We start from the raw sequence: 72,089 nt of genomic DNA on the forward strand, positions 1-72,089 counted from the left end.
CTATGGGGGCCTGGGCAGGAGTGGGACAGATCTGAGGGTCTCTGGCAGGAGGAGGGTCTCTGGGCCAGGGCCAAGGCAGTGGGGGCCGTTCCCTCACTGTTTCCAGGATCGCTTCGTGGGCCACACAAAACCACTTCACGGGCCGGATCTGGCCCCCAGGCCTTGTGTTTGACATGTCTGTGCTAGAATGTCTAAACAAGTTCTTCTCGACTCACTCCTCTTGTCACAAAATCACACGTTCGATTTTCTTTGTCAAAGTTTTCTTATGTTTAAATCCCGATTTCTCTCCATTTCCATCGTTCATCCTGGAGTTACTCTTCACCTGTTATTGGAGTTATGTGTGTCTGTATGCTGCCATCTGTTGTTGAACAATTTGGATAAATGCAATCCTAGGCTCTATTTAACAGAGGGATAGAATCAAGTTCATGAGAAGTGTTAGTACCTCTTTATAAGACCTTTCTGAGACCACACTGTGTCCAGTTTTGGTCACCATGATATAAAAATGATGTGTGAGACTCTAGAAAGAATGCAGGGAAGAGCAACAAAGATGATTAGGGGGGGGCTGGAGGCGAAAACATGAAGTTGCAAAAATTGGATATGTAGATTCAACAAAAAGAAGGACTAGGCGGTGACATGATAGCAGTGTTCCAATATTTGAGGGGCTGCCCCAAAGAAGAGGGAGTCAAGCTATTCTCCAAAGCACCTGAAGGCAGGACAAGAAGCAATGGATGGAAACTAATCAAGGAGAGAAGCAACCTAGAGCTAAGGAGAAAATTCCTGGCAGTGAGAACAACTAACCCGTGGAACAGCTTGCCTTCAGAAGTTGTGGATGCTCCATCACTGGAGGTTTTTAAGAAGAGATTGGACAACCGTTTGTCTGAAATGGTATAGGGCAGGGGTAGGCAACCTCAGCTCTTTTATGACTCATGGACTTCAACTCCCAGAAATCCTGAGCCAGCATGCTGGCTCAGGATTTCTGGGAGTTGAAGTCCATGAATCATAAAAGAGCCAAGGTTGCCTACCTCTGGTATAGGGTCTCCTGCTTTATCAGGGAGTTGGCCTAGAAGACCTCCAAAGTTATTTCCAATCTGTTCTAAATATGGCAAGATAGCTTCAGTAAAACCTCCCTTCCCTCAGCCCACAGATTTCCTTTCACTCATTCATGCTGTCAAGTCAGGTCAAACCTAGTTTGGACCTTGATTATCTGATTTGCTTTCCGTTTGTCTTCATGCGTCCTTGCTTGTCATCTCTAACTATCTTCTGATGGAGACCTTAGTTTTCACCTTTACCAGTGAACAAATCTGATCTGGACAAACTCTTTTTATGCAATTCCACAAACTTTAAGGCTAACTCTTGGGCCTAGCTCCCTCTCTGAGCTGCTTCCTCATCACTGAAATATGCACTGGCTTCCTGGTGTCCTATATCCTGCTTCCCCCCCCCTTCTTCTTCTTCTTCTTCATAATCTTGGAAGTAGCTTGAGACTACTGAAGACTTCGGAGTTTTTGTTGTACTATTGGCAACATTTTCTTAATTCATGGCCCTAACTTCTGACCCAATGTCTGGGAAGCAAAAACAGCTGGTTCTGCCTATTGTTTGGCAGTTCTTTGCAGCTGCTATTATCACCAAACTTTTGGATGCATGTTGCAGAGCTTTTAATGATGTAACTAAAGAATTTGCTGCAAATATGTGGATGTCAAAATTCACATTGTACTAGTTAAGTTGAGAACTCATGCCAGCTCTGTCTCTGGGGCTGTTCCCTTGATTCATTTTTAGATGTCTCCAATTAGGGTTTCTCGAAGAAGAATAGGTATGTATGTATGTATGTATGTATGTATGTATGTATATATGTATATGTGTAAATATATGTATTTATAGGGGGTCAACCTATTTTCCAAGGCAGGACAAGAAACAATGGATGGAAACTAATCAAGGAGAGAAGCAACCTGGAACTAAGGAGAAATTTCCTGACAGTGAGAATAATTAATTAGTGAAACGACTTGCCTTCAGAAGTTGTGGGTGTTCCAACCCTGAAGGTTTTAAAGAAAAGACTGGACAGCCATTTGTCTGGAATGGTATAGGGTCTCCTGCTTGACCAGAAGACCTCCAAGGTCCCTGCTCAAGCAGGAAACCGTATACCATTTCAGACAGATGGTTGTCCAATCTCTTCTTAAAAACTTCCAGTGTCAGAGCACCCACCACGTCTGGAGGCAAGCCGTTTCATTGATTGATTTTTATGGCTTGTGTTGTTGTAGGCATTTTTAACTGCTGTTAAGCTGCCCAGAATCATGAATCTGAGACAGACAGCCCTATGATTTGAACTAAATAAATAATAAAAAAAATCCCAGCATCTTGAGTGTATTACTATTTGGGGATGAACAGGAGGCAACTAGTAAAACATTATTGAAAGAGTAATAATTTTCCAAATGCGCTTCCAAATGGACATCTCCTTAACAATTACAGTCAAAAAAGAGAGCCAGCAGTGGTTGGAGAGGAGTCAAAATGAAAGGACTTGTAGTCCTGGAGGGACTCAAGTTGTTTCATTTCTGTGCCATCTCCACAAAGCAAAGTTGGGTGAGGAATTGTGGGAGTTGAAGTCCACAAGTCATAAAAGGGCCAGGTTTGAAGACCCCTGCTCAAGGGGGTTGTGAGAATAATTTTTAATCTCCATTCAGACCAGTCTTCTTTTGATGGAGCCTGAATTGAACTTATGTACCGTGATAATTTAAAATAACTTCTTTTAAGGCTTTAAAGCAATATTTTAGCAGCTTGGAAGAGCTCTGAATTTTTGTTGGACTAGGTACATCATTTCATATGATTCTAATTTTGCAGAACCTTTTTCAGCTTTATTTTGTCTCCTCCACTTAATTGTTTCTGGTAGAATTACTTGCCCTTAGGCTTTCAGTTTGATTTTTCAAGATGTCCTCATGTGAATCGTTATTCCACATTTTCATACCATAAATAAAAGAGCATGGAAGGTCTTGGTTTGTATGTATATGAATTAGCCAACTGGTATTGTCTGGGAGGAAAACTTTTAAAAAAATATACCGTACCTCTTTTCTGGAATTATCAAATAAAACATAGCTGATATATCCAGGTAAAGTCAAACTTTAAGACCTGCAAAGTAAAAAATGGCTTAGAAAGTGACAGAATTTGCTTTAATCTTTCTCAATCTATTTGCCTAATTTATCTAGTTTGTCCATATTGTGATTAACACTAGGTTTGGGGAAAATTTTGAAAAAATACCCATTTTCAGGGTCCTTCCTATCCATCAGATAGGTCAATGATGGCGAACCTTTTCGAGACCGAATGCACAAACTGCGACCCAAAACCCACTTATGTATCATCGGGAACCAGGTGGGGGTGGCCCATTGGGTGTGTGTGGCCAATTGGGTGGGCATGGCTGCGGTGGCAATAGCAGACTGGGTGGGACTAAAAAGGTCAATCAATTAATTCCAACTTTGAAGACTTTTTTTGAAATTGATTGATTGAACCTTTTTTTTTGCACACGGCGGTGGAGCCCTAAAGCGGAAAGGTTTTATAAAAGCCAGCTGAAGGCCTAGGATTGGGGTGATGGCGTGCGTGCTGACAGGGAGGGTTTAGTGTGCCACCTGGGGCACGCGTCCCATAGGTTCCCCACCATAGACTTAGGGTTAGGTCACCATGAACTCATGGAGCAAAATGGGCATCGCCAACAAACTCGAAGTGCTTGGGTATGGTTAGGAGGGCACTGACTTTTCTAGGCTGCCCTATCTATGTTTCCTGGTAAAATACATGTGAAAATCCCATTGGAGGAAAATTCCGCTTAGGGTTAGGGTTAGGTCACCATGAACTCAGAGAGCAAAATGGACATCATGATTTATTTTTTTTGCACACAGTGATGGAGGCCTAAAGTGAATTTTTTTTAAATAAAAACCAGCTGAAGTCCTAGGACTGGGGTGTCGGCACGTGTGCGAACAGAGAGTGCTCTGCGTGCCTCCTGTGGCATGTGTGCCATAGGTTCACCACCACGGAGAGAGGCAATCCTTTTAGCAGGAAATTTAATAAATTAAATCAGGGACCTTAATATAATTCCAAAATACTGTATATATCAATTTAGTTTATACTGGTTTATATAATAGAAGAAGGGGACGACAGAGAATGAGGTGGCTGGATGGAGTCACTGAAGCAGTAGGCGTGAGCCTAAATGGACTCCAGAAGATGGTAGAGGACAGGAAGGCCTGGAGGAACGTTGTCCATAGGGTCGCGATGGGTCGGACATGACTTCGCAGCTAACAACAACAATGGCTATACAGTACTTTTCCTTCCAGAATAGCTGGGAGCGATTTACAAGGAAGGAAACAAAAAAGGAGAAATTCTTCTTCCAAATGCTTTTATTAAAAAGGTCTTGATTTACCAAGTTGCCTTATTACTTTCATTCTAGCAGGTGAATCTGGGGAGGGGTTATTTATCTGTGTGAAGACTCCTTGTTTTTGAGTGTTTATTTACATGAATTCGTTCAGTTAGGTAAATTTAGACAGCAAAGTTAATAGTTTTACAGAAGGTAAATTGAGCAGTGCAGGTGAATTTAGATTAATTCTTCCCAACCTGGGCTGGAAATTAATTTCCTTTCTGGTTGGGAATTCTGGAACTTTGTATCTGATACATTGGGGTTGGCACCAACTTGGAAAAAGCTGAATTAGATGCTTTAGAGATGTTTGCCAGGAATGGAATTATTGCTTGTACTGTATTGAAAGAAACAAAAAAGGGTGTTTTCTTTTTCACGTAGAAAGAATCCATCAAAGTTGTATGTTTTCAAGGGTCCTTTTGGAGTAGGAAGGAGTGGCATACATACTGCAAGTTATAAGTCAGATGTTCTGTTGGCTTTGAGCATGGAGGCATCATCTTGCCAAGAGAAATAAAGACAAGAAGTATGTCCAGTTGCAAGCAAATAATTTTCACTGGAACGGATCCAGAAAAACAAGGATTAAATTGCTTTCAGTATCACACTGAACACTAAGGATTGAAAGGGTGTTACCTGAGACATAGGCAAATGTGATTGTTTCAAAGGTGGTCATCTAACCCCTGAAGTTCTAAAGGTCTGCCTTTCTCCATTGCACTTGATTCTTGGTTTTTTTTTTTTTACTGCTACATTCTCTCTCTCTCTCTCTCTCTCTCTTTCTTTGACTTAATTCCAAGGTTGATTTCTTGTATGTTTTAATCCCACCAGTTTGACATAGCCTGCCCTGGCAATGAAATCATGAAGTTGGCATTTGTCCTGCCAGAAGGAAAGAAAGAAAGAAAGAAGAAAGAAAGAAAGAAAGAAAGAAAGAAAGAAAGAAAGAAAGAAAGAAAGAAAGAAAGAAAGAAAGAGAAAGAAAGAAAGAAAGAGGTTTTGGGTCTAGTATGAAGAAGACATTAATTTTCAAACCCATGTGGACTCTGGCAAATTTTTCTGGCTTTGTGCCTCTCAGGAAACTGATGGTGGGCTGTTTCATTTTGCACATTTTTAATCAATTTTAGTTGATTAAAAATGATGCCGGTGGGTTGGGGGAACAAAACCAGTCCCTCCCTTTCATGAACTTGACCCTGAAAGAGGTGATCAGTTGCTCACACTTAAGGAAAAGCTAAACATGCAGTAACAGAAAAGTGGAAGATGTCTGGTGTTTTGGGAGTGTGTAGGCAACAGATTGAGTTGGAGGAGTGCTGAAAGAATGGCTTGACTTGGGGAAAGGAGCACTCCAGAATTGGGATAAAACTTCCCATCATTCCCAGCTAGGATGGCCTAAAATGATCATGTCTGGAAAGCATCTGGATTGGGCTAGTGCAGGGGTAGGCAATCTTGGCTCTTTTATGACTCGTGGACTTCAACTCCCAGAATTCCTGAGGCAGCATGGCTCAGCTTGGAAACCTCTCCCTTTCCCCTCAGCGTGGTTGACTCGTGGACTTCAACTCCCAGCCATGCTGGCTCAGGAATTCTGGGAGTTGAAGTCCACGAGTCATAAAAGAGCCAAGGTCGCCTACCCCTGGGCTAGGGTGTGGGTATAAGGTAGCGGTGTCCAACCTTTGCAACTTTAATACCTGTGGACTTCAACTCCCAGAATTCCCTACCTAGTGCTAGTTGCTGACTGATCAGTGCTAACAGATGATGTTACCTCATTTGGGTAATGAAAGGTCTGCAAAAAACCTCACTCAGCTCGGAGAGCACCAAAGACCTCACAACAGGAAACCATCCATTATCCCAACTGCCTCTCTTCCCCAGGGCAGCCATTTGCTGAAAGGGCACTCCACTTCAGCCTCCATTTTGCAGCAGGTTCTCAAGATCCCCAAGGGGGCCAGACATCCAGAAAGGTCAGGAAGACCTGCTTAGAAATTAGCCATTGTTACTGACTGTGAGGTTTCCCAGATGGTCTCTCTGTAGTACTCTCAGCTTGAAACCAAAAGCTCCTGGGGTTCTGATGTAATGGTTAAAATGTGGGAAAGAGACTAAATTGATGGATTGCAGTGTGAGAGAGATTTGCATTACAGCTTTCTCTCTCTTTGCTGAAAGAGGAAAGAAAAGGGGGAAGTACTATTTTAATCCCCTTAGCTTGTTGAGACTCAACAGTATTGTAATTGAACTATCTAAGTGAGGGGGCATTTTCTGGGCATGTGAACTTACAGACGGCCGCGGTTTGCTTCAGATCATGGTTTTCCTGGCTTGGCACGGTGCCTTGCAGAACTCTTGAAAGCCTTGATGACATTGTTGTGGCAAAGGTGCTTTTTCCAAAAGGCAACTGGATTTTCTGGTTTTGTTTCATTTGCAAACATTTCGTTCCTCATTCAAGAAGCTTCTTCAGTTCAGAACTTAGATGAGCAGGGAAACCAAAGAGGTCCAGTTGCCTTTTGAAAACAACACCTCTGGGACAACCATGACCTGGTTGATTGAGAATCTCCGTAGACCTTATTCTTGTGTTGTTGTTGTTGTTGTTTTCCCCCCTAATAAAAGAAGTTTCATTCAGTGTGGGACATGCATATAGCTAAGATTCCAGGTCACATTTCCCACTCTATCTGCTGGTTGTTTTTTTTGTGAGGAAAGGCCTTCAAAGCAGAATCACAACCTCATAACAGACGATGACATTCACACGCTTACGCTGAAAATGCCTCAGCCTCTTCTCAGTCTAGTTTAATTTAGTGGCTTTGACCAAGGACCAGTCCAGAGATGGGGTGTGAGGGAAAGGAGAGATCCTTGTGTGCTCCTTGGGACTTGGCACCTCACGGACAACCCGGCTGTTGGGCAGCTGACTTCCAGCAGGAATAAACCACCAAATGGCAGCCAATGGTCAGATGCTCTCCCTGGACATTTGTTCATAGGAATGCTGTGGCAAATCCGAACCAAGCTGTGTAAAGCCTAAATGATCCTCATAATCACATTTTGAAGGACGGTGGGAACGGCTGCTGGGCTGGAAGTTGGATGTGAGACTGTGGACAGCTTGGTGATGGACTCCAACTTTCTTTTTGCCTGGGGGGGGGGACACTTTCAGATGTCCGGGATATTGTCTCATGTGGTCCCTAGCCAGCAAAGCTAAAGGGGAATCAGTTTGCAAGCCTGGTCATTCTAAGCTCCGCAAAAGCAAAGAGACACATTCATTTCATTCCTTTCCTCTCTCTTGCTAAGTACTCTCCCCTCCTCTCAAAGACCACCCAAAACAAGTTACGACGGTGCCTCCAATAGCATATTCTTCGTTCATTGGTTTTTAGTCAAGTCTTTCTAGTTTGAGTGATTCGGGGGCGTAAATGTGGAGACGCTTGAAGGCAATCCCATTTCAAGTGAAACAATTGAGTTCTTAACTACAGTACAGGCTGATATGACTTCTGCTTCTGCAGCTCTTTAGAATTGTCTTCTCAGTTGGACCAAGAAGTGATTATCCTAGATAAGATTACATTTTCTGCTGTCTCCCATCCCTTAATTCAGGGGTCTTCAAACTTGGCCCTTTTACGACTTGTGGACTTCAACTCCCAGAATTCCTCAGCCAGGCACACTGGCTGAGGAATTCTGGGAGTTGAAGTCCACAAGTCATAAAAGGGCCAAGTTTGAAGACCCCTGCCTTAATTGTTCAGGCTTTCCATTCTCACTCAATATTCTGTATTTTTTTTTGAATGGTCACAAATTTAGTAATTTCTGTTTGCTTTTCTATCCCCTCTCTCTTTTCCCAGATTATTCAGCATCCATGCTAAAGCTTTCTTTTCTACAGGAGTTATCCTCTGCAAAAGGGTAATCTGGACTAATTATTAGGAGATAACATATATTTTTAGCAATTTAGCAATTTCAGTGAACGTGACTTATATCATATAAGAGGACAATCTATGATACAAGAGCTGACCCTGGACTTGGATCCCTACAGTGGAATAAGTATGCTTATGAGCAATATTACAATTGTACTTCCATGCTCCACAGCAGGTTTTTAACCTTTTAATGTCATTTATTTATTTTTATTTATTTTAATTCCATTTATATCCCGCCCTTCTCCGAAGACTCAGGGCGGCTTACAAGCTTCTTCTCCCCTTCATAGAAAAATGTATTTAAATGCATCAAATAAAACACAGAGATGCAGACTGTGTTACAAAAGAAACCATTTAGGTTCTAATACAGTTATTAAAACATTAAACATAACCAAAATGTAATATAATATCCATTATATTTTATCCATTAACATTTTTAGAATTGTAAGGTTAGCAGCACGCATGGACAGTGGCGTAGCGTGGGGGGTGCAGGGGGGGCCGGCCGCACCGGGCGCAACATCTGGGGGGGGCGCGCTCGCACTGAGCTGCTCAGGGAGCCCCAAGGGCTGCACAGAGTTGGCTTGGCTCCGCTCTCGAGCTGCTCTTTCTTGCAAAGCGAAACGAGTCCGGCAGGTGAGATGGGCGGCCACATAAACTGAATAAAATAAATAGAAGCGGCCAACTCTCCGCCCAGGCTCAGGCCAACCGCAAGCGCCCCGCAGGCGCCCTGGCAGGTTCGGCCGAGCGAAGACGGACCCGCTGGCCGGCCGGCCTAGCTTCGTGCGCATGCGTGGCTTTATTTAGCGGGGCTCACGTGCGAGCTTGAATGCAGCGGCTCTTGCAGGTCGGAGCCCCGCCCAGCCGCCCTCGAGAGGGACCCGGAAGCATCCCGCATTGCGCGCGACTCTTCTTGGAAAGTCTACGCCGCTGCAGGGCGCGTCTTTTCGGTGGTGCCATGACGTCACCGCCCGCCCGCCCCTCTATTTCTGCTTCCGGTTGCCTTGCCCCGGGTGCTGACAACCCACGCTACGCCACTGCGCATGGATACTTAGGTACAAAAAAAACCCCCTTTGAAATGGAAACTGGGTGGACCATTGTTGATTATGTGTTTGGGGAAAAAAAAGTCTTTCGCAAAAACCAAATATATTCTGGTTTTTCTGTTTTAGAGAGTGTTATCAGCAGGACTTACTGAATTTAACATTTATGGAATCTAGACATCATAAATTACTTGGTTGCATACCTTCATAAGTGAATGAAAAGCTAAATTTCAGGTAGGATGAGGGTAAACATAATCATAATTTTTCCTGTCCAAATTCATGGACTCCCAGAAATTTATCTATGGATCTATACCATGGATCTTAGATTAAGGACCTTAATCTAGATGGCGTTTCTTTAGTTTCTTCTAGTTAGCATCCAGGATTGAGTTGTTGGGCACCTCACCTATTGAGTCTTGCATTCAAGCCAAGACATTCAGGAATGCTGATGGGCTTCTGCCAAAATACTTGTTAGAAGCAAAGCTGCAGAGATAAATAGGAAGGGAGAACTTTGCTTCATGTATAGGCTCTCCATTTTTCTCTAGTCCTTGCTAGAGCCATTTTTCAACTTTGAGTTATGGATCAGACCCTTTCGTCCTCCGTTTCTCTTTTTCCCAGGCCGTGCCTTCAATCAACAAGTATCCAACCCATCCAGAACAGAGACTGCTTTCTGGAAATTTTAACAAACTGTGAGAGGAGAGAACATCTGGAAGGAGCAGATGGTTTTAATAGCCACGGGGAGGGTGTTTTGGCACCCGTCTGCCAGTAAGCATCTGCTGACAAGGAAGAACTCAAAAATCACAGACAAAGCAGCCCACCCTGTAATTTGAGAGAAGGGAGTGGTGGTGGGTGAAACCCAGGGAGAGAACATAATAACAAGGGGAGGTGGGGGTCCAATTTCTATGTGTGTGTCTGTGTGTTCGGTCGAGGTAACAAACCTAGAACATTTTTCTTTAAGTGCCTCATTCATTCATTCACCTTGCATTGAGATTTCTCTCCCCACACCAGTCCCTCCACCCCCCATAACATGTACAGAGGTTCTAGGCCAGGGGTAGGCAACCTTGGCTCTTTTATGACTCATGGACTTCAACTCCCAGAATTCCTGAGCCAGCCATGCTGAGGGGAAAGAGAGAGCTTTCCATGCTGAGCCATGTTGGCTCAGGAATTCTGGGAGTTGAAGTCCACAAGGCATAAAGTGGCCTAGGCCTAGGCCAGGGGTAGGCAACCTTGGCTCTTTTATGACTTGTGGACTTGCAACTCCCAGAATTCCTGAGCCAGCATGGCTGGGAATTGAAGTCCACGAGTCATAAAAGAGCCAAGGTTGCCTACCCCTGTTCTAGGAGAAGCTTCCTTCAAAAAATACAGTCAACACTTTTTTTTGTTTGTTTAAGATGCATGCAGGTGGATGCAGTGCATTGAAAAAGAGTCCTAATAAGCCAAATGTTAGACCTAGATCTGAAATTTACAGTTGGTTTTAATTAGGACCAGTCTCATCCAGGTCAGGTGTTCTGATTTACCATCACCACGGCAAGGACCAGACTTTGATGGAGGCTTTTAAAAAAAAGACTGGACAGCCATTTGCCTGAAATGGTATAGGGCAGAGGTGTCAAACTCAATTTCATTGAGGGCCGCATCAGCATTGCGGTTGCCCTCAGGGGGCCGGGTGGGTGTGGCCAGGGTGGGCGTGGCCTACTGGGTGGGCGTGGCCAGAGTGTGTATGGCCTACTGGGTGGGCGTGGCCAGAGTGAGTATGGCCTACTGGGTGGGCGTGGCCAGCTCTACATCGTTTGCATCAAGGGTGCCTATGGGGGCCTGGGCAGGAGTGGGACAGCTCTGAGGGTCTCTGGCAGAAGGAGGGTCTCTGGGCCAGGGCCAAGGCAGTGGGGGCCGTTCCCTCACTGCTTCCAGGATGGCTTCGTGGGCCACATGAAACCACTTCGTGGGCCGGATCCGGCCCCCGGGCCTTGTGTTTGGCATGTCTGGTATAGGGTCTCCTGCATGAGCAGGGGGTTGGGCTAGAAGACCTAAGAACCAGAACTCTCAGAATTTTCAGCCATTATTTAGCCAATCTCCCCTTGGCACTGGAGAAGGAAACTTCTCGTGATTCTTTGGCTGCCCCTCCAAAAGGAACACAAAATGGTATGCAACCAAGAGAAATATTGGCTCAGAGGGCTCCGTGTCCTAAAGACACTTGCCTTAGAAGAAGGTACACTGCTGCATGAGCTGTTCTTTTTCTGTCTTCTTTTTAAATATCTATTTATCTGTGGGATTTACCTTTGGATGGGCAGAGGGGCTCTCACTGACAAGAAGTCCACTTGGGTTCTTTGATATAGGAGGTCCAACAGCAGAGAAGATTTGTAGCTCAGGGTTGAATTGTGGGGTCCCTGGTTCTCTCTGGGCTTGGTTGTTTTTTTGCAGATATTTCATTTCCCAGCTAGGTAATACCTCCTGTGCTGCACACTGATGATGTTACCTAGTTGGATAATGAAACGTCTGCAAGAAAATAATCAAGCCCATGATTCTGCAGGGACTCTGCAGGGATGGAAGTTGCCAAATGAGACAATTCAAAAGATGGAGTCATTTGGATTGTGCTGCCGGAGGTAAGGAAATACAGAATAACAACAGTTGGAACGTGCCTTTGAGGTCTTCTAGTCCAACCCCCGTTCCTAAGCAGGGGACCTTATACCATTCCAGACAAATGACAGCCCAATCTCTTCTTAACTTCTGAAGCCAGCCATTTTGCTGATTAATTGTTCTCATCATCAGAAAAATTCTCCTTAGTTCTAGGTTGGTTCTCTCTTTGATTAGCTTCCATCCATTTCTTCTTGCCTTGCCCTCAGGTGCTTTGGAGAACAGGCTGTCCCTTTTTCTTTGGGACAGAGTCTCAAATGTCTATGGCAGGGGTAGGCAACCTTGTCTCTTTTATGACTCATGGACTTCAACTCCCAGAATTCCTGAGTCAGCACAGCTAACTCAGGAATTCTGGGAGTTGAGGTCCATGAGTCATAAAAGAGCCAAGGTTGCCTACCCCTGGTCTATGGAGATTCTCAGTCATCCAGGTCATAGTTGTCCCAAGGGCGCTTTCTCAAAAGGCAAGCGGGCTTTGTTTTTTCTTGAAGATATTTTGCTTCTCACCCAAGAAGCCTCTTCAGTTCTGACAGTTCAGAACTGAAGAAGCTTCTTTGATGAGAAGCAAAATGTCTTCAAGGAAAAACAAGGTCCAGTTGCCTTTTGAGAAAGCGCCCTTGGGAGAGACTCTCAAATAGTGGAAGACTGCTATCATGGCACCCCTGGTCCTTCTCCTCGTTACTTTAATCTTACTTTAATCCTTCTCAGCATCTTCTTTTTAAAGATGCAAGGCAGACTACCTGAAGTTCAGGGAGCATCACCTTGCGGGAAATGCCCCATTTTTCCTAGTGGCAGAGCTGGCTGTGCACAGGAATCAGACAGCAGAAGCTCAGCCTGTTGCAGTAACATGGAAGTGGGGATTTGAGTAGCACCATAATTTAGTTGCTAAATGAAATAAAAAAGCTAATAGACCTTGGCTGACATAGCCGCAGCTCTGAGGTCAGTGTGTATGTTTGTGACATGTCAACACTTCTGGAATGAAGTGCATCTTTTTTTAACCCAGAACAGGCTGGAGGGCTGAACGCTCTGCTCAGCATCTCCTGTACTGATGTTTATCGTGGCCAAGAGCAGATCTGGCTCGTAGCTTTAGGACCATCATTATATTCAAAAGACTTTCCCTCCTGCCTAGTTGCAGCCAAAAAGTGTCTTCCAGGTTTTCTCTTTTAAATCTTCTGCTGTATAGGAGTAAACCAGAACAGCTGGTTTTTTTCCACTTGGACAGCAATAATAAATTGAGAAGCTTGTGTGTGAGAGAGCGTGTCGGGGAATGTGTGCAAGTCAGAAAGCTGTGCGTGCGCGTGCCGGTGTGGGGATGTTCAGCCATGAGCCTCTCTTTGCAACTGTGCACAATTCTGCACTCCTTTGGCATCGCCCATTAGCGTGATTGCTGCTTTATAAACTGTTATTCATCCAGCTCAAACCCTTGGCATAAGGTGAAGTGGCCTTGCAAAGAAGAAGAGATCAGCTCTCCGTTTGGCACCCGATCAGAAATGTAGAATACTTGCCATTTTCAGTGATCCTGCGGTGAGCGAACAGTCTCAAAATTAGCTCCTGGGGTATAGTGCAAATTACCCAGATGAAGTAAACATCTTATCCCAGGTTTTTTCCCCCCCCGCTGGCTGTTTCTCCATTGGGGCTTGGTCTTTCCAAGCAGGGTTGGAGATGAGGAAGATCCCTGTTCTGTAGTGCTCTGATCAATGCCCCAAACTGTGGATATTAGGACCTCAATGACCGAAGCAGAATTGCAAGGTCTCATAATCAAAATAACTTTCCCAATATCTGGTCTCCAAAAAAGGCCACGTTGACCGACTCTTGGCATCCACCACGAGGGAAATGAATGGAAAGAGAAGGCACAGCATGGCACGTGGGTTACAGCCAAAGACTTCTTGACAAGATCCTTGACTTTCAGGAAGACTTCTAGCTCAACCAATTCTTTCACCTCTTTACCTAAGGCGAAGGCCTGTAAAAATATTTATAAATATCCAGGTGGCAGCATCTAACTTCCTGAATTTGCCAAGGTTTCTCTTTCCAAGTCTAATCATGAACCAGGAATGTGTGTGTGTGTGTGTGTGTGTGTTTGTGTGTGTGCGCTCCTCGCCATCTGAGGAGACAGGCACGTTTTCCGGGTTGACTCTTCTCAACTGCGAATAGCTGAGATAAGGACAAGGAATCATTTGGATGGCAATCAGTTCCTGCATTTTGGGATAGGAGGAGAAAGTGAGGAGGGAGTGGGGGGGGAAGAGAGAGAGACAGAAAGAGAGTGAGTGAGTCTCTTCCAAGACTATAAAAGGCAAATGTTTTAGATGAAGGTGATGCTGCTGAAGGTTTGCCAACTTATTGGAAGGTGTGTGTGTGTGTGCGCGCGCGGCATTAAAAGCACTTCGTGGCCGGGCTGTGCTTATGTGCTTGTCTAAATCAGCTGCTTAAGTCTGATGATTGTTCTTGCTGACAAGCTTTCAAGCATCTTGGCTGCATGTGGAGGACATGTGCTTTCGATGGGCTCAGAGAATACTGGACCGTTATTAAATCTTGGGGTGGTGGGAGAGAGAGGCCAAGGGGGAGAAAGGTATCCCCGGGGGATGATTTACAGGCGGCTCTGGAATCTCAGGACAGAACAAGCTCATCTCTTCAGAGCTTTCTGGCTGTTTAAAATCTGGACTAATTAAATGAGACCAAGGGTCACTGATTGGAGCTCACAGACTTAAAAGCTGGCCCTTGGGACGGGGTGAAAGCCCCCATTTTGACAGTATTGCCATGATGGGGTCACTTAGAAAGGCTAAATGTAGATTTGTTTGTTTGACTTTCATCCCATCTTTTATTACTGTTTAGAAATAACTCAAGGTGACAAACATGCCTAATATGCCTTTCTCCTCCTATTTTCCTCACAATAAACACCACCTGTGAGATAGGTTGGGCTGACAGAGTGATTGGCCCAAAGTCACCCAGCCAGCTTTCATACCCAAGGTGGGACTAGAACTCACTGTCTCCTGGTGGCTGGTCCAAAGTCACCCAGCCAGCTTTCATACCCAAGGTGGGACTAGAATTCACTTTCTCCTGGTGACTGGCCCAAAGTCACCCAGCCAGCTTTCATACCCAAAGTGGGACTAGAACTCACTTTCTCCTGGTGACTGGCCCAAAGTCACCCAGCCAGCTTTCATACCCAAGGTGGGACTAGAAATCACTGTCTCCTGGTGATTGGCCCAAAGTCACCCAATAGGCTTTCATGCCTAAAGTGGGAGTAAATTCTGAGATATGTTTACTCCAAAAGAGTAAAAGGAGACTGCACAAAACTGTTGCTGCATAGTCCAATTCTGTGTATGTTTACTCAGAAGCAAGCAAGTTGTTTCCTGGTTCCTTTGAATCAATGTTGAATCCTGGCTACAGCCTGGACCAGTCCCTGTATATTTCTGAGCAAGGTTTTTCAGAAATGGTTGTCATTGCTTCCTTCCCGGGGCTAAGAAAAAGTGACTGGCCCAAGGTCACCCAGGTGGCTTCATGACAAAACTGGGGCTAAAGTCGAGGTCTGTGTTTCTAGCCTCTGATGCTTCAGCCACTACATCAAAATGGCTCTTTGGGGACTAAGTACCACAAAGAGATGCTAATTTGGATAATCTGACAATCCAAATGGAGCCCTTGACCCAAGAACTCTATTGAAGGTTTTCAAGCCATCTGTAGAGGAAGCAGAACACATATTTGCTTTTTTAGGCCTATCGTAGATATGTAATTTCACTTCTTATTCACCCTGAAAACTTGCCCAGCCAGGAGTTCAGTGTTTCTCAACCTTAGCAACATCATGCTGGCTGGGGAATTCTGGGAGATGAAATCCACACATCTTAAAGTTGCCAAGGTTGAGAAACATGATTTAGCACAATGACAGGCTGGCAATGCCATAAATCTCCTTGCAAATACAAGAATTTTCCACCCTTATGGGAAGCCTAAGAACTCCTTTTTGTTCCTGAAAATCAGCTGTGACATGACAAAGAAATAATACTGCAGGACAGAAATGCTTACTCCGTAAAACATTAATGTTTTAATGAAAAATCTTAGCATTGTGTTTCTATCCAAAGACACTCAAAACTAGTTTTTCTTCCTGCTCAATTTTGTCTTATAATGGGATCAATCGCTTTTTTAAAATTTTTGAAGGCTTTTTTTTAAAGTTTAAACAACCAGGCTAGCAAAAAAAGGTACCCAATACGTATTCATCTTATATCAAACAAGCTAATATTTCAGTACAAGGTAACTATACATAATATATACATTACACAGAGAATCACAAAAGCAAACACTACAGGCTCAGAACAAATCTTGAAAAAACCATGATATTCACATTGATTACAAGAACTCTAAAAATGATTGTAACAGTGAAACGGCACTTTAGTTTACAAAAAGTCACAAAAATATATATATATATATATATAGCCACCAAGAACTATGGGTTCCTTAAAAATACTAATAGCCAGATATAGTATATAAAATGTAAAGTGTATTTCAACATTTAAAAAAAAACCCAAAACATTTGTCTTCCCATTAAGTCAATCAACATGCTAAGAAGCTTAGCCGTGGTCAGCACAGACGGGGTGGGGGGAGAAATGTTTTGAATGAGATGTGGCTGGTGACCAAGGACTGGCACGGTTAAAGGGGAAAGTAGGCAAAGTCTCATGCTACAACGGCCCTTTAGGAAATGATTCAGTCTTCTAACGACAGCTTCATCTCCTCCCCTTTACGGGTTTTGTAACAGCCCAGAGACAAGAGAGGCCTGCAGATGTTGGGCCAGGAAATACACTCTCTAGGGCTGTAGTCAGAAAAACCAGCAACACGCAGCATTACAGAGCAAATTAAACAACAGTGCCAACCATTTCCGAGGTCCCCAAACACTCCAGAAAAAGCAGCTGGAATACACTGATACAATATGGAGAATTTAAAGAAAAAGAACCAACTTTTAAAAAGGGCGCATTTTGCATTTTTAAAAATAATTGCATCTTTTAACATACCAATTGTATTCTTTGATCAGCCTGCCTACTTGCCAGCCAATGATAACTTGCAAAGTATGGTAGGACCTAAGCACTATTTTTTTTTAAAAAAAAAAAACCATGGTCTGAGATCGGTGACTGAACAATATTTCATTTTGCCTTTATTAGAATCTGAAAAGTAAGGCTTGTCGTCAGCAGAAAAGCAGCAAGCAAGAAAGGAAAAAAGCTTGTTTGCATTTAATGCCATTCAAATACTCCTGGTTGCCATGTTCTGTAGACTTTAAGATGCCAGATTTAGCCCTCTGCCATCTTCAGGCTGGTGAGAAAAAAAAATCAGTAACCCCCTCTCCCCACAAAAGAAAAGCAAACAAACAGGCCAACGCCATTATTCAAAATTTTGCATTATTAAAAAAATACAATTTTAATCTCTTTGGGGACCTGGGGCCTAGGGACTATAGCTTTATAAAATATAATATATATATTTATGTATTTTGCTACACCGGCACTGGTTACTTTAAAAAAAAATTCACATTTACGCTTTCCAGACAAATGATAAGTGCCCAAACTAGAACTATTCTTAAAGACATTAACTGTTGTATTTGCATTAGAACCGGGAGCGTAAAATTGGTCAGTCTGAGGAAAGAGATTAACTGATTTAAAAAAAAAACCCCATAGTTATAAGAAGCTGGTGATAGCATATTTGCAATCCAAAAATGGATGTTTTATAACAGCTTGAAGAAAATATGGAATCGTCTGCCATAAACACATTCTTTTCTATTCTCCTTTTGTCCCATGAGAGAAGTCAGAAAATAGGACTAAACAATATAAATCCCTTTTCCAAACTGAATTTGGGAACAGATGCTTTCCATGGGGATATAAGTCTTTCTCCCAATTCATTGGTACAAAAGCTTGAATTGCATATTTTCACTTTGGGAACACCACACTATAGATGGATAACCTGAATAGACAAAGCACATATCCTAGCAACTTTAAAGGAACATGTCACCTAAATTATGGATACTATCCTGTTTTATTAGTAATCATCAGTTACTAACAGGCACTGTCCACAAATAGGAAAACAAACCCCTCTAGTGTCTTGAAAAATAGAAAAGCTTAAATCAAGACAAGTTCTATTCCATGAAAATCCAGACAGCTTCTTAAGTTCACTACTGAGCTATTTGGAAGCTGTTACATGAAACGTTCTCTCCAAGGAAGACAGTAGCGATACCTGGACGGGATGCAAAGGTTCTACCTGAAAATTCAGATTGGAATAGGAAGGGGAAAATCACCCATAACAGATTGATTACGAGTGTGTTGCTAAGGAGAGGAGCATAATTTGCTGCCACGGCTGGCCAGGATCCAAATGCTCAGGGCCTAAGCAACATTCCCGTGAGTTGGGAAGAGTTTGCAACGCAGCTTACTTAAAATAGGCTGTTCAGAGAAGCAGGGTTTACATGTTCAAGTTAAAGGTGTGCGTTGCTGCCGAAGACTTGATACGCCTCTGCTTTCAGACTCTGAATACTTTCCTTCTTGCATGCTTCCTTTTGACCGCTGCTAACTAAAGTATGTCTGTCATCTTGGCTACCTTCACATGTGGAGTCAAAGGGGAGAAACTTGAAAAATGGCTTCGCTTACCGACAGACAGGTAGCGCTGCAGATCAGAAATACCGATGTAAGGAAAGGTTTCTCTTTGAGGGTGAGAGAAAAGTGAACTAATCCCCAGATGGATTGAAGCTTTATAAAATCCCGAAAATATATCAGGATACAGATTTTTTTTTGTGCTATAATGTAACACAGTAGGACAGGAATTACATAAATGTTTACACCTTTGTGTAAGGCAAAATGTACCTTTGACATTTCAGAAAGCCAACCTTGCTTTGGTGTTATTTTCAAAAAGCAGTCGATTTTTGAAATGTATTTTAAATATACATCATGTGCCTGAGCATATACCAAATATACAATCTACACTACCAAATTGCTCTCCATTACTGATCTTATAGGAGGTAAAATGCACTGTGTAGGTCACAAAACGTCTCTGTGGGTCAGAGTTAGATAACCTCACAATTCTTCCTAGACTGATTGTAAAGTCTATTATATTAAAGGGATTCGTTTCCTATTCCGTTTAGATCTGAGGTAACCAATTTGCAAGCCTCAGAGCCCCTTTCTTATTATTTATTGTATTTATTTTAGATTCATCTATTCTGCTTGGAACCCAGTTAATATGTCAGTGTGATTCCCCCACTCTTCAAAAAGTTGTGTATTTTAATTTAAATGTTAAGACAACTCTCTCAATGAAATGTGTGACTAAATAGATTTATCCGGCATATATGGAAGAAATAGTTTAATAATTACTAGATGAGTAAAATCACGGTATGTATAGTGTAGCCAATGTCTTCTTTTCTGATATGAGTTTTAATTTACTTAATAAATATTCTGAAACATTTTATCCTGAAAATATCCCTTACTAAAAACTTTTTATTTACCAATCTGGAAGAGTGACTTAATCTTTTTATTAAAATTCATTGGAAGAAAAATCTATGCCTATCTCATAAAATACTTTAAATTTAATCTTTATTAATAATTATATCAAGCCCTTTAAGAAGTTGCAGAGAAGTGCAGGAAGTAGTCTCCTTGGATTTGGTGGATTTACTAATTAAAAAAAAAATTCTTTGAAACTATTACTTTCAAAGCTTCCCACAAACCTCATTCACCACTGCGCAAATATCAGTGCTTTTACAGTTATTTAAACATTTCCCCCTTTTATTGTGTTCTATGATATTCTTAGTCTGGTAACATGAAATTCAAATTATTTATGTTCCCCTCTTAAATCTTATCCTTAAAAAAATAAAGATGGTTTAAACAAACCCAAATAGAGGGGAATAAAATATTACATATAGTTTTTAGACTTACTAATAAGATGCTGGCAACAAAGCCAAAATTGCTGGCCTGTAAATGCCCTTTGTTGCCTTTAGAATCCTTTTAGGGGAAAATAATAATTTGGTCATTGTTTGCTGGACCTGTGCTTGAAGTCAGAGTAATGGCTTTTATGAAACCAGCTTGGCAAGGGTATATAAACAATTTAGAATAGGAACATTTTATCATTGCAAACAGGTCTTTTGTAAACAACTCTCACTGATTTGAAACTCAGCCTCTAAAGGAAAATAAATGGCTCGTTTTACTAAAAAAACAAACAAACCCCAGGCTAATAAAATTGCAGTAAATAGCACACATTCAGGCATAACTTGAAAAGAGCACATTAATGCGCCAAAGGTGTTTCTGACTTTTGTAAACTCACTTCTCACTATACTTTTCTAGCATCCCAACTTGGTAAATGTGAATCAGGATTTCTTGACGGCTTTGACTTCTGAAAATGAAGTTTTTGGATAAGGCCATTTGCATGAGAAGATTCTAAAAAAGCATGGCCAGCGCAGGTGAGTATAACTGCACAGCCTCCGCCCCACCTGTTTGCCAAAGCCAATGAATCATCCGGTTTTAAAAATGTGCATGCAAAAGAACTGAAAGACTAAAAGTGATTCCTTCTAACAACAGCAACAACAAAAATCAAACATCTACAACAGGGGTCCTCAACCTTGGCAACTTTAAGACTTGTGGACTTCAAGTCCCAGAATTCCTCAGCCAGCTGGCTGAGGAATTCTGGGACTTGAAGTCCACAAGTCTTAAAGTTGCCAAGGTTGAGGATCCCTGATCCACGACACTAGTTATTTAACTGCTTGACCTGGAAACTGTAGTCAAACCAAATCTTCAACAGCCATCAATACCGTTTTCCTTAACGAGAGGTGCCGCGAAATTAGGATGGCAAACCAGTGTCAAAAGTTATTAGGCCTCATTTTAGACTTGGTGTGTGCTTGGCTGCTCTTTGAATTTAACCGTCTTATTCTGACCAACCCTTTCCTCTGCATTTTAAAATGCTTCCCGTACAAGGTGTGAAGAATAGTGTGACGCTTGTTGCAGTTTAGAGCTTTCAACAGCATTAGCTTATCAAGTGGAAAGGGGTACATTCACTCCACCCCTCCTGAAAATTAAATTAAAATGTACAAGACCAAAACACAGGCACTTTCCAAGAAGACAAAAAAAAAACAACCAAAAAAAAACAACCCCCCGAAACCAAACTTTTGACTTATTCGATAGTGATAGACGAGAGCCCGGCGGCCTTCGGGAGCTCCTCTTGGCTGGCCTCGGCGCTTGAGAGGGTTTTTGGTTGCTCCGGCAGGTCTTCTTCCTTTTCTAACAGCCCACCCAGAGGCCCCAACGGGAAAGTGCTTTCACAATTCTGGGTCGACGAGACCTGCGAAATAACCGGCATCTGGACCGAAGAGCTGCTTTCAAATCCATGCTCTCCTAGCTCGTACTGGCCAAGAGTCTCTTCATGTTCTTGGTTTAAGTAGTCTGGTACTAGGAAGTCACTGGAAAGGGGGAGAAAGGTTGGGAAGCAAGAGGTTATTTGGTCAGCAAGACACAGCTGGATGCTAACTGCAGCATTACAGCTAAGCGAAGGGTATCTGTTTGGCCAAGAAATGAGAACTGCTCGATTTAAACAGAAGCACAATCTTAGCAATTTGATGCCTGTTCGGTTTACGTGGCATATACTGTATATATGAACGACTTTAAAGCTTCTGGGCCAACCAACCGAAAGCCTCCGTCGCAAAAGAATAAACTGAAGGTTGGGTGGCAACTTAACACAAAGCTGATAAAAATTTAAAGAAGACAAAGAAAAGTGTCTGCAGGGAACTTTTCTACGACTGGCAGGTCTTTCAGTTCTGCTGAGCCTAGTCCAAGTAAAATAAAGCAGTTCTGAGGTTCTGCTTTCAAAGGACCCAACACCTACGAAGGTCAATGTGGCTTGGGCTCTTTCTTTCTAAAACTGGTCTAACTGCCTGTTTCAGCTTAGCTGCCTCTCATTCTCCTCCATCGAGAAGGATTTAAGGATAAGTAAGGCTTTTTCAAACCGTACTCTGGCTGCTTCATTGCTTTTGAATGCAGTTATTACACAGCAATTGTGAAAAGAAAAGCAAGGAAAGATGATTATTGCCAGGAAAGCTACATTTTTTCCCCACCTTGGACAGGAAAATAAGTTATTAATGCAAAGCAGCTTATTTTTTTTGATTACCCGAAATCCGTATCTATACTGACAGATAAATGTTATATTTCAAAACACTGACACAACGCAGGGCCACGACTGCAACATGGTATTCTCTAAATGTGCTGGGCTCCTTAAGTTTCCGACCAACTGGCCTTAACCCAAGTTGGCTGTAGATTGTACAAAATGGAATCCAGCACATCTTGAAGGTGCCATGCTGGACAAGACTTGAGTACCGCCTGGGACCGTGATAAACCTGGCGACCTGACAGAAAAAGATACTACAGGTCGCCGTGAGATAGTACAGGTAGTCCTTGACTTACAATTACATTTGGGACCAGAATTTCCTTTGCTAAGCAAGTCACGCCAGATTCTACGACTCTTTTACAGCTTTGTTAAGCAAACCATTGCAGCTGTTAAGCAATTCACACGGTCATTAAGCAAATCGGGCTTTCCCCATTGACTTTGCTTGTCAGACATCAATGGGGAAGGTTGCAAATGTTGATCACCTGACCCCAGGACTGTAAGACCCTTGTAAATACATGCTGAATGTCAAGCACCCAAATTTTGACCACGTAACCCTGGGGGTGGTGCAATGGTCCAAAGTATGAGGACCAGTTGTTACTGTTATCAATGCTGGTCGCTAAATGAATGATCGTAAGCCAAGGACTACTCATATAGAAGAGGGGTTAGGAAAAAAACAAAGTTGCCCTAACAGTTTCTTTTTTCTTTTGGTGCACCTCACCTGCTCTGGAAGTAGTTTGCTAGCTCTGACGCTTCATGGTTCAGACTCCTCAGATGAACGATTAAATTTCCAGAGTTGGTGAACATGGCGCCACATGTTTTGCACTCGTAAATCCGAGGCTTGCGGATAATGTGCCGGGAAACCCGCATGTGGTGTTTATATTCCCCGAAGGAAGTGAAAGTGGCACTACATATCTGGCACCGGAAACAGCGTTTACCTTCGTGCTTCAGGCGATGCATCTTAAGCGAGTAAGCCCGGGTGAACTTTTTCCCACAGCGGTCGCACTGAAATGGTTTAATGCCTGGGGAAAGAATAAGCGGAAAATCTTCACCACTGAACAGCATCGGGAATAAAATTCCAGCCCCTCCTAATGGCAACGTGTCAGCCTATTTACACCGAGGCTGCGTAAACTTCTAAAAACAAGAGGATAACTCGGTCAAAACCTTCGAGCACTGGATGCCATTTCCCCAGAACTAAGTATTTAAATCTCTGAATTGAATATCAAGTAAGATAATAAGACCGTTCTCTTATTAAATTTCTGAAATTTGCAGGAAACCAAGATTCAAGTATTCAACAGAATAAGAGAGATACATAAAGACTAAAACCAGGTCTGATGTATTTGTTACCATGTTTTTATTTCTAGAAAAAACTCATGTGAAGCATTCTGCTTTCCAGTTTAAATTCTCAGGCTTCCAGAAATCAAAGCTGATTTCTCCTTCCATTTAATTGCATTCTTGCAGTAGGAGCCATATACAGCCATACATTGCTTCAAAACATTCAGGTCGTCCTCATTTAGCAACTACAATTGGGACCAGCAACCTGGTCCTTAAGCAAAGGGATCTCTAAGTGAAAGTGCAACTGTACTCACAATCTGACTTTGCAGAGCCATGAAGCTATACCTGTTTACTGTCACTGAATGAGGCAGTTGCTAAATGAGGACTCCTTCTATAGGAGGCATGTCAAACTGCCGGCCCATGAGCCGGATGCGTCACGCCGAAACCACGCCCACCCCATTGCCAATGGGGGAAAAGTCACGTGATGTTGCGAGTTTGACATGCCTGCTCTACGGGCTCTTGTTCAAATTAAACCTTTGGGAAGTGGACCCACCAGATATCCTTACCTGAGTGGATGAGCATGTGCTGTTTTAAGTTCTGAATGCGGGTGAATCGAACCCCACAAGTTGGACATTGAAAAGGTCTGTCAGGACCATTTGGGCTAGGTCTCTCTGTGCTACTGGTTGTAGGAGCAATATAGAGCTGGTAAGGGTATTGGACATTCTCCAGTCTGAAGAAGCAAATAACAACTCTTTTAGTAGCAGATCAAGAGGGAAAAGGTCAAGTGTACAAAATACAACACAAATGCATTTCAAAAAGACAATGATGATGATGTTAGGATCAAAGACAAAGAATTGGGGATCACAAAGTATCAAGATCTGAAAAATGCAGCTGAAAGATTATGGGTGGCAGTGGTGGTTCCAGGGGTTACTGGTACACTGGATGCCGTACCATGAGATCTTGGGTGGCACTTAGAAAATCTGAGCATTGACAAATTTTCCATCTATCAGTTGCAAAAGGTCACACTGCTTGGACCCACACACTACACCTATACATATGACACCCTAGGTTCTTGGGAAAAACTTAAATGTGTTTGAAGGCCAACATCAATTAAAGAACTGGCAGTTGTGACATCTTGTTGTGAAGTGGTAACAATACAACAAAAACTAAGTCTATTAAACTACCGTATATTAAAAGACTGAAATTCTGAATGATTGGAAAAGGTAATTTTAAATGAAGTCTTGAGAAAAGAGGTGGGCCAGGGTATGAAAATAAAGTGTTGCAATCATTTCAACAGTTGATACTTGAATATTAAACTGGTGTACATTTGGAAAGGTCAGAAATCTTTTGTGGGCACGTTTATATAGTAACACCTATTCCAGGAAATGCTTTTTAAGCAATCCAGGTGCTGCATAAGTGTGTTAGGCTTTTAATTTCGGTTTTTTAAGAGCCACTTATTGGCCACATCAAAGTTTTTAATATGTTAAACTTCTTCCACCTCTGAATCATTTTGGTAGGTATTCACTATTTTTAAAAAGTATGCATCTACTTGACTGAAAGCATCTCCCTAATGTGGACTATATAAAGGCCCAGATTTACTGTTCTGCTAATCCCCACTTTAACCACTCTGCAACGTATCCACATGGTGTATGCGTAAAAACAGAACGTGAAAAGGAACTTAGGTTGTGGGGTGCTTGATGCTCTCTGAACTTCGATGCCTGCAAGAAAACAACAAAATCAGAGACCATCAAAGACTCGACAGTTCAACCCTACAAATATTCTTTTCTGTTGGAAGTTAGGTTGTCAGAAACAGTGACTGACTCAAGGTGACCTAGGAAACTCTGTCTCAAGTAGTACCACAGCTTGAAAATTCCTTGTTCTGCTTAGGGATGTAAAATCTAAAAAAATAATAAAAAAATAGCCTGATGACAGGCAGTATGGATAGTGAACATTGGAACGTGTGTTCATGAACCTCATATCTTTGATCTCATGACTGGCTACTGGCTCTGAATTCCACCTGTTTAGAAAACCGTGCATTTTTCCAAGGATGGTTAAATTCAAAGGAGATCCGTCATGTTTATCACCATCTTAGATGACTCAATGCAGCAATCTATCCACAAGGATCTGGTTCAGGTATTATACATCACTTTCCTCCAGCCCGACACACTGTCCCTATGTCATGGTAGCATGGCCAACTACTCTACTGGCTGGAAATTCTAGGACCCCTAATAGGGACAAAATGAAGACGGTTGTTCTGCAGAATGTTTTGTGTACTATATTTATACGTACCGGTCATCATCTTCCACATGGATATTCCCACCAGAGGTACTCTGGAGTGATGGTAATCCTTCAGTGACACCTTCATCTATTGAACCTAGGGGCAGTTAAATAAACCATACCCATTAAGTTACACTTTAGTTGGAACCATAGCAACGTTTTTTCACATCCGCCTCACAATTCTTTCACGGACCACAAGGCATCTTGCTGCCATAGTTAAGAATTCTGTTAATACCTAATAGGATAACGATGTAAAGCAATCGGCATAAATTATAATAAATTTGGCCTATTTGGATTCAGGAGATTTTCCAGTTGGAAAAAGGCTGAGATACACATTAAGTGGAGGCAGGACTGTGATTACAAAGCCAGTTTATTGTTTAAACAATGGCCAGGGAAGGAGGTAAAACAGGCTAAACGCTACAGTGCACAGAGGCAGAAACAAACAGCTGCAAAGCTCACATTCTTCCTGGTAACTTTTCCCCAGTATTGGTGACAGATTTGTGTTGCTTATCTCTCAGTACACCCCAAAGAGCCCTAACTGAAGCAGAGTCTGCCTAAAGCAAAATTAATGGAAAACACAAAAATCTGCTGTCAGTTAAGATCTGCAGCATTCATTAGTATTGTGTTTCCACTCCTCTGTACTGAAGCCGTTTCAAAACTGTACCATCAGGAAGGGTGAAAAGATGCAGGAGGGAGATTTGTTAAATGTGGTTAGATTATTAGAGAAACTGCAAGCTCTTCAAGACTCCCTCAATATAGTACAGCCTAGGAAGCCTTTTACTTTCATTTCCTTTACTGGAAACCGTATTCCAAAGCAGATTATTATTTTGGATGCTGAGTGTGTGATATCTTAAACCTGTCTGGGAGAGACAGCTCTACTGCTATTTCTGAGGAATCAGGCAGGACTTGAGTGATTTGTTATTAACTCATGGCTACAAACAGAACTATAAGTCCCACTTAATTAACTGGAATTTATTTCTCAGTCACTATGATCACGATCAGTATTAGGCTACTTATATTGTCTGGAATTGCTAAAATAACTTGTCTTTAAAAATTGAAAGCTGCTGTGACCTGAATATGAAAAACCATTAGGGCCGGTAAGATTGCTTTTAGTGTTTGACATCTACGAAACTCGCATCAATTTAAGGCACTGACTTCTGTTTAACTGTAATATGCTGTGTTTTTCCATCAATATCTTACTGCTTTAGAAAACAATGAGGGAAAGAAAGGCCCATTGTTTAGTAATGAGACAAATGTCTCCTAAACATGATTGTGGGTTCCAGTTCCAGGCGGCTTCATTTAACGGATTCTCAAAAGACACAATTGGAAGGATCCTTGTGCCAGACCCTGGGAAGCTACTGCTGGTTACAGCAGACCATATTAGATTTTTATTTTTTTTAAAAAAAGGCTTTTTTGAGCCAAACATGAATCCCAATCACTACATAGTCAAGACCATTTAATTTCTGTTACCAACAATGCTCTCCTCCATGATTTTTTTTAACCTCTCAGTTTAACCTTGAATCTTGAATTTTCTGGTGGTTCAATTCATGGACTTTTCTGAACTTCACTTAGATCAGGGGTAGGCAACCTTGGCTCTTTTATGACACGTGGACTTCAACTCCCAGAATTCCTGAGTCAGCTATGCTGACTCAGGAATTCTGGGAGTTGAAGTCCACGAGTCATAAAAGAGCCAAGGTTGCCTACCCCTGACTTAGATGCTGCTACATGAATCAAAAGCCTTATAGCATAAGGCATATATGTTGGTGTATTATATTTTAAACATTAAGTTTACTTTCAAAGTTGATTGAAAATGACTAGACCGTATAGGTAGATCTCCAGTTGCACTCAAAACAGTATTTATAAAGTCTTAGCAGACATTATCATATGACTTTTAATTATGTGTAAATGAGATGCCAGCACAATATGCTGCAAGAGAATGTGGATGGAGATATACTTTCAAATTATGAAACCTGAGTCGGAAGGCACTATATAAGTCAGCAGGTCTAACCTTCTCCTAAATGATGGCGGACAAATGAAAACATCTGAACAAATGACAATCTAGAGGTTATACTGGTAAAGGCATTCTATTTAATGTAACATAATGAATATAAAGTGCATCCTAGTGGTGACTAAAATTCCCAGTGCATTGACTGACAAGCTGATGGGGGATTTTTTTTTCTGTTCATGCATCTATGTAGTAGAGCAAAATAAACCCAATCACTTTTTTCCTCTCTAATAAGTGTAGTATTTGAAACATTTGTATGCATCAAATAAAAAGGGCTTAAATGTCCTACAAAAGATAGAAATAAACCAACCCATGGTAGAGCATCCCTAAACGGATCAGAAGTGGAGGAAAATTAAACTTGGGATGCTAGATTCTTACTGCAGCTATAAAATACTGCTGGCAAAGGAGTCCTTTTCATCAATGATCCTTTTTTTAATGCAACCAGCAATTTGTCGAAAACTATTTGATATCCCAGGAAACTGTCAACACTGGAACTCATATCGCTTTTAAATTCCTGCATCTTCAGACAAAATAATACAAAGTTATTATGAACAAAGGAGCATGAAAATTAAACATTGTGTTTGTCCCAGCTCTGTATTGATAACTTTGCAGCTGGAACCCCATTGCTCCCTTTGAACTTCACGCAAATGAGAAAATTCAGATGGCATCCCTATGCATGGCCAAAGCCTTCATTCTTTTTCTGCACATTCAGCCAAACTGATCAGAAAAGATGCACAGTAACATTTTGTTCACTGCCCTACCTATGTAACATAAAAATGCCAAGTGTCTTGGATTTTTAATCAATACCGATGGTCCTCTAACCATATGGAGGATTTTTTTAAAAAAATAGTAACAAACATAATGGGTCTGAGATGTTTAGTGAAATGGTCTGTTTTGATAAGGAAAGATATTTGGGCAAATACATTTGAAATATATGCCTGATTTCCTTACTTTGGGACACCATATTAGTTTTAAGATACTATGTAAACTATATATTCAACAATATCAGTGTATTAAATAATCCTTTGACTGTTTAGAAATTAAAAATGTTTCTGTTGATAAATAGCACTTAGGAAAGTTTTTGTTTACTGTGAGAACATAGTTCCAAACTTTTGCTTAACAAATTAACTTCGTTTAAAAAGATATGATAGAACATTGAGCTGCATAGATGCATTTATGCAATCATTTCCTCGTTTGTATATTTATTAATGCACTGAGGTTTAAGAGAAAAAAAACTTCAAGGAGATGGCTATTATGTTTTAATCACCCAACAAGAAATTCTATTTTATATGCCAACTTTTATTTTTTTTAAAAAGTGATGCCAAGTGCTATTTTTAAAGGATCACTTACTGACAACACTTAAATGATTTAATAAATCAGATTATTATTTATAAGTTTATTACCTGTATTATGTATAAATAAAGCAAAATGAAAATCATCAAAATTGTTTTGGTTTTATAAACATGCTGCATTAAAATATTGTGCATTATTTTATATAAATTGTTTTCATTATTTGACAAACACTTTCTGATCTATTGTAAATCACAAAGCAACAATGGAAATCAGTGTTTTAATCAGAAACAAAAGAAATTTGCTCTTTAATGGATTTCTATTTGCATCTTCTCACCTTTTCTACTCTAGAAATGACTATCATACTTTAAAAAATTACTGCAATATACCTCTGAATGAGGATGCAGTGATGTAAATAATCATTATACAAGACACGGTCCTCAACATTTCTGGCCTGGTAAGTTCATTTGATATTTTGAGAAATGCTGTGGATGCTCTGGTAACAGATCTACCCAGTCAAGACTCCATTTTATATCTGTCATCTTTCCAGACAGGCACATACACAAAACTGGGGAGCAGATACCTATCATTTTGTTTTCTATAATTGTTTTAAGAAGTGCATTCCAAGACCGTAGACACCTATAGAAATTAAAAATGAAGCCGAGACTGGCCCTTAGTGTTCTATTTTTTAAATTAAAATATTCCTTTAAAGCAAAATGTCAGGCAGGGCAACGAGAGGGCATAATTGGTGCCCTAGGGAAATTGCCTCAGGCAGGGCAATTTCTAGCACTTCATGTTCAAAACCTCCAAAATAGGCTTGGCGATCAGGGTAGTTCCTAAGAAAACCATCATGAAACTGAACGAGTAGGAAAAATATAGCAAAGCATTGAATACTAAATTATGCTCCAGATCACTGGGGTTTCTTTGGGACATTCATAGGACAACCTGAATCAGAATTGGAAGATATCTTCTTCATAGGATAATTTAATTCGACTCCTTCTCATTCAGCTATAATAGCAAGAAAAATACCACAATCAAGGAAGACAAGTGATTAAAAAAGAAGCAGGATTAAAACACATGCACATACAACAATTCTTGCCGGGTAAAATGGGGAACGTGTGCAGGGCAAGCACGAGTTTCATTGTCACAAGATGTCCTTATCCTCGATGTATGTCTAGGGCACTTGTATAGCTTTCCAGGAGAGTCTGCGAGAGGTTTTCTTAAACTTAAAAACCACACTTTCCCTCCTAGCAATTGATTTTAGCCATTTGTTTCCTTGACAAGTCATTAAAAGGGCCTTGTCCTTATTTCACACAATTAAGTCTATGTTATTCTGCTCCAATAATGAATCTGTATGACTAACCACATGTCACTGGAAATTTATTTCCTGAACTCCCGTTTCCATGTGCTGAACAGTATGGATTGGATTACATTAGCCTGCTAAACTAGCTTTCTTCCAAGGGCTGTAGGAAAACAAATTTTGCCTTTCTTATTAATTGACAAAACTGCACTTTCACATTTCTGGCAGTTTAGATACACCTTAAAAACCATTCACATTTGTTGTTCCTTTTATTCAAAAACTCACAACTGCTCACTCAAAAAAAAAAAGGCACAACCATTTAATTTGAACTGAAATGACACCAATATCCATTGTGAACATAACAGCTATTCAAAATATGATGTAAAAAACAGCAATATAATTATACTGAGGCATTGCTACTACAACTATTTCCTCCTTCCTCAAAGCAGCAATGAAACTGAACCGCTTTGTTCTAGCTGTTTTCTTCTTGGAAGTTTCAGAGTAGAAGGAATAACTCTTCTCCTCTTGCTGTGCAAAGCGTAATAACTTGCCAGGAAATAAGGCCCACTGACTTAATAGAACTTCTGGTGTAGATTAGTATGGTTTATTACTTTTAACTGTTTTTCAACAGCAAGTATCTAAAAAAATAGCTTGTGAGAAATGTTTAATATATCACAAATCAAAGCAATTATTTCTGTGCATGGCCCATAAAGTTTAAAGTTGCAAGAAAGGAGATTCAATACCTCTGGACTAGGTGAATTTGACAAATCATTTTGTCTGAAATACAGTGAAAACGGTCATCTTTATATAGTGCTTTTTTTGTAACAGAAAAAGGTGCCGGAACTCACACGTCATACAACCCGCCTTGCCTACCCTACAAGGTTCCATCCAAAAAAGGTGCCGGAACTCCGTTCTGAGCGTTCTATGAGAAAAAAAAAGCCCTGTCTTTATACAACTTTTACAAGATACGGTCTTGGTATTTCTTGTGAACCGCTTGTGAACTCAGAATGAACCTAAAAATGGAAGCTCTAATGAAACAATGAAAACACACATAGATTTAAGGGATTCTACCTATAGATGACGACTGTGGACTGATCAAAAGGTCCTCCTGAACTTGTTCACTTCCAGGGACTGTCTGCTGATCACTCAAAGAACTTTGGGATGCACTAACAGGCTGAGACACTTCCTCGTGTACTTCTTCATCACTCAACCTTTCCACTTTTACACGCACATCTTCTTCAATCACCAGGGGTGAGCTGGTTTTTGTGCTCTCACACGTCATATACTCAGAAATTCTTCTAGATGCTTCAGATGGGCCAGGCACTTCTAGAGTCCGAGAACTTTCTACTTGCTTCACCTTTTCTGACTGGAGCCTTCGGTCAATTCCAAAAGGGAAAGTCCAAGGAAAAGCTAAGGAAGAGTCCACAGGATGACTTCTACTCTCTGCGTAGGAAGCTGAAGTAGTCAAAACTTGTGGGGAGTTTGTCTGGTTGTTACATTTAAGTGGACTTTCCGGGGACATTACAATATAGCTTTTACGCTTCCGACGCGATTCTCGGCAGACAGGAATGGTTCTTTCTACCACACTGCATTCCGAGGAAACCGGAGAAAGACTGCCATCCCGTGATGTAAAATTGCAGTTTGCACTGTTTTCCTGGCCTGTATCTAGCACCTTTTCTTGCTGACTACTGGGGGTGTTCCATAAAATACTTGACTTCATAAACTCAGAACAGGTGCTAGCAACACTGAACATTTGCATATAGCTAGCAGCAGCCAAGACGTCAATAATGTTTTCAGTGTTAATAGACAATGTTGCTGTGTAGGCGTATTCCAGAAGAGGCAAAAAGCCAGTCACTGTCACGTGATGCAAGTCAAGTACGCTCTGGCCATCATCTTCTGCTTGGCCAACCAATTTGGAACGGAAGAAGTCACTGCATGCGGCCAGGACTACCTTGTGTGCTCTGAAGATTTTATCTTGGACACGAATGGTGATGTCACAGAAATGTCCATCATTACGTAGCATGTTCAGCTTTCCAAGCATCTCCTGGCTGTGAGCTGGGGAACTGTGGGTAAATGTTTTGACGCCCATTTTACTTGTATACTTACTGCGACAAATATTCAAAATGGACCTAGAAAAGACAAAAAAGGGAAGATTTTTCAGCTATGTAATTATGCAAAAAAGCTAAAATATGGGAATTTATCACATAACATGTCATTAATATGTGCTTATTTAAATAATGTTTCTGTGTTTGTTAGCTTGGTGAAAATATATTGCTTGTTTGTCAATTATTTCAAACAAGGCATAAAAGACTGAATTGTTGTATTTGTGTCAATGAAAAATAAAGGCTGTATGAATCATCCTTATTAACAAAAACCTGCTTAACTAAAGATGTGAATGCTTCTTCCCCATCTTCCTTTGATTCTATGTCAGAATCACTGCTTGATGTATTCTCTGAACTAGGCCAAACTGGAGTGAGTTTAAACCAGGGGTCTTCAAACTTGGCCCTTTTATGACTTGTGGACTTCAATTCCCAGAATTCCTCAGTCAGCGTGCCTGGCTGAGGAATTCTGGGAGTTGAAGTCCACAAGTCATAAAAGGGCCAAGTATGAAGACCCCTGGGTTTAAACAATGGTAAAAACTAATCTAAGTAAACTTTCAAGAGATTGCAAGTAGTACAAATATTGTAATCAAATCTAGTCCAGCCTATGGTTTGCCCCTTGTATGATTTTTACAGGAAGATGAAATAAAATTTTACATTTCCTGCAGTCAAATTATTCTTGGTAATTACTTGTTATTCCACTGCAATAGGAATTTTAACATAATTATGATCCAAACATTATTCATAGTGTACAACTGTGCTTGCAGGAAAGTTTAGAAAAATATAACATATAATTATTCGAAACTTGAGTTGTAATAGTTAAATGCTGATATATAATATTCTGGACAATTTTGGTTCACAAAGACTTTTATTACCATACATTGTAAGAAGCTCAGACCTTGTTAAGTCCACAGCTTCAGATCCTTAATTAATCATGTAGATTAGAATACAAACTAACATAGACTCAAGAATAATTAATCCTGTCAGAGTTCACTTGCCTATTAAATAATTGGTTAAACTTCAGTGCAAATCTGAAAAAAAAATTACTCTTCAATAATTTCAGAAGATGAAGAAGACACTATATGTCAAAAGTATTTGCAGTCATCTTTTTGACATAATAAAATCACATGAGGTGAGTCAATAATATTTTCAAGTGTTAAGAATGTAATTGCTCCATCTGATACTGCTGCTGCTTTCAGTAATACTTATGCATTTCTAAATATAGTAGAACTTTCTCCTTACACTAAAGTGGGCATTTAAGGTCACTTTCTTAAGATGATCTTATCTGAAAGATAATGAGTAGGCATGACTGATCATGTTTTTAAAGCTATACAATCCTAGATAAGTCCTGGGGTGGGGGTTTATTGCTTATATGTGTTACATGTCTGCATAATATACAGTCTATTGAAGTCAGATGAATTTAATATATCTGTGTATACCCAAATATAGTTAAGATATGGTTGGGATACTCAAAACAGTAAAGAGTAAAGTGTAAAAGGCAGGCTATAATCACATACATAGCACATACCAAATGATACCCATTGAGGTCAGCAAGTCTCGCAAGCAAATCCCAGGCATATTTATTTACATAATCCTGCCTTGATTTTTGCTACATATTTCTTACAGGAACCCAGTGCTTGATTTCCAATTAACATTTACTGTATTTTCATTTTAAAAGTCCATACTGCAATAAATACAAGGTTTGCCAAATATTGTACATCTATCATCCAATACTCACATTAAACAATAATGAAACATTCTGCACTTATTTGTACATACACTGAATTACATCAAGTAGGTTACTTTGTTAGCAATTACATGAAGTAACTTTCTAACCATTAATGTTGCCCCTTTTAAATTTTTGACCCAAACAATACTTCTCCCATACCAATCCATCTCTCATCCCCCAGTCTGGCTAAACTTAATTGTTCAAGGTATGTATGTTTTAGCTAATCCATCAACTTCTACTGACATAAGTTACTTCTGTAAAAGGAACTGACTTTCAGGAATTCTGTTCAAGTTTAAACAAGACAAGCATTTGGTACTGCTCTCGCCCTTTCTACACTGATTTAACTTTACAATGAGTTAATTGTCTGAATGGAACTGTATATTAAATGTTTTTAGATAGTTCATCTCAAACAAAAAAATTGCTTGCCATTCAGGATTAACACGGTTAGGCCAGCATAAATTCAACTCTTTTGAAAATGCTGTAAATTCAAAACCAATATGCAACTGCTGCTGGGGGAAAAATAAGATCAATACACGAAGATAATGATTACATAAGCAAATTTATCTAGGTTCTGTGCTTATATGTTCCCACAGCAGTAGCCAATCTTTTTTCTTCTTTGCTCTACCCTATAGAAAACACACAGTGCTAATCAACCATTTTTATTTACTGAAGCTACTTCTATTTACTGAAGGAATTTATCACAAAGCTGTGCAAAACAACATATAGGCATTCCTGAATTTTCAAAAGTTACTTGATTAATGCTCAGAGATCATCCTGTTTTACTTTACATGCATCTAGAAACAAGCACTAAAAATTCTGTATTCTCTAATTCCCTATTGCTATTGCTGTGTAACCTGATTAAAAACAAAAACTAGTTACCTTTAAGTATGTGGCCTCTAGGAAGGCGAACAAATTGAAAGAAAAAAGGTACAAGTGATAACCACCAGAAATTAAACTTTAAATGTGACATATTCAAGGTGTTTAAAGGTCAAATGGGGTTATTTTTAATTGAAGATAACAATAGTAATCTAAATAGAAATAACTGAAAATTGTCATATTTATTTATTTTATTTAATTTTATTTATATACCGCCCTTCTCCCGAAGGACTCAGGGCGGTGAACAGGGCAAATGTATAAAATACAAAAAATACAAAAGTTAAAAGGAATTAAACATAATGCCCAAGGTAAAAAACAATAAATACAAATATTAAAAACAATAAAAAACCCAACCCATCCCCCATCAGGCCAAGAAAGCCTGCATAGCTATATCTTGCTTGGTAACAAGGAATTTGCTACAAATTCAGTATATTAAATCATAATTAGAAATAAAAATGTTCAGGAAAAGTCTGTTTTTTTCTTGCAGAGATCAGTAGCTGCACTATTAAGTAACTATTTGCTGCAGTAATTGCCTGGCCTAAGCAAGTAGCTTATCTGATAGAGGTAATTCTTTATTTCAGTTTAATTCAGTTGCCTTTCTACCTTCTGCACTGTACATATATGGACAAAAACTTTTTGCAGAAATGGATAGGAATGTGTTATTCTGTCATTTATTCTCTCACTCTGCAAATAAAAAGTTTTATCGTCGCTATGCAAAACTCTGGAGTACTAAATACCTACTACTGGATTTCACTAGAAGTCAGATTTCAGTTAAAAGGCAGTAAGGCAATTAAATCAAATACTTAATGCATATCTAACTACCCACCTATTTAATCTAATCATCAAGAACGAAGAGTACAATTGATCTCTTGAATTCTTGCTAAGGACATCTAGAATAACTTTAAGTATATATTATGAACAAGGTAGATCTTCAGAATAACTCAACTATTTAACTGTTATTCAAACTTCATTTGTAGTATGATAAAAGTGCATTTAAATAATATTTCTGTATTACGAGTTCAAGTGTTCAAATAACTTAATGTGCATGATGTAACTGTCTCCCTTAAAGAATCCTTTGAAGTTAATGTGGACAACTGGTGTTAAGAGTTGCCTACATGCACCCTAAAGTTTGTACAATCAGATGTAAAGGACTATATGTGTTTGTGTGAAGTCAAGTGAGTGGAGAGAAAGAAGCTTAACCATTTGTTCCAGTCTACTTTTACCTCTTTACTGCTGTTGATGTTAAAATGCTAAAAAGATGCTCGAAACCTTAAGATTCCATGATAGATTTATCTCAAAATAGGCTAACAGTACATTCTGCTTTAGCAACCATTCTCAAAGAACTCTATGATCAGCCATAGAGTACTTTCATAGCAGCTGCCAGAAAATCTGCTCAAACTTCTCAAGGAGGCCCATTAACAACTGCATTTTAATGTGTTGGGCGGGGGTAGTCATGCACAGAAATGGCAAATCCTCATAACAGGCCTTTAAGGCTAAGGCTGCTCTAAAGGCAGTCAGTATAGTTCCTCTATTCTAGAAAGAATTTGAGGTCGAACGTGTGGCTTGCTTAAGGCCACCTAGGGAGAATATAAGAAAAATGAGATTTAAAAAGTTAAGGATTTCCTGGTTTATAGCTTCCTGTCTTTAGCCAGTATGCTGTCCAATACATTTATTTCTTTGCTTATTCTTCTTCCCTGCATTTAACATATTTTTAAACCAGAAGGATTTTGGCTTGAAGACAGATACTATTCAAATCCTTAAAATAATTATGATTATTAGACATAATTTTGTCTCGTAACTATATTTTAGTCAAATCTAGTCTGTGAAGGAGTGGCGAGGACAAAAATATAGCATTTTTCTTTCTTGGAATAAGAGTAATGATCCTCTCTTGTATAGAAGAAAAGCATTTAGCTTACAGAGTAAACCAAACATGAATTGAGACTCTTTCAAAAAAAGTTTTGTCAAGATCCATTACCATACATAAATTAAATCATTTATAAAAAGAAAACTATTCCAATAGTCAAAAGTACTCCATACTATATTTACTCATTATATCAGATTATTCTAATCTACAGTGATAAACTAAATCAAATCCTGTCAATTTTGACATACTACTTTTATCAAATACAATACTGAGTAAACTTTGCAAGCTTGAAAGTAAAGTTAAAAATCATAGAGCAAGAACAAAAAAGTGGGGATATAAACTCTGAATCTATTAGTCAATTAAACTTTCACCTGCCTAATACTATTCCATCTTCTAAAGCCATGCGGCCCTTGGTCTTTCAGTTAGAATCAATCACCCACTGAATTCTTAGCTAATTTTATTACTTGAAAATGTGTCTTTACTTACAAAGGATTATACTTTTAAAGAGAAAACAATTTCCCTCCCTTTTAGCCAATTCATACAATATTCAGTTTGCTATAATTGTCTTCTGCTTCAAAACATGACATATATTTTAGGCCACCTCTGATGCATCCTTGAAAAAAGACAAAGTAAATAAAGAACAGTTTTAATGTGGGTATTCTTTTTGACAATAATATTGTGTTAAGCAATAAGTGATGCTGGAGTATCACCAACAGGGGATTAATATGCTATGATTAACAAATCCATGACTCTTTAGCATTAACAATTTTTTATCCTTCTGCTGTGAATGTTGTAGCCACTATGAGTCCAACAGATTCAACAGAATACACATCTAATAAATAAGCCTAAATCAACAATAATTTAAAACACCTTATGGCTGTGAATACTGAATCAATGCCTACAAAACAAAACACGAATAGTACATTTTTTTCTTGTTTTGTTCAGCAAGCATGCAAATAAGTGTGTACATTTATATCCTGTCTATTAGAACAGATCTACTGGACAAACCCTTTTGCTAGAATGAAGTGCACAAGTAACCTGTTGCCTTTTCATAGGAACAACTCATTATTCTGAGATCATAACAAAAATAAGTATTTACAGTCAGATTTTAAGCAAAAAGTGATATGCCCTGATGATGGGTATGAGCCTGATTTTTACGCAATAAGTTGTGGCATAGTTTGTTTGCTTTAGCTTAACACATGGGAAAATATCATTTTTGGCTGATGTGTGTACTCAGACGGTTGTGAGTGCCCTTACAAATTAACTTCCTTAAGGGAGTTCAAAGGACAGCCAACCATGATACTGCATGGATATGCCCAAATAGTTTCCTTGGAAACAATAAAGAAATGGTTCTCCTCTCCAGCAATGTTTTCTCAACTTCCCAGTCCAGCTGAAAATGCTTGAACCTGAGTCTCTCCCTGAAGTACTGATCAAGTCTGACCCTGCTTAGTTTTTGACATCAGCCAAAGTGGTTTTTCTATTGACAAAACACCTGTCATGGTGATTTCTGGCCATGGTAAATTTCATCAGGAGGGAAGCTAGTGCAATCATGTGTACAGTACTCTCCCTGCTGATGTTCTACCATGCCAGGTTATCTGATTGTGAATTCTGAATCAATGGCACAAAACAAAATGCCAGGAGACAACAGATTTTTTTCCTTGTTCACTGGCATGAAAATAAGTATATTAGTTTATATCCTGTCCACTCTATTAGAACAGAACTAACCTCTTGGCTAGAGTGAAGTGCACTGGTAAACTGCTGCCTTTTGTAGGGACAAGTAATTATTTCATTATTTTTTACTTTTTACTAAACTGGTTAGTGCATCTTCAAACACAGCATTAGACTGCCTGTTTTTATGTTCCAATAGCACAGACTATTGTGAACCACAAAGCATTCTTGAAAAGAGGAAGATGGTAGCTCCTTGTTTTGTTTTAACTTAAAAAATTCTAAGAGCCCCATAAATTTAAGCAGGTTACAGATCCGTCATCACTGAAAATGAACAAGGCCTGCATTCTGGACCAGCAAGGGTGACTTAGGTCAGCGTAACGAAAATCAACAATCCCCCCCACACAAATGTGCCATCAGAAAAACCAAGCAAACCAATCAACAGAAGACCAAAAATGAAGGGCTGAGCAAGACATACCTGCTGACCAAAACAACAGGTTTGGGGGAAGGGAGAAATCAAAATGAAGCCAAAACATGTAGGGATGGACTCTTTTCAACGGCACCAACGGCGTCTTCTACCTGTACATTGTTTTCCTTGCAAAAAATAGACGACAACCCTGAAAAAGGGGCAAATCGGAAAGAGATTCCCCAAGGACACACACACAGAAAAAAAATCGTCACCTTTGTTACTCAGCGCAACCCCAAGACAACCCTGCCATGACACGAAACCTTAAAAGGGGCAGCTTCCTGACCCAAAGGGCTGTTGTCCCTTAGAATCAAGGAGGCAACGGTCCCTCTCCATATCGTGCGCCACTGACAAACGTATCCATTATTACAGTGTTTCCCAACCTTAGGAATTTGAAGATGCGTGGACTTCAACTCCCAGAATTCTGGGAGTTGAAGTCCACGCATCTTCAAGTTCCTAAGGTTGGGAAACGCTGCCTTATTATACCTCGAAAGGCATAATTGGGGAAAACCTCCCCAGACCAGGGAGACAGACCTACTTTTGGCAGCTTAACCTCCGTTTTTTGGGGGGCAGGGCGGCGGGGGGGGGGAGCCACAGACGACATCGAGGCCTTTCCCAACCTTGAAACTTCCTGAAAAACCCCCCTCCTCACTTTGGTGTATGTATATATATTTCCTATATTTTTTTTAATTTTAATTCCATTTATATCCCGCCCTTCTCCGAAGACTCAGGGCGGCTTACAAGCTTAGCAGTAGCCTTCATTCTATGTATATGCCTGCTTATTAGGGCCTTCACACACACCCCAAGCGGCATTATTACAAAGTCAGCTTAATTGCCCCCCACAATCTGGGTCCTCATTTTACCTACCTGGGAAGGATGGAAGGCTGAGTCAACCTTGAGCCTGGTGGGACTCGAACCTGCGCTAATGGCAGGCAGCTGGTGTTCCTTAAGGAGGCCTTAGCCCACTGCTCCACCAAGGCCAGGGGTAGGCAACCTCGGCTCTTTTATGACTCGTGGACTTCAACTCCCAGAATTCCTGAGCCAGCCAAGCTGGCTCAGGAATTCTGGGAGTTGAAGTCCACGAGTCATAAAAGAGCCGAGGTTGCCTACCCCTGACCAAGGCTATAGGAGAGGGAAACCCCCCCCCAATGGTTAATGAAACAATTAATGGCAACACTGTTGCAAAAGCCGCACCTGAGCAATCCCAGGGCGGGCGGCGGGGGGGGGTTGTTAAGAGACAGGCCCCCCCGCCGTGCCCTGGGACGACCTCGGGCATCAGTGAGGACGGAGCGCCACAGGGGAGCCGAGGCCGGGATGCTCCGAGAAGGGGCGGGGCCAAGGGGCGGGGCCTAGGCTCCCCTCTCTCTCTCTCTCTCTCTCTCCCCCTCCCTCCCTCGTCCCCCTCAGCCTCCATTACCTGCTCTTGGCGAGGTCCTCCTTTTCCCCGCCGGCCGAGAGCGGGAGAGACGAGGGGGGTTAAGCCGGTCGGTAAACAAGCGCCAAGGCCCAGCTTCTCCCTCTCCGGGCCCCGTCCCGGCTCCTCAGCTCGGCCCACGCAGGGCCATGGCGGCCGCCCCCGACGCGGCTTCTTTCTGCTGAGGGGAGGGGGGAGGGGAAGGAAAGGAAAGGAAGGGGGGGCCCGCGAAGGAGGAGAAGGGGGTCCCGCGCGACGCAGGCGCTCTGGCGGCCTGGGCGAAGGGAGGGGGAGGGCGGGGAAGGACGGCGGCAGCGCGGGGCCGCTGGAGGGCTGCGCGCGCGGGGCCCAGGCGCTCGGGCTCTCCTCCTCCTCCTCCTCCTCCCCCTCCCTCGCCTTATCACGCCGAGCCGACGAGCCGAGCACTTTGTTTGTGTCCCATAATGCAACGCGGGCGGCGGCGGCGGCTGAACAGAAAAAGGGAGGGAATCGGGGCGAGGAAGGAGGGGAGGGGGAGAAAAAAAAAAAGAGGAGGGGCCGTCCGCCTTCGCCCGAAGGGGCGGAGCTTGGCCCTCCACTCAAGGAGCGGCGCGCGCACGCGCGCTCTCGGCTGCCCCGTGAGGCGGGGTTGCGCCTCAAAGAGGGGCGGGAGGAGGGGGTTGTTTTCGCCCCCCCCACCCCGAGGAGTTTTAAATCCTTGAAATGAAGCAGGTGGCGGGTGGGGTGGAAGAAAAAAAATAAAAATAAAGGGAGTTTTCCCCTTTTAAGGGTGTATTACAACACATGAGATACGGGGCAGAGCAGATTTATTCACTTAGTTCAGGGGTCGGCAACCTCGGCTCTTTTATGACTCGTGGACTTCAACTCCCAGAATTCCTGAGCCAGCTATGCTGGCTCAGGAATTCTGGGAGTTGAAGTCCACGAGTCATAAAAGAGCCGAGGTTGCCGACCCCTGACTTAGTTCCTCAGATTTGCCAGGGCCGCCCTCTCCAGCTGGGTGGCTATTAAAATCCAAAACATGGTTAAAAACGGTTAAAACCCAAAACGGGATCAAAACCCACACACACACACCCGCTATATTAATTCTAGGCCTGGGACAGAGGCCAGAAGGTGTTTTTCTCTCTCACGCACACAAGACACTACACACAAACACACCCACACTCAATCTTCCGAGTTTGGTTTGGTGCCCAGAGTCTCTTGAAGTTGGGCAGCTAATAAATTCAAATACATAAATGATATGTACATTTATAAAGGCACACATGTGTGTTTTATATACATATTTTATGGAGCCCCAGGAAAATCCGTGTGTGTGTGTGTGTGTGTGTGTGTGTGTGTGTGTGTGTGTGTGTGTGTGTGTGTGTGTACACACTATATACACTCTACAAACATACCTATATATACTATATAGGTATATATAGCATATAGTATTTCTGCCAACCTAGCAGTTCGAAAGCATGTAAAAATGCAAGTAGAAAAATAGGGACCACTACGGTAACAGCGTTCCGTGCGCATGTGCGGGGGAAACTTTACCTTAGTATATAGTATAGTATATATATAGTGTACTATACATAGTGTACATAGGGTGTGTATATATAAAGGTAAAGGTAAAGGTAAAGGTTCCCCCGCACATGTGTGCTAGTCGTTTCCGACTCTAGGGGCCGGTGCTCATCTCCGTTTCAAAGCCGAAGAGCCAGCGCTTGTCCGAGGACATCTCCGTGGTCATGTGGCCGGCACGACTAGACGCCAAAGGCGCACGGAACGCTGTTACCTTCCCACCGTAGTGGTCCCTATTTTTCTACTTGCATTTTTACGTGCTTTCGAACTGCTAGGTTGGCAGAAGCTGGGACGAGTAACAGGCGCTCACTCTGTTACGCGGCACTCGGGATTCGACCCGCCAAACTGCCGACCTTCTGATCGACAGGCTCAGCGTCCTAACCCACTGAGCCACCACGTCCCTGTGTATATATACACACATTAAAAAAACCTGTACAGGCCTATTACAAAGATAATAAAGGGTGTTTTATGCTATGCTTTTTGCTAGGTGTCCCAGAGAGAAAAGCATCCAGAGTCCAGCCCTGGAGATGCTTTTCACTTAATGCTTTCCAGAATTTCCTTCAATTCCTCTGGGCTTGGCTGGGACACTCCTTCCTCCAAATTTGCAAACTGAAATTGAAGCCACCATGAAATTGAAACGCACCCAGATTACCTGCTACTCCAGCAACAAGACTAAATTTTGAATAATAAAGAAGAGCTGTGAGTCCTTAACTGGGGAGCCACCAATTATTTTGAGCCCCGCCTCCCCTATGAAGTCTTGGGAGACAACTTTTGAACCATGGCAGGCCTCTGAAATACAACGGAAATAATTGTTGTTTCATTTGACCTTATTTAATCCACTGTGTTCCTGGCAGAATGAGGGTGATCAGATTAACTTGGGTGATTAACATCAAAGAGATGAAACCTAGTTGTTATTTAGTACCATTGAGCAACCTCCAGAATTTTTGCAATGTGTGTACTCCACCTCAAATCTGTTTATTAATAGGCTTCATTCATTGCTTTAAAGAATACTCTCATAGATTCAGGCTTTTTACAAAGCAATTTTCAACTCAAAAGTCATTTGAATTGCTTTACATTTGAAGGAGAGATTTTCAATTTAGGCATTTCTATTAGTATTTCTTGCAGCATACAGCTCTAAAAAGTAGCACATACTCATTTTATTTACAACCATGCATTTATATATTCCATCACATGCTCATTATACTAAGGTTTGCTTCTGGAAGAGTGAGTCCCTTCTATTACTGCTGAATAGGACTATTTGACTTCCCTGCTGAAAGATTTCCACGATTTTTCTGGAAATCATCTAACCTGATAGTTACACATATTCTTCCGCGGCAGAAAAATGTGAAGATATTTGAAAATTGTACAATAATTATTGTAGAAAGATAATCGGTATATGACTTACCAAAATTGTGATTTGAGAGTTTTTTTTCCTTTGTGATTCAAGGTAGTTCCTGGTCTTTTAATGTTATATTTTTTTCTCTATAATTCCTAATACCTATAAATTTATTTTGCTAGACTTTGTAACATACTAAGACATTCAAAAGAGGCAGCTACTCTTTCAGTTACTGCCTTTTAACATTTCCCAACTGTCCTGCTTTTGATTAAATTCCTTCAGAATCCAGTCCCATTATGACAGTAGGCTCAGAATTATTGTATCCCTTCATTCTGTATTTAAAAGTAAGGTCTTCTTTGATTAGAATTCATCTGTTGATATCCATGATGTTCTTTTATTGACAATGTTGTTAAAGATGTTCTTCTACTGTGTTTTAGGATTTTTTTATTTCTTAATCTAGTTTGCCATCCTGGGATTTTATGCAAAGACTTTTGTTTTGCTTTTTAAATCCAGACATGATCTCCTTTTCGCATATAGCTGCTGAAACAAATTTTAGAAGGATTGCTTTAATTATTTGTCTTTTCTCCCATCATCATAACATGCAAATCTAAAATTAGGCCCTATGATTATTGCGGTTACTAATATACCCATACTGTCCCAGTTGTAGTTATTCCAAATATAGCTGCTCTTTGATAAGAGACAGAGACTGTCATCCCAAGAAAAGGTTGAACAAAATAACTGGAACTTCACAGCAAATACAAATAGTGTATGTTCTTTCTTTTATATAGAAAGAAAAAGAAAGGTTACTTATGCTGTATGTTGCTTTTTCACTGTTCTTTCGTTAAGATGGAGAGCAAATGATTAAAGAGACAACTCTTCAAAATGTGGCTCCTAAAACTATCTCAGTCAAGTGGAGTAAAAGCGATTTATCAGTAAGAGTGCAGAGTGTTCATATGCAGTTCTAATGATACTTAAGCAAAAATATGTTCTGTTCAACCAAGTAGAAATGCTTTTAATACATGTGTTATTTACAGCATCTCTCCATTTGGTTATGAATAAGATAGTGGAACTTTGTAGCTAATGGATGTATCTTTAAACTACAAGTAAAATAATCAAAAGGCAAGTTAGCAATTGATAAGACTAGTACTGATGAGGTTACCTAGTTTGGGTAATGAAATGTCTGCAAGAAAACAAGCAAGCACGGAGAGCACAAAGGACCCCACAAGTTAGCACTTGTTAAACCTGTAAAATATCCCCATAGTATAGCTGGTATGCCCTGCACTTGTTTTCTGGGTAAAGATGATGTGTATTTGTCAACTTTCTGCTAAGTGCTCTTTTATACTGAGAGCAGGGAATATTTTGCCTTCTAAATGTTGAACTATATTTCAGACCATCCCTCATCATTTGCAAGTTTGTCTGAAGTTACTGACTTCCTTTAGAAATATCTAAGGATGGTTAATTTGCTCATCTCTGTTCGGTTACCTTGGAGCTGCAAGCCGTAAAGGGTCTGCTTTTTGCTGCAGTTATTCTAGCTTCCTTTACCCCCATTCCCAAAATTCAAACAGGACAGAAGAACTGCAAGGTGAAGTCTAAATTATGCAATTTGCAGGTCCTGAAAGTCTGGATTTTATGTTGAAACTGCTAAGCTTGTAAGCCGCCCTGAGTCTTCGGAGAAGGGCGGGATATAAATGGAATTAAAATAAAAATAAAAATAAATAAATAAAAATTTGAAACCGCTTTCTAGATGTATGCATTAACGTCAAAGAAGTTTCAAAGGCTCCACTAAAAGCATTAACAAGCTGGTTTTGTTTGCATATGGACATGTGTATTAGGCCTGCAGCTGTATTAACTCAGCCCATTGTGACAGCTTGAATGCTTCCAAGTCAGTTTCATTGGCTCATTGATTCAGCACAGTTGAGAAGGATCAGCCAGTTCTGTGAACTGTCCCACTCATCTCTGCTACGTTTCTGGACTTGAATTCCTAGTTCTGTATTCTCATCCAATACTATTTCATTTCCTCAGAGTTTGGCAGTTGCTTAAGGGTGAAGTCAATAAATGAGTATGTGTGGATTCCATTTTATATAGATCCAGGAGAAAGATATAGTTGTAGCTGCAATGAATGTTCTATGTAATTATTTACATGCTCCATTTCCTCTTAGACAGATGTACTGAATGATCTTTTAGTGGGAGCCAATTTAGAAGAATGGTGTCTGAGAACATGTTGCAGTTAAAATTTGAGGAAGTTTACTGCTTTGTTGTGAAACAATTCTTGGGTACCGTGGAAAACAGAGTAAACTTACTGCTGCCACTTTAACTAGAACCTAACATATCCTTTCTTACAGTGATTGATTTTATGCAACCGTATTGGGTTTTTCCTGCATGTATCCCTTATAAGAAATGTGTGTCTACCTTTGTTGTTTCTTTCTCTCTGAGTATTCAGCCAGCTAACCCCAAAATCATTGCTGTCCTCTAAGTCAGAAGTCCCCACCCTTTGGGGCACCAGCAACCGGTGAAATGGAGAAAGGTTTTTCCGCGGATCAGAGGGGGTGTGGTTTTGAATTCTGCCTGCATCCCGAAGATGGAGCTTTGCTTGTTTGTGCGGCCCGCTTGTTGGCATGCTGCAGACTGGTATTGGTCCACGGACCTAGGGTTCGGGACCCCTGCTCTAAGTCTAATAACATCTTGGTCTAATAGCTTACTCTTCAGACTAAGTTCTTATCTTCTTTCTCACTGTTGGTTATACAGGTAGCCCTCGATTTACAACCACAACTTGAGCCCAAAATTTATGTTGCTAAGTGAGACATTTGTTAAGTGAGCTTTGCCCCATTTTACGACCTTTTGGCCCACATTTGTTAAGTGAATCCCTGCAGTTGTTAAGTCACACAGCTGTTAAGTGAATCTGGCTTTCCCCATTGACTTTGCTTGTCAGAAGGTCACAAAAGGGGATCACATGACCCCGGGATGCTGCAATCATCCTAAGTATAAACCAGTTGCCAAGCTTCTGAATTTTGATCATGTGATCTTGGGGATGTTGCAGTGGTCTTAAGTGTGAAAATCAGTCATAAGTCCCTTTTCTCAGTGACATTGTAACTCTGAATGGTCACTAAACGAACTGTTGTAAGTTGAGGTTTACCTGTGTTGGTTCTCCATATTGTTTATTTTTTACCATTTACCTGCAGTATTGTGGCCATTTGGGTTGATTGCCAATCCTTGTACCTTTGGTATCTTGAACAGAGCTTTACCCTAACTCAGGGGTCGGCAACCTCGGCTCTTTTATGACTCGTGGACTTCAACTCCCAGAATTCCTGAGCCAGCTATGCTGGCTCAGGAATTCTGGGAGTTGAAGTCCACGAGACATAAAAGAGCCGAGGTTGCCGACCCCTGCCCTAACTAAAGCCTGCTAGTTTTATCTCTGGACTGATTAATTTCCTCCATTTCCTTATTTATCAAACTAGCAGTCCATTTTTTGAAGAGCAGAATAAATACGTTTATTCATCCTTAGGCCCATTTTTAATTTCACCTATCTCTCCCTAGTCATAACTTATCCAAATATACTTAGAGAAACTGTAATCACCTATCAATTTTTTTTTGTATGTAATTCCAGGATTTGCACTCCATCACTTTCCCCTCCCCACAGTAGATGATTAAAGAGTCATATTTCCTGTGGCACTCCTTTCTCAGAGAGTTATATACCACCCTATAGTTGCTGAAACGAATAGTTGTGCAACCTTTGCCTATTCATTGCAAGTAAACACTGCAGCTGTGTTACATATGTTTTAGCTAAGCTTATCATCTTTGCCTCCAAGATCTTTTAATTATGAAAGCCTCTCAATGGAAGCCTTTGCTTATTTGCTCTTAAAAACAACAACAGCATCATAGTCTTTTTCCCTACAGCAGCAGACGGTGGCATTTTGAATTAACATTGCCTTGAACTCTTCAAATGAAGATTTCCTAGCAGCTGGCCTGCTCTGATATAACCATTGACAGGACTTAGAGCACCGGCTATCTGTGCCAGCTGGGTTTTTGATTCCTTGCTTTTTCAGATACAATGCCATCTTTTTTTATCATTTCATCAAAGACCCAATTGATCCATTCTGGTTACTACACAGCAGTGGAAGAGGATTCTTGAACATTGTGCAGAGTTACCAGAAATGTTTCTCTTGATTATTTGTGTATATAGGGGATGAAATGTTAGTTATTGCAAAAATCTGTAAGGGTATGTTTATAAGTACATTTATACCTGTTGTGAAGGTAGGCAAGACCTAGGCTCAACTTTTTTCTGCCTCAGTGATTCCAAAATTGGGGACCTCAACCTTTCCTCTTCAGTTAAACCCTACTTCAGTACCGGCAATGGGACAATGATCTCCAATATCCCTGAAGGAGTAGATTAATTTTCACGGGATACAATGCAGGCCAAGTTGCACATTCCTTATATTCTCTTCACCAAACACTTGCTATTCCTTGCTTAAGATTCTCCTTGGTGCCTTCCTGCTGCCCCTCAAATGCTAAGGCAGGGGACCCAGTTGTTGAATATTCAGCAACATATTCAGTGGTCTGCTGAATGTGGGTCAGCACCGATTGTTGTGTGTGTTCTTTCAGACTTGGTGTTTCTGAAATATTGGAGGAAGGAGATAGGGTAAGACAAGCAGGCAGCTGAGATTGCTTCAAGTCACCCTTGATCAAAATAGCTGAGAAAATTACAGCCTCCTTCACCAGCATGCCCAGCCTGAGTCAAATGCCTTTGTCTGCTTGTATAATGCTGAGCTGCTCCTGGCCATAGTGAATGCTCATATATGCAGATGTTTGTGGCATCATTATATATTAATTCAATTTGATGAGTTATGTCAGTGTTGCCTTTGGCCATGTGGCTGCAGCAGGTAGTTTTCAGATTTTGCACTTCCCTCTATTTAAGGAGAATCTGTGCCAATGCTTTCTTATCTCTCTCTCTTTCTCTGAGCCTTTATCAGAAATTGTTGCTCTCAAAGGACTTGCAAGAACATTTGTTGGCAACCACTTTGCAACCACGGCCTGGAGGCCACCATGGCTTATCAGAATGTTTTTATATCACTTTTCACAGCTTGTAGCACTTGGCAATGGCTTCCTGAAAGTGATCTGGGCTTCAATCTGCAAAGGAAATTTTTTTGTAGCACATCTCCCAGAAATATCCTCTTGAATTAAAAAAAAAAAGTGTTGGGAGAGAGTATTCAGTCAAACAATTCCTGTCAAAGTAACTCACTCATCCTGGCCTGGGGAATTCTTAGCTGCAAAAGCTCATGTTTCCTGTCTACATATGGTAGGTGCCCATTTCTGTCTCTTGGCTCCACAGAAACTGTCATGATGTATCTTGCCTTTTGATACCGTAGTCTGAAAGAGATGACTAATTTTTTTTCACCGATGACTGCTGAGAAGCTATATCAGTGATGGATTGGTTCTGGGCATCCTCCTCTGTCCTCCCCCCACCCACATGGTTTCCGTTCATGGCAAGTTTTGCCCTTCCTGCTCTCAAGGCTTATAAGCCTGGGATGTATTTTTTATTTTGGGCATGTGGAGCTTTCATTTCTTCAGAGCAGATTTCTGGAGGACAATAACAGGAATCATCCCTTTTGTCTAAAAGCATTTCCCCCCCCCTCTATTTACTTTTTGTTGGGCCTTCCAATTTTCCAAAGTGTAGGGTCCTTTTCTTCCCCTTAAAAGTTCAGCTTAAAACAACTCTTTCCACATCCGCATTTCTACCCAGAGGGGTCACATATCAAATTATTGTTTCAAAAGTTTCTGAAAAATGCCATAGAGTGCACCTTCTGATTGCGCATTTGTCTGCTCTTTTGTTTGTGAGAGAGACACACACGAACACGTATCATCGCAGACTAAGCCAGTTAAGGACAACACCAGCAACAGAAACATTCATGGGATTCAAGAAAGAATGGATATGGACGACTTGCATGAATATCTGCAGAAGGATGAAACAAAAGAATTCAGAGGTGGAAAAGGCCACACTACTTCATCTTATGAATACGACATATCGCTTTTGATCATTCTCTATTGAACCCCACAACCTAGACAACACCTTAGGCAACATCTCTCCATGAATATTTCAGAACAAAAATATATAGACCACCTAACTTTTTGCATGCTATGCCGGGTCTGATTTCGTAAGAGGCGCTTACATATAGGAGGGCGTGAAAAGTGTGAATCTCCAGTTGGAGTTTGAAACCGTATTTTACTACTGTTCTTACAACTTCATTTGGTGTACATGTAGTCATGGCTTGTGGTGGCAGATGTGAAGTGCTTTGAGGACTAGAATGAAAATCCCTAGAATGTCACAGTTTCACTGAAACAGAGACGTTAATTTTCCTTGATTTATATTGTTGTTTCCTCCAACTTCCCCATTCTTTTGTGCATGGTTTATATAAATACCAACTCCTTGGGAAGGGACAAAATTACCTCTACATTTTTATGTATCTAGGAATCTTTTTCATTTATACACTTTATTTTAAAAATGTATTTTAAGTTTCTTGGGACTTGGATCTTCTCTTATTTTCCTCCGCCAAGCCCCATCGCGCACAGTGATGATGTGATCAACAACTGTAGAAAATTACAATTTGCTTATTTTTACATGCCATCTAATAAAATGACTGCAATGCTGAGTGGCTCAAAAACATCAACATAAATGTTTTTAATTCTTTATATAACAAAGTCTTACACAAGATTGTTGTTCCTTTGCAAGATAGATTCACACATGTATCCTCTGAGCTTAGTCCATTGCTGGGAAAGCAATATACTGCTATGACCCTGGAATTCATGGCTTCTTTCTGGAACAATTGCTAATGTGGTGATATTGGAATGCACCATGCCTGCTCTGATAATGCTTCTTAATTATCTTTCAAAGTTTGGCATTACTTCTGCAATCTAACAGTCTTAAAAGCCAAAACCTGTCCTAAGAGCTTCAGCATCTTTTCAACTGTGCATCATCCTTGGCCAAGAAAATAATTACTACATATACAGATGAAGCTTTTTCTAATGCCCCTCTCTACTATACTGAACAGCCCGCCTTAACAGGAATCCTATGTAAAGATGGCATTTTTTAATGATCTCTGTTGAAATATACCTCTTCATTATTCTGCAATTTAAGCTTAAGAGGCTCTGTCATCATTCTTCAGAGGGTTCATCTTGGGCCTGAATGTTGTGCCTGCTTGATGTTTGTATTTCTATCATGACAAATGCAGAAATGAATTGTTCATTTCTCATGGGTGATATGCCATTATAGATCTATGTTCTATCAGATTGTAATGTTGCACAAGGTTATTTTAAAGATGCGAATAAATCCCTTGTAGATGTGAGGAGGGAAAAAAACCTATATTGTACGGGAGACTACCCATTTGCAGTGTGTATAATGGATTATGTGTGCATGAATTGTGCTATAGTATTTTTATAATATTACATATTATAATTATATCTCAGGAAGCAGTTTCTACGGAGGGGATGTTTCTGCTCCTCAGTGTGCTGCTTTCAATAGAGTGAGACAGGTTAAACTAAGCAACTTCCCCAATTGCTTCGTAGCTCTATGGAGATAGGAACATAGGCTTTGCAATCAACCACTTCATTATTAGCAGAAATTAGAACAAAGGGTTCATCTGATGTCTTTCTTTGTTTTAGGTCAGGGGTCTTCAAACTTGGCAACTTTAAGACTTGTGGGTGTCAACTCCCAGAATTCCTCAGCCAGCCCTGGATGGCTGAGTAATTCTGGGAGTTGAAGTCCACAAATCTTAAAGTTGCCAAGTTTAAAGACCCCTGTTTTAGGTTATACATTCCAAATCCTTTGTTAGAATACATAGCTGAAGACAATGGAAGATGGAGTCCAAAAAATATGAGCAAGTCAGTTCACCACATCAATCTCCTGTACTCAGATGGCCTTATTCTGGTTTGGAATAGTGTCTACACAGATTTTTTTTCCTTTGAATTGTTGCAATTCTTTGGCTATTTAAAAGTTCTCTGAAGAAGACACACAGCCAATTTTCAAGAGCAAATATGATTTTTCTTTTTGCATTGTATATCTTACTTAGATTTTTGCCCTCTTCACGTTGAATGCTAGATAATTCATTGTGGTGAATCAATGTACTTTGTTTAGGATTTATGTATAAACAGAAGAATTTTATCAGCAATTACGTCCTATCTTGAAAATAAACCAATTTGCTTCCAAGATCGTTTATAGACAGAGACATATTACATAAACTGAAATGTTCATAGTGATAAAATAAGGCATATTTCCTGGAATCTGAAAATAAATTTATCCTCCTAAATTCTGTCTCTGGGTAGGACTTGCTATAGTTAGCTGTAATCTAGAAAGGAAGGAAAGAAATGAACTTCTCGTACTTCTAATTGGAGAGTGGCACAACGTTGATGTGGAGCTATATTGAGCAATGTTTTCCATCCCAGGGTCGCAAGTGGCTCTTAAATCTTTTTCTTTTTTTGAAGTTCTTGAAGTCTTTTCAATAGTTTGATTGTCCAAAATTTAAAGTGCATTTTCCTGTTTTTTGAGTGGATACCTCTCAAAAATGCCTTACGACTTGCTACGTAAGCCATTAGTCTTAAGCTAACGTTTTTTTGTTTTGTTTTTAAAAAAGGAAAATCAAGAAAAATGCCAGCCTTACCAAAGACGCAGAATATGTCAGTCTCCGTCACATGTGCGTTTTATTACTGCCTTCTCAAATGAAGGATCAAGGAGCCAGGTTTGATAGCTTGATTGTCCTACTTGAGATGAGAGGTTGATTGCAGCTTGATGTACCAGCTGCCACCCTACTACAGATCATCTTAAGTTCTATCTTAATCAAAAAAAGTGTATATGTAAGTTTAATGTTTTTATAGCTACAGATATTTGGAACGTGTCTCAACTGCAAAAAAAAAAAAGAAGGCAAGAGAAACTAAATTAAGGTTTTAACCCAGGAAGTATTTTATTTACAGCTGAAGGCTAGTATTACAATCCAGCTATCTGTTTCCAAAGATTAAAGGAAAGGACAGAAAGAGGAAGTAAGGTGGACTTTTGTTATTTAGAAAAGATTACATAAAATTAGAAACCTATTTTTGTCGGCTTGACTCAAATGAGGTTTTTAGTTTTGCTTGTCAAATTGTGCTGATATATAAGTTATACAACTACACAGTTAGGAGAAGGGAGTAAGGCTCCTTCATCTTCCTTTCCCCTCAAACAAAATGCAGCTGGGAAAGCCTGAGAGATGGCAAACCTTTTTTTGCAATAACCATCCCTTCACTCTCACTTACCCAAATAGTTACTGTACACAAATAAATATCTTTCAAAAGAGGCTCAGTACAGTGCTACGAATCCTTCACTGAAGGGAAAGTATATACATATCAATCCTATATGTAATTTATTTTGCGTACATTACCATAAATGCTACATGTCTTTTTGAAAAGACTAGCTAAGTCAGACAAGTTTTTTTTTAAAAAAAATGCAGCTAAGGTAAGTATGATACAGACCCAGGCAGGAAGGATGATGGGAGTCAGTACAGCATTTGAATTTTGGAAAGATACAACATGGTTTTAGAATGGGATATTCAGTCTGCGCTGCAAAATTATGGAGACTAAGAGCGAAGATTTTTCTGTATCTTTCATGGTTCACTGGAGTTTTTCAGTCCAGATGTGATAGCTTTATTGAAGGAGGGGTGTGTGAAAAACCTAAAAAAAAAGTGGTATGGTCATCATATCCAAGAGTCCCAGATGTTTTCAGCTAAGGAGATTCTGATTTCGCTTCAACTCAGTCCTTTTCCCCCTCTTCCTCTGGGAATTTGAGACCCAATGTTATGAGGACTAGATTGTGTTAAAGGATTCCCAGCACTTTTTCCAAATCTCAAAACTCAGCACATCTTTTATTGACTTGCTAATGGTTGGAAGTATAGATCCATCTTTTGCATCTTCCCATTTAGAAGCTTATGGATTGGGATCAACGAAACTTATAAAGCAATGTTTGCATTTATTTGGAGACTGATACTAAGCTATCTGCTGAACTGGTGCGTACATTATTCTAAGCCGTGTTTTATTAAATCATGATTTGTGCAATAAGACCCCATTGGCTGGGGTTTCTCACAACACACTAATTCAAAAGCAAATCACTTTTCATATTTTACAGTATTTGTGTGCCACCCGAGTCATGAACCCCGTGTTAGTGTCATGTGTGATTCCAATCTTTGTGTGATATAATCCTTTACTTGTGTTCTTAAAATGGGATTGATTCATGCAGGCATGTACTGCTCCTTGATCATTTAAACTGGGAATTTAACTGAAATTCTCCAGTTGCTATCCTTTAGGTGAACGATAGATATCTGTAGAATCACTGTTTGTGAGACTGTACATGCAGCGTTACCCAGACTCCACTATTATTTAGGCTTTCTAATATCTAATATCCCAGGCTTATTTGGGATATAGAAATTGATATCTTTGATTATCAAGGCTTTAGTCATGAAAAGACTGGGCTTCATGAAGTGCTGTTACTACTGTTAAGTTCTCTTTTATCTGTTCATTGACAAATGAAAATGAGTGAATTCAAAAAATCCATTGCCGAGAGATTGCAAATAGCTACCTTTCTTGCCTTTCCATTGTGATACACAGCCACAAGAGGACAGTGTTGGGTACATTCTAAGCTCCTTGCTTTGTGATGGGTCATCCCAACACATGACAAGTGACCTGAGAATGAACACAACGGATAGTCCTTTGTAGTATATGACAATTCTTTAGGGATGCACGGTAGATTTTTAGATGTAGGAAGAAGGATCTCAGGAGTTTGTAATATCATTTATAACCTAGTCCAGGGGTCTTCAAACTTGGTCCTTTTATGACTTGTGGACTTCAACCCCCAGAATTCCTCAGTCAGCGTGCCACAAGTCATTAAAGGGCCAAGTTTGAAGACCCCTGCTCCAGTGTGGGATCAAATATGAATGAGCGTATGAATATGGATAAGAGGCAGAGACTTTTCTTTCTATTAGAGCTGATAAAAACCTGTGGCTTGCCAACAGTCACCCATGTCTTCTACAGGAAGGTCACAGTGTCTTACCAGTTGAGATCCACCATTCTCAATCGTCCAGATCAGGGGTCTTCAAACTTGGCCCCTTTATGACTTGTGGACTTCAACTCCCAGAACTCCTCAGCCAGCGTGGCTGAGGAATTCTGGGAGTTGAAGTCCACAAGTCATAAAAGGGCCAAGTTTGAAGACCCCTGGTCCAGATCATGGTTGTCCCAAAGGTGCTTTTCCAAAAAGCAACTGGACTTTCTTGGGGTTTTTTTCCCCCTTGAAAACATTTTACTTCTCATCTAAGAAGCTTCCTCTGTCCTGAATTGAAGAAGCTTCTTGGATGAGAAGCAAAAAGTTTTCAAGGAAAAAAAACAAGAAGAAAGTACAGTTGCCTTTTGGAAAAGCACCTTTGAGATGAACTGACTCTTCTTTCCCCTCCATGTAAAGAAACTTTGTACATAATAAGCTAGCACATCAAAGCTAGGTTTTGTGAAATCCACTCTGCCATCCGGAGATATTAACTGTGCAATATTTTTAAATAGAGGAAATAACAAACTTCAAACTGCTTGTTTTATGGTCCACTTGCTACTTTGCAATTCACAAAAGCCAATATATTTTTTCTTGCTGCAAAATGGCTGATGCTGCCTGAGCAAAGATGGCATTGTGAGTGAGCATCCTACCTATTATAGCAGATCCTCAGCTGATCCACTTGATGGCGAGGATGAGCACCCTGGGTTAACCTGTTGCTAGAGATAGCTGAATGAAAGCCATTTCAGTCCCATCCTCCACTATCAATTAATAGGCAATGTGTCTACTGCTTGATCTTGAACGGATCAAGCAGAAAACTGGAAAGTGGCATTATAGGTCAGCAGAAGCACAGTACGATGCTTGAAAAGACAGTCGGGCGTCTTCCCTAGAGTGGATATATTCAGCAGAGAATGCTAACATCTGCTGCTTCAAATGGTAATTTTCCAGTGAGATGGGAACAAATATATTCCAAAATCTTCAAGGAAGGAAGGAAGGAAGGAAGGGAGGGAGGGAGGGAGGGAGGGAGGGAGAAAGAAAGAAAGAAAGAAAGAAAGAAAGAAAGAAAGAAAGAAAGAAAGAAAGAAAGAAAGAAAGAAAGAAAGAAAGAAAGAAAGATGCATGGTATTAATCTTACGTTTCAAAAACACAGTGCAGTCAGATGCTGGATGGAAAGTGAAGGAACCTCAGAAAAGCAGAGGAAGAAAGATCTTTCTTGAATAAATTGTTCCCTGTCTCCAAATGTATCCCAAAACAGAGAACCTTAGTATTCTGAAATATTTTTTTTGAATATACTTCACACTATCAGGGAGCCTCAGACCTCAGTGCAAATCAAAGACAGCTTGCTTAAAAAGGGAGAAGTTCACTTGATTTGGGTGTCTGCTTTAAGGCCAGACAGTCTGGACCAGAAATATGCCTTGGCAGTTCCGCGTGATTTTGGCAGGATTCCGAGTTGGGAAGGAAGGAGTTCAGCCCAGGAAGAAGATCTGCCTGCTCTACAGCAGATAGCAAATAAAAGACAATGACAGGATAATGATCTCAGTGGAGATGTACGGGGACTGAATGAAAGGCAGACAGACAGTCCCTCCCTAGACTGAGTTTGCAGTTCAAATGCAGACAGAAGTTCAGCAGAATCTTAAGTGGGTCTCCAACCCATCTTCCTCTACACATAGTTATTAGAATCAGAATCTGCAGGTTTTCCACCCCCGCCCCCACATTCTAATAATATATAATTATGAACAATCTTACCTATCTGCAGTGGTCTTAGAGAAGAAAATTTTGGCCATTTGCACGCAGCAAGAAATGGAAGAGCTTTACTGGAGGGACCATATCACCCCACTGGGATGGGCCTGTACCAGTCCTGCTGGCAGAGGAGGCCTGGTGTGGGTTCCGGTCAGCCCAATTATTCTAGCTTGCGCGGTTAAGGAGGAGGGCCTTCTCTGATGTGGTTCCTGTCCTCTGGAACATCTTGCCTCCCCCCCGCCAATGTGAGGTTGCCCTCAACGCACCTATCCTTTCGTAAGGGCCTAAAGACCTGGCTCTGCCAGTCGGCTTGGGGCTCCAGTGGTGGAACAGCACAACGGAGGTGGTTGATTCAGTAATAACAGAACCCACCTCCCCCCTGCCACACACACACACTCCATCCCTTCCCTCCCCATGCGCCTTGGTTTTAATGTCTGATTTTAACTTTTTATGTTTTAACTGAATATGTTACTGTAAGCCACCCAGAGTTACCCTATGGCGTAAGACAGGCAGCCAATAAATTTTATAAATAAATAGATAAAGTCTCTGTACCTTTGTGTTTCACCAGGTAGAACTCAGTTGTGTCCGTAAGGGACAAATGCAAATTAAAGGCCAGGGCTGACCATATACCACTTTATAGTTATGAAACAAGGCCCACTGTAAACACACGTTCTCTGAACAGGATCTTGTTTTTCTTCCAGAACTGAAACTTGCTCCCTTTCAACATCAAACTATCTGGCTTCCCTTTAACTATTCCTTATGAGATCAGCATAATTTAAGAGTGGATAGAACTATGTTATTGATGCTATTTTTTGAACCACGCTTTTAAAAGGCAGAAGTCCTTGTTCGTCTAGAGAAAATCCACTGTTTCCTAAATAAGTCACACAGAAGCTCCTGCAGGGAACAAAATCCCAGAAGGACAACTAAAATTGAGGGTGCAGCAAATGGAGAGACATAGTGAACTCTGCAAGGACAAAAAGAAAATTCATTTTTCAGCATTTTCAGAATTCACTATGGCAAAAGGCTAAAGCTTAATATAGGAGAATAAGGTCACCATCATCTTTCAAGAGTATATAGATCAGCAGTGTTAGTGTGAAGTTTGTTAACATCCTTTTGAGCACAGTGCCGAAAAGCAGCTAGAACTTGGCTACCCATTGTAGAATAGTGGTAATGTATTAAGCACCAATTTCCCATTTCATGTACTGTATGTGAGCTTTTGAGTGACTTTAGTCTAAAAATTAGACCGAAGGAAAAAAATCCCAGGAGGTTGGAGATATAAATGTCAATACTGACAAATCCATTTGAATCGCACTAAAACCGGAACATCTATTTACAAATAATAAGGAATCTGATCAAAAGGTTATATGTGTTTTGTTTTTGAAATGGCCCTTTGGATAAATGCATAAACTGAAGAAACACATGAAAGACTAGAAATAATGAAGAGTTTCTCTGGTTGAGAAAATGTAAACTATGATTAACCTAAGCGAAGAGTCAAGAGACCACTGAAGTGTCTTTGTTTGCATTATGCAGTGGATCACTGTGCCCTAGTAATTTGGATAAATGTGCCTTGGTCAGTATTCACAGCATTTGTTTGCTGACCTCATGTCTTGATCTACAAATTGCAGCTTCCAAGGTGATTTTTTGCCAGCGAGTGACAAGGGACACTTCATAACAACGTTACCAAACAATCTTAGGAAAGTATAATAAAAACCCTACTTTAGTGCATTTTAGTGATTCTAAGATCGTGTCCTTTCCCCCCCAAAAAAATGGAGGGAAGGAGAAGTATTAATTGTGCACTCAACCCTAATATTAGAATGGATCTGGAGGCATATTCTACCCATATATTTTTAGTTATCTTTCCTCCAGCGCTGGCATCCGTATTGCTCCCTAAGCTTCCAAAATGATGAATGATATATGAGCACAAAGGGAAGCGCGGATTACATCTGTTATTCTGAATCTCCAGTGCTAAGATGAATGGTAATATGAGTGTGCTGCTGTAGGATAACATCTCATCTAACAGGAGGACCTATAATAAAGATTGATAACTATTGATAAAGATTTCATGGTGAATCGCAGAGAATGCCAGCTGATGGCCCATTGCAGTTTCAAAACTCTTAGAATAATAGAGATACTCCTCAACTTACAATGGTTTGCATAGTGACTGTTCAAAGTTACAATGGCACTGAATTGCTTTTCACACTGACAACCGTTGCAGTATCCCCCTTGATCGCGCAATCAAAATTCAGACACTTGATATAACTGACTTATATTTATGATGATTGCAGTATCCCTGGGTCATGTGATCACCGTTTCTGACTTTCTGACAAGCAGAGTCAATGGGGAGGCCGGATTCACAATTAACAACTGCAGTGATTCATTTAACAACTGTGGCAAGGAAGGTTGTAAAATGGAACAAAACTTATTGAACAAATGTCTCGCATAGCGACAGAAATTTTGGGCTCAATTGTGGTCGTCTGTCAAGGACTATACTGTATTTGAATAAACATTGCATAAGCCTGCATATCATCCCAATAAACTCCCTGGAACTGATTTGTCCAAAGTATGAACCCCGATCTTCATTTGCATCAACTGAGCCAAGGACTGACTTACCAGTTGCCAATATCAAAGACAGAATCTTGTGTGTCCGCCCTCCCCAAAGACCGCAGCTGTTTTGCTAACTGAAGGATGCACACAACTGTGTTCATGTGGATTACCTTTGCATCGCAAGAATAACAGCATCTTAAATAATGTCTCTAAAATCCAACTCACAAAGACACTGCAGGTGAGTTTTGCCTCACCTGCAGGGACCACTTAGCACATGAATTTCCCTTAGTTACCAAGTATTGACCTGCAGACATTTTTTTTTCTCCAAAACATCAAATGATTTATCAAAAATTCTATTTTTCCCCCCACTGAGGTAGATGTCAATTTGGAGGAAAAGCGCAAAAGAGAAAGAGAGAGAGAGAGAGGAATGGGGGTGGGGTAGTGGTGGTGGTAATCAATGCCTTCTAATCTTTCAAACAGGTAATAGGAAATAGGGCCTCTTCAAGTCAATGAGTGCCCATTGGCCTTACAACTACTTCCTTGCTTGGAGATGCCAAGCCTAGTTTGAGTTAGGTTAGTAGTTAGACTAGGTTACAGAGGCTTCTTGGATTGCACGTCAGCCCTCCATTCACTTCAGCACTCCTGGAGCAGACAGACTGTAGTCGCTGCTGGGGGCTGTGACGAATTGCATTTCTCAAAGGCAACAGGTTTGCCGACGTAGTCAATGCACAAGGCGCTTCGTGTCCGCACTCCTTCTCCACATGTTTGGGAACAGGGGGACCAGGGTCCCATCTGCCAGATTGGGCAAGGAAGTCCACTGCACGGTTTGATGTCCATAGGCTTGAGGGCCTTGTCACAGGTGGATGAAGGCTGCCCTTCCACATCCAGGCATTCTACGGTTCGTCTTTGCCAACCCGAACTGCAAGATTTGGAGCACTCCGACCAATCTCCCAGAACCCATTGTGAGGTCAGCAAGGGCTTGATCATGTTGGCCAAGCTTTTCTCCTTGATCTTCTGCTTGCTGAATTGGAGGTCCTTGGGGATAAAAAAGCTATATTTCACCTTGGGCGGGGGAAAGGTCTTTGGGAGGAACATCTCACTGGAAACGGTCAACACCTGAACCACGATGGATTCGGGGAGCTGCTGGTAACTCTGGAGGCGTTCCAGGGTGGTCAGGGAGCCACTGTACCTCAGGACAGTCCCCTTCACAAAAATGTCTTGTTCCATAGCTGAGACAGTGAAGTTTCCATTCAGTAGGTATTTGCCATCCAGGGTCCGCAGAGCTAAGTAATTCCCATCATGCCTCACTCCTCGTCGGCTGTGCTGCTTGATGTCAATGTTGGTTGCTCCTGCTGGAATAGTGACAACGTCGTTGTACCCAAACCTACAGAGATGAGAGAAATGGCTGTTAACGTCAGCTAAACAGCAGCGTGAACAAAGGTCTGCTGAAGAACCACTTCTATCGCTCCATATCCAGAAGCATCCTGCTCCCCTATTTTCTTTTGGCAATTGCAAAGGCTAAAATGCTTTAAATCAGAGGTTCCCCAAACCTTGGGGCACCAGGGACTGGTGGAGAGAGGTTTTCTCGCGGACCGGAGGGGTCGTGGTTTTGTGTGCTGCCTGCATCCTATGGATGGGGCTTTCCTTGTTTGTGCGGACTGGTTGCTGGCATGCTACGGACCAGTACTGGTCCACAGACCGGGGGTTGGGGACCCATGCTTTAAATTGTAACTGAGCTTGGCATCTCTTAAAGACTCTTATTATGTGCAGGAATGTTAACAAAAATGCCCTATGCCTGCACTACACCATTAAATACCAGGGGTCCCAATGGGGTAAAATGAAACCATTCCTTTCCATCATATCCTGCTACATTATTCAGGTGCTTGTTTTTGCATTGAGGGTGACTCTTTGCCTTTGAAAGGGGCTACTAGTTTCAGAAATATTCAGGACATACAAATGGTGGGACCAAAACAAAATGCAAAATGGACGTCAATTACATGTAAAATACAGTTAATTAAATACGAATACTCTGGTTTTTTTTAACTTTTCTTCTTTTTACGATGCTGTAATCCCTTTTATTGGGGACGAGTTGGGGCAACTGAATGAAGCTGAGCATTTGCTGGCCAGACACCCTTCCTGACCCCTACGTGGAGCTCATAGCAGATAATTTGCAGCGTCCTGATAGAGAAACATCTGTCACTGCCTAGGATTGAACTCTCAACCTCCGAGGGTGAGGGAAGCATCTGCACCTCTAGGCCATTGTGGATGATTAATCCTAGTTATTTATTTTTTCCCACCTTTTTCACATTGGCATTGAAAATGCAAAACCATTTGGAAAAGGTCACATTCTGCTCTAGAAAGGATTTCTGGATTTTAATCGCAACGGTCACTGAAAGATTATTTTTCTGAATTTGTGTGTGTGTGTGTGTGTGTTCATCAGAACTCTGTAAGGTAAAGGTAAAGGTTCCCCCACACATGTGTGCTAGTCGTTTCCGACTCTAGGGGCCGGTGCTCATCTCCGTTTCAAAGCCGAAGAGCCAGCGCTTGTGCGAGGACGTCTCCGTGGTCATGTGGCCGGCATGACTAGACGCCAAAGTCGCATGGAATGCTGTTACCTTCCCACCGGAGTGCTCCCTATTTTTCTACTTGCATTTTGACGTGCTTTCGAACTGCTAGGTTGGCAGAAGCTGGGACAAGTAACAGGCGCTCCCTCTGCTATGCAGCACTCGGGATTCGATCCGCCAAACGGCCGACCTTCTGATCGACAAGCTCAGCATCCTAACCCACTGAGCCACCCCGTCCCTTAAACAGAACTCTGTACTCAGCTCTAACTGAGCACTGTGTATTCTTCACCAAGCTTTGCAAAACATCTCTTACTTGGATTTGTTGAGTGAGCCGGATATTTTCCTGCAGGTTGAGCAGTCCCCATCACAAACTCCACATCTGTCTAGTTTCTTGGAAGACCCAATAATATGATCACAACCGGCCTTGATGCACTGTCCATGCACACAGACAGAGAGTGTATCAGGGGCACATGTTGTCCCGTCAATCACCTGATAGGGAAAGAAAGGAAGAATAAAATGAAGTTGACCTACCCACTATCACTCTTCAGTGTATGTCGAATGGCTGGAAAGACATCCCTTTAAATACGTTTCATACAGATATCACAAGGCAAATGTGCAGAGCTATTGATTTTTTGTTGCGGTCAATTCTTGTTTTACTAATAGTAAATGGACAGGTATTTTCATTTACATTTCAGACATATTCATTGCTTTTGTTGTTACTGCTCCTCATCTGCATGCTTTTGGAAAGTGTGTTTTAATATTGCATCAACAATATTGCATTATAGGCACGGCATGCATGACCTATCTCTATATACAGTATATAGCTTTGTACATCTTGTGCTACAAAATTCTCAAACATGTGGGTTTAGGCATGTGTGGATACGTTCAGATCCTTCTGTACATTTGGTAAATGTGTGCAAATGTGGCAGACATAGAACATAGAATTGTAGGGCTGGAAGGGACCTTGGAGGTCTTCTAGTCCAACCCTTTGCTCAAGCAGAAGACCTTATACCATCCCGGTCAAACGGTTGTCCGGTCTATTTTTGAAAACTTAAGGAGGCAAGCTATTCCATTGATGAATTGTTCTCATTATCAGAAAGTTTATCCTTACTTCTAGGCTGGATCTCTCTTTAATGAGCTCCCCCCCCGTTACTTCTTGTCCTTACAGGTAAAGGTAAAGGTTCCACCGCACATGCGTGCTAGTCGTTTCCGACTCTAGGGGCCGGTGCTCATCTCCGTTTCAAAGCCAAAGAGCCAGTGCTTGTCCGAGGACGTCTCTGTGGTCATGTGGCCGGCATGACTAGACGCCAAAGGCATCTAGGAACGCTGTTACCTTCCCACCGGAGTGCTCCCTATTTTTCTACTTGCATTTTTACGTGCTTTCGAACTGCTAGATTGGCATAAGCTGGGACGAGTAACAGGCGCTCACTCTGTTACGCAGCACTCGGGATTCGACCCGCCAAACTGCCGACCTTCTGATCAACAAGCTCAGTGTCCTAACCCACTGAGCCACCGCGTCCCTTACTCTTGTCCTTATAACAATTAATAATATTAATACTGAAAACACAGTATTTGTCTCGCAAAATAGGGATTATCCTCTCTAGATAAACTTTGTAAGTAGCTACACAAGAGGAGGCACGGATGTGTTTGGCCAACCAAGACTGATGTAATAATTCTGATGGGAGTTATTCATCTGTGCCTCAAGCGATATATAGATTTCCCCCCACGCCCCCAATTTTATAGGAAACACTGTTTTTCTTCCTAGTCAGGAGAACATAGTTGTATTCATGCCCACACTAACAACAGGAAAATTTGGAAAACTTTTAGCATGTAAGAGGTTTGGAAATCTGTAAAAATGGTGGATGCATAAACAGAATTCTTACTTTGGTCTCAAAGACTTTGAATTCATTCCCTCTTTTAGCCCGGCAGATCAGCTTGCAACGATCACGAGGAGACACTCCCGCATACATGGGGACCCATTCTAGCAAATTTCCATTCAAGTCGGTGAAGTTGTATCTGTCATATTTCTCACACTGGTGCTCTCGAAAGCTCTTGTCTACAATGGGAAGGAAAGGAATCCACACGAAGGTAGATACATGGAGAGCATGAAAACTTCTTTTCAACATTTCACTTTCAGGCCAGTGATTTGCAAAACTTTTGATCTGTATTCTCTAATCTGAAAGTAATGCAGGGACCTGATTAACAGTCTACAACTCCTGTCGGGTCTAACTCTAACTTCACTTCCACCAAATGTAATTTGCATTTACCTGAGAATACATCTATTTGACATTTCATCTCCAAAGCAAATAATTCTACTGGGTAGATATGCAGCGTGCCTTAACTCAAGTCCCACATGGGCTATGCTGAGTGCAGCTATGGCATATGGCCACTAGTCCTCATGTTTTGACTGTAATGTAGCATCCCCTCATGGTCGTAACTTACAGCAGTCATGAAGTGGGTCAGTCCTGTGACCAAACCAATTTTACAACCTTTCTTTGCATTGAATCACCATGGTTGTTAAGCAAACATCACAGTCATTAAGCAAATCAATGGTTTGCTATGGATGCAATTTATAGGTAGTAAATTCTTGTTTTCCACAAAGCCATTGTAAAACACAGTCACATGACTGTGGGATGCTTCTAAATGGCAGTAAAACCTGCTGGGTTAACACAGCCTTAATGGAGGAATCTTCACCTTGAGTGCCAAACTAAGGGGGCAAAAATTCAGACAACTCTAGCAGATATCCAGTTACTGGGTTATTGATTCATTTCTGCACAAGCCATTTCAGTACAAATGTCTAACACTTGATAGCAAACGTTGCTATAAAAGAGGAAATTACCGGTTGGGGAGCACTCCTCAATGTTGCAGGACTCATATTGGACTCTTTGTCCCTCACAGTATTTCCCCCCATTTTTAGGCACTGGATTGTCGCAGTCCCTATAAGAGAAATGCACCCCTCCACCACATGTCCTGGAACACGGCCCCCACGAGCTCCAGGGACCCCAGTTTCCATCCACAGCAAGCTGCAAGACACAAATTGTTGGATTATGGCTTATTTGCGAAGTCACTGAGAGACTAGTCTTCTCTCCCAGGTAGCTATTAAAGCCTGATTCCATCTACCCTCTGTTGAAGGAACACTAAAATGCTCTGCTTTGCTCCAACTATTGTAGCAGTTGTCTTAGAAAAAGAGAGAGAAGAACACACCTGATGCGGACAAAAGGTCCCCGAGAGATGCTGTTCTCTGCTTTGGATGAAGAGCCAGTTTGAGGTCAGGCTAGAAACCAAAAGATGGTGAGTTCTAGTCTTGCCTTCGGCACGAAAGCTGGCTAGGTGACTTTGGGCCAATCACCAGGAGGCGGTGACTTCAGTTCTCACCAGGCATGAAAACTGATCAGATTATTTTGGGCCAATCACCAGGAGACTGTGAGTTCTAGTCTCACCTTAGGCATGAAAGCCAACTGGGTGACTTTGGGACAGTCCAACCCACCTCACATGGTTGCTGTTGTGGGGAAAATAGGAGGAGGAGGAGGAAGTCTTAGGTACTCCTTGAGTTATTATAAAAATAATAAAAGTCAGATATAAACAAAGGAAATAAACAAAGCAAAAGATCTTTGTAGCAACTGAAAGACCATTCTAATTCTAACCAATCAGCCAGAGAGTAATAGCTATAGTTTTCCTCTGTCCTCTCCTCTTTATATTCTGTCATTTATTGCACAGAGCTTTGAAAGTTTTGGGTATCTTCTCTTGGCCGGTTCTTCACATCTGATTTTAGTCCATTATAGATGCTTTATTCAGTCCCAACCAAATAAACACTATCACTGTTCTTCGTGTGCTATTTCTACCTTATCAGAGACAGGTGGTCTCACTGTAAGATTACCTTGGGCATCACCGCATCCTGTGCCACGCAGTGGCTATCCAAACACATTTTCCCTGGCCCACAGGGTGTCCCATCAGCCCAGGGCAAGCTGCCATTTTTGGTGTGGCAGAGCTGCTCTCCACTTTCCAACTTGCACCAAAGCTGGGAGCAGATGACTTCCTGTGTGGCATTTGGGCAGTGTCGAAACTCTTTGCCAAATATTTGCTGACACTGCTGGTCTAAGTTGTACAGTGATATTTGGCCTGGGAGATCAGTCGGGAGGGCCATCGGTTGGACTGGTTCATCAAGCAGACAGTTACCTGGGGAAAGAGAAAGAGCAGAAAGACTGTCTCAAAGCATGTATTAACCCTACAGCCAAATTTCCATGAGGACCTTAAAGAAGTCCATAAAGCAGAAATTGGTCGTGGCTATTGTCTTGATCCTTCTACTCTAGCTATATAAAACAGACAAACAAATAAACCAATGAATAAATCCATCCATCCTTCCATCCATCCATCCATCCATCCATCCATCCATCCATCCAGTGGTTGGATTCAAATATGTGAACAGCTGGTTCTCTGTGTGGATGCCGCTTCCGGGCCTGGGCAACAAAAAATAGCTATCAGTTCAGCAGAACTGGTGCAAACTGGCTGAATCCCACCATCGATCCATCCATCGATCCATCCATCGATCCATCCATCGATCCATCCATCCATCCATCCATCCATCCATCCATCCATCCATCCATCCATCCATTTATCTCAAGGAGCTTCAAACTGATGTAAACTATTGTAATATATCTTCATCCAACCCCCCCTTCCATTTTTTAAGAGTTTATGAATTAAGTTTGTAAAAGTTCTGTACCTCGGTACCCGTGTTTTGAGAAGTAAATTGTATCGAAGCTTAGAATGTTTTAAAAACGGACTTTTGGGAAACTTTGCAACAGAGAAAATACTATTAAATTAAGAGACAGTTGGCATCAATTTGCATTAGATACAGCGAAATCTGTGAAACGTTCTTTAAAATGAAGGTAACAGATGACTAAATTTTTGACCAAAGCTCCGTTTCTCCAAAAAAACAATATTTAATTTATTGGCGGCTTAAAGCGCTGTGCTCCTTTGCTCATACAAAACTGACTTACAACAACAACAACAACAACAACAACAACAACAACACAGTCCAGCTTGGCATGCATAGGATTTGGTTCCAAAAAGGGCGCTTTGAAACATGAACCCGATCCTGTTTGCAAGGATTGAAACTGATCGCCCGAACATGGACAAGCAGGCCATCGCTCAGCATGATTACACAAATGAGGATACGTACCGTGTCCTCCATCCAGGAATTCTGTGATATACATGGCACTGCAGGGGGACCAAGGCAGAGTCTTGTTTAAATGAATAAACAATGGAGCCATCATGTGATGTTTTCCTAATGCCCCAAAGAGCCTTTCACAGCTCTTGGAGTCATCATGAGGCATGCTGAGCACATGTCCTGTAAAAAAAGAGAAATGGGTGGTTAGAGCATAGAACAACTGGGTGGGAAAGGGCCTTGGAGGTCCTTCTAGTCCAACTCCTTGCTCCAGCAGGAGACCCTATACCAGGGGTGTCAAACTCAATTTCATTGAGGGCCGTATCAGCATTGCGGTTGCCCTCAGGGGGCCAGGTGGGTATGGCCAGGGTGGGCGTGGCCTACTTGGTGGGCGTGGCTAGAGTGGGCATGGCCTACTGGGTGGGCGTGGCCAGCTCTACATCGTTCGCATCAAGGGTGCCTATGGGGGCTTGGGCAGGAGTGGGACAGATCTGGGGGTCTCTGGTAGAAGGGGGGTCTCTGGGCCAGGGCCAAGGCAGTGGGGGCTGTTCCCTCACTGTTTCCAGGATGGCTTCGCGGGCCGCATGTAACCACTTCACGGGCCAGATCCGGCCCCCGGGCCTTGTGTTTGACATGTCTGCCCTATACCATTCCAAACAAATGCCTGTCCAATATCTTCTTGAAAGAGAAGGAGCGCCCGGAGGCACACCATTCCACTGAATAATTTTCTCACTGTTAGGAAATTTCTCCTTAGTTCTTGCTGGGATCTCTCTTTAATGCTCTCCCATCCATTATTTCTTGTCCTGCCCACAAGTGTTCTGGATAATAAGTTGACTCCCTCTTCTCTGTGATGGCCCTCCAAGTACTAGAAGACTGCTCTCATATCACCCTTAGCCAGTGGTGGGATTCAGCCGGTTCGCACCACTTCGGCAGAACCGGTAACTAAGTTTTTGTTGCCCAGGCCCAGATGGATCGATGGATGGATTGATGGATGGATCGATGGATGGATCGATGGATCGATGGATGGATGGATCGATGGAGTGGTGGGATTCAGCCAGTTTGCACCAGTTCTGCTGAACTGGTAGCTATTTTTTTGTTGCCCAGGCCCAGAATGGACTTCCGGAAGTGGCATCCACACAGAGAACCAGTTGTTCACATATTTGAATCCCACCACTCCCCTTAGCCCTTCTCTTCATTAGACTGGACATATGCAGTTCCCCTAGTCGTTCATCATACAGTTTAGCTTCAAGACCCTTATTATCTTTGTTTGCTCTTCTCTGCACAATTTCTAGGGTCTCGATATCTTTTTCTGATTTAGGATTGAAATATAATAATATACTTGTCAAAACTAGAACTTCCAAGCAAGAATGGACACCTGAAACATGTACTCATATCTTTCGGGCACCAAACTGTTTTCCCAGAAAATTGTAAATCGTGATGTTGGAGCTACAACACATACAGAATATTCTCCTTGGAATATAGATAACTATAACTTTGCAACCATGTTTGATTTTTTTTTAAAAAAAATATGCATAGACACAGTTTTACGCTATTTGGGAATATTATGTCATTGTGGTGCCTCCAGGTTCTCCACATGTCATCATAGAAAGCTATTTAATCTATCATCTTTCAGAAGAGAACATTTGTAGCTAAGGGCTGAACTGGAGAGTCCTTGGTGCTCTCTGAGCTTCTTTCAATGCATTGATGTTACCCAGTTGAGTAATGAAATGTCTGCAAGAAAACCACCTAGCTCAGAGTAGTATCAACAACCCCACCTATCATCCTTCCTTTATGGGCCAAACTTGAGAATGCAACCTACAATATGTAAGGGTAGCTTTTCTACAAGGCAGATGTTGATTCTGATACAGTGATGGACCACGCATCAAGATAGGCATGGCAGCTACCTAGTTCATGGGCCAAGGTGTAAGCTGCTTGCAGACCCTCGTCTTCTATCACAGAACAGCTTTTGTTCGGATCACACATGGTGCCAGTCTCAGCCACTCCAAGGGTTCTACATGTTTGATGTCCACAGAAATCCTGTGATTGAGAAAGGTAAGATGGAAATGATATGAATGTTGAGTTTTAAAGGAAGGGTTCTCCACTCTTCTACCAGATCAACTTCAAGATGTCTCTCAGCCAACCTGCATCTAAATACCTGTCTTGTCAGCAGGATTGCAGTGTCATAGTGTTCTGGATGACGGTCACTTGGAGGGTTGAAGAACTGTTGCCAATTACAGAAGTTCCTCAGCAGCAGACCACCATTGTCAGATACTTCTGGTCCATCCTTTTCATTGTCCACCACCAAGACCTTCACCACCACCAGGTTGATTGAATTCTTCAGGCTAGGGTGTTTGTAGATTTGAGCAGCTACAGACATTAAGGTGAGGACGTGATTCTGAAAAACACACCAAAGACACAGAATAAACCAAGTGGTATTTCCAAGAAATAGAACTGTGACATTATTATTTCCTTCAAAAACGTTTACACTGGAATTTCTTTTGCACTGTGCGTGACACATTGCAGTGCTTAGAGGTCATGTGACAAGCCACAGAGTAGAGCAGATTTTCTCAGCCTTGGCCATTTGAAGATATGTGGACTTCAACTCCCAGAATTCCACAGCCAGCTGGGGAATTCTGGGAGTTGAAGTCACATATCTTCAAGGGGCCAAGGTTGAGAATCACTGCAGTAGAGTATCTGCTCGGTGGAGAACTTGATCTCGTGACAAACAACTCCTAATTGTGGGAAAAGCAGGAAGCAATAAAAGCTGTGCGTTTTTCTTGCTAATTCTGGTGGCCTCAGTACTTGTTTTCAGCACAATTTGCTGCCAACACCAAAAAGTTTAAGTGGTTCTTTGGATTGAGAACCAATCTATCCTTTCATAACCACCAAGACTGCAAAACAAAACAGAGGAGAAATGTATATCTCTGGTTAACGTCTTGGCCATTTGCCTATTCTCTAATTAATTTCATAAGGCAAGCATGATGAAATCTCATTTAATTAATGCTATAATCCTTAAATCAGTTTCACTACCCTGAGAAAAAACTCCCCAGCTTCATTTCCCAGGCTATGTTGGCAGCACACACACAATCCCTGCCATGGCCCTAACATCCCACAAATAAAGCTGCTTGTATTGCAGCTTGGAAACCTATTATACAGCACCAAGTCCAAGCAGAAGTGATCAAGAGAACAATCATTAACAAACAATCCAAATAAATAATCTTAGGAAATTGGATTCAAGTGCGCCACGAGTGAAGCAAATCTCACACTGATGGGTTATAATACCTGTGTTGACCTGTTCATATTTTGTTTTGTTTTAACAACGCTTTTGATTAGGAAATATAATCTTGTTTCCAGAGAGTTTGAGTTCAGTTTTGCCTCATTCTTGCTGATAGTCGAGCAACTTGACAATCTTAATCATGCACACACAGGCTGTTACAGAAAGTGGCCCTTCTTATCAGTAAATTGGATTAACTCATGCTAATTCCAGCCACTACAGGTTTTATACTTGTACTGCAGAGCACCTAATAATCCTTGGTTAGAATGTGCAAATCCTGGGTTTTGTAGGCCTCCAGAGAACCGATCTACCAAATCAAATCAGCAACGGACTTCGGACAGCTTATTTGTGAGAATCGCAACAAAGCTTCTTATGGAGAGCTCTATAAAAAGCACTGAATCAGGCACAGTGTGTGGGAGTCACATGACATGATGTACTTGTGAATGGAACACATTTTTGTCCAGGATATTTGTGTGAGCTCTCAAGGGTTTACATCACTGAACCTTCTGTTTGGGTCAAGACGATGGAAGGGAGATGACTTCATAGGTCAGACACTTCAGCTATGCATAAGGCTGATGTTAACATCTTATCAGTGAGTCAGAATTCCAGCTTGGTTTGGCACTAACTCATGAGAGAAAAATGCAATCGGTTACACAACAGATAAAAATATGGAGAAAGAGCAAGTAGCCACTTTATTCCCTGGCACCGTTTGCTTTGCGATTCTTTGGTGCCTTGGATACGTCATCGTTTTTTAAAATCAAGCTGCACGAGTGAGGTTTAAGGTCAATTAGAAAAAATATTTCCTCTGCTAATGGTTCACCCTTTACCCTTTGCCCATCTGGTAGATGAACTAAGCAATTTAATTGCTTTTCTTCTTTTAGATTAACTAGTATTCCTTTATTTGCTGAAAATGGATTGTAATTATACATGCGCGCACACACACACACACGTGTGTGTGTGTATCTATCTATCTATCTATCTATCTATCTATCTATCTATCTATCTATCTATCTATCTATCTATCTATCACCAATGCATTCCTGTCCTGAATCCCCATAAAGGATGGAAATATTCTGTTAGGTCATAAGCAGACAATGTTGTAGTCTGAATACTGAGAAAGACAATGCACTTCCCTGATTGACAATACCCAAACTGAAGAAAAGCAGCAAAAGTAGGAACTTTATACTGGTTAGTAGCAACCGATTGATTCTTGGATAACAATAGCTATAGCACGTAGACTTATATACTGCTTCACAGTGCCTTACAGCCCTCTCTAAGCAGTTTATAGAGCCAGCATATTTGCCCCCAACAATCTGGGTCTTCATTTTACTGACCTCGGAAGGATGGAAGGCTGAGTCAACTTTGAGCTGGCGAGAATTGAACTGCTGGCAGTGAGAAGTGAGTTAGCCTGCAGTACTGCATTCTAACCACTGCGCAGCATGAAGAAGGAAAGAAGGACCGCTAGCACTTAGACTTCTATACCACTTCATTCTGCTTTACAGCCCCTCTCTAAGTGGTTTACAGAGTCAGCATCTTGCTCCCCAACAATCTGGGTCCTCATTTTATCAACCTCGGAAGGATGGAATCAGAATCGAACTCCTGCAGTGAGCTGTGAGTTAGCCTGCAATTCTGCCTTCTAACCACTGCACCACCACTGTGCTCTGGTGGTCCCACCAGACTGGTGCCATCATGAATGCCACCTGACTGGCCAGAAAGATACAGGTCGTCCTTGACTTGCAGCCATTCATTAAATGACCATTTGAAGTTACAACGGCCTTGAAAAAAGCGACTTAGGATGGTTTTTCACACTTACAACCATTGCAGCATCCCCGGAGTCATGTGATCAAAATCCAGGCACTTAGCAACTAGCATGCATTTCTGACTGGGGGTCATGTGATCGCTATTTGTGATCATCCCAGCTGGCTTCTAGCAAACAGGGACAATGTGGGGAAGGCCAATTTGCTTAACGATCTCATGACTTATTTGACAACTGCCGTGATTTGCGTAACAGCTGTGGCAAAAAAGTCATAAAATGGGGGAAAAAAACCTCCCTTAACAGCTGCCTTGTTTAGCAGCATAAATTGTAGTCATAAATTGAGGATTGTCTGTAAGTTGTTGTCTTTTTCTGTACTCAACAGCCATGGGCATGCACAATGGACTTGGAGGTTGAGCCATAGGCTTCTAGAGAATTCAAAGATGTTCTCACTGAGTCAAGTCTAGGCTTGTACAAGGCCTGCTTGCAATGTTATTAGAAGGCAACATTGCATTCTAATAATTCTTGGTTGATGGCAGCAAGTTCCTAAACCACATGAATTGTTAGAGAGAGAAAGAGAAGGAGAGAAGGAAGGAGAGAGAGAGGGAGGGAGAGAGAGAGGGAAGGAGCGAGGGAGGGAGAGAGAGAAGGAGAGAGAGAGAGGGAAGGAGAGAGAAAGAGAGAGAGGGAGGGAGTGAGGGAGGGAGAGAGAGAAGGAGAGAGAGAGAGGGAGGGAGAGAGAGAGAGAACACGAATCCCTGATGTATTTGGGGAAAGAAAAATATAGATCCAAACCAGATGGCGATTCACACAAACAGCTAAATTTAGCATCTGTACCCAAATAAAGACTCTTTGGGTACCAATT

General features: G+C 41.3%; 2 protein-coding genes across 4 annotated transcripts in view; both read right to left on the bottom strand.

The window, feature by feature from the left end:
- Window positions 1-15,907: 15,907 nt before the first annotated feature.
- On the bottom strand, window positions 15,908-40,607 carry ZBTB44 (zinc finger and BTB domain containing 44). 3 transcript variants are annotated; one of them, XR_014493214.1, is made up of 7 exons: window positions 40,255-40,607; window positions 31,210-32,267; window positions 25,556-25,640; window positions 23,833-23,996; window positions 22,713-23,013; window positions 20,587-21,294; window positions 15,908-20,467 (listed from the first exon to the last, which is right to left on the bottom strand). XR_014493214.1 is itself a non-coding variant. In XM_083368796.1 (6 exons), the coding sequence occupies exons 2-6, from the start codon at window positions 32,225-32,227 to the stop codon at window positions 21,009-21,011; spliced, it is 1,854 nt and encodes a 617-aa protein (XP_083224922.1). In that variant the 5' UTR covers window positions 32,228-32,267; window positions 40,255-40,607; the 3' UTR covers window positions 15,908-21,008. The 3 variants fall into 3 exon arrangements, 2 of the variants coding, with proteins under 2 accessions (XP_083224922.1, XP_083224923.1); XM_083368796.1 differs by having other exon boundaries at window positions 15,908-21,294; XM_083368797.1 differs by lacking the exon at window positions 15,908-20,467 and having other exon boundaries at window positions 21,097-21,294; window positions 22,930-23,013.
- Window positions 40,608-57,463: 16,856 nt separating this feature from the next.
- The window catches only part of ADAMTS8 (ADAM metallopeptidase with thrombospondin type 1 motif 8), a 23,991-nt gene continuing 9,365 nt past the window's right edge, over window positions 57,464-72,089 (bottom strand). Inside the window, exons 2-9 of the mRNA XM_083368231.1 lie at window positions 68,353-68,592; window positions 68,102-68,234; window positions 66,213-66,380; window positions 64,911-65,209; window positions 63,873-64,056; window positions 62,917-63,089; window positions 61,347-61,522; window positions 57,464-59,853 (exon numbers count right to left, since the gene is read on the bottom strand). Coding sequence (XP_083224357.1) covers window positions 59,103-59,853; window positions 61,347-61,522; window positions 62,917-63,089; window positions 63,873-64,056; window positions 64,911-65,209; window positions 66,213-66,380; window positions 68,102-68,234; window positions 68,353-68,592 — 2,124 coding nt within the window. The 3' untranslated portion in view covers window positions 57,464-59,102. The remainder of the gene's footprint in view (window positions 59,854-61,346; window positions 61,523-62,916; window positions 63,090-63,872; window positions 64,057-64,910; window positions 65,210-66,212; window positions 66,381-68,101; window positions 68,235-68,352; window positions 68,593-72,089) is intronic.

Source organism: Vipera ursinii (assembly GCF_947247035.1).
Source record: "Vipera ursinii genome assembly, chromosome: 8".
In the NCBI taxonomy this organism is placed as follows: domain Eukaryota; kingdom Metazoa; phylum Chordata; class Lepidosauria; order Squamata; family Viperidae; genus Vipera; species Vipera ursinii.

What these genes read in the sequence shown, in the direction of transcription:
- ZBTB44 (XM_083368796.1), bottom strand. Translation starts at nt 32,227, where the DNA reads ATGGGCGTCAAAACATTTACCCACAGTTCCCCAGCTCACAGCCAGGAG. An exon ending in CATGTGGAAGATGATGACCG is followed by an intron (nt 23,997 to 25,555) that starts GTACGTATAAAT and finishes TTGCTTCTTCAG; the next exon opens with ACTGGAGAATGTCCAATACC. An exon ending in GCACATGCTCATCCACTCAG is followed by an intron (nt 23,014 to 23,832) that starts GTAAGGATATCT and finishes TTCTTTCCCCAG; the next exon opens with GCATTAAACCATTTCAGTGC.